This window comes from Dryobates pubescens, chromosome 26, assembly GCF_014839835.1.
Source record: "Dryobates pubescens isolate bDryPub1 chromosome 26, bDryPub1.pri, whole genome shotgun sequence".
Taxonomy (NCBI): domain Eukaryota; kingdom Metazoa; phylum Chordata; class Aves; order Piciformes; family Picidae; genus Dryobates; species Dryobates pubescens.
This window is the reverse complement of record NC_071637.1, coordinates 16,729,923-16,797,148: the sequence shown is the minus strand read 5'-3', so window position 1 is coordinate 16,797,148 and position 67,226 is coordinate 16,729,923. Positions and strand designations below refer to the sequence as shown.

Here is a 67,226-nt window from a genome sequence, read left to right as displayed (position 1 = left end):
ACTCCAAGCCACACAAGTGAGGGACAGTCCCCAGATCTCCTAGGGACCCTTTTGAGCTGCAGAGAAATTCACCTGCTCCTAACAGCCAGTGGTTAACTGCTGCTAATAGAGGGAGGGAAAAGGAAGGCTCCCTGAGAAGCAGCAGCAGAGCTCAGTTCTCTCAGCTCAGCTATGCCCCAGCTGGAAAGCAGCTCTCCAGGAAGGAGGAAATGCAGAGGCTGCAGGAGCTGAGGTGCTCAGGGAGATCCCGTAAGGGACCTGCTGGGTTCCCTGCACTGCAGCTTCCTCCTGCACAGCTGAGGAGGAAATCATCTCCTGGGCACACCAGGACAGGGGTGAAACACATGGTCATGAGCAAGAGCTCCACAGAGCAACCAAGGGCATTGGTTTCTTCATCCACCTCACACCTCTCAGTCAGCAGCAGCAGAGTGCACCCAGGAGGGAACTGTTCCTCAGAGCTTCCAGTTGGCTGCTTCCCTAACCTTAAAGTCTGGTCTTGATCCATGGTGCTGGCTCCAGTTCTGGGCTCCCCAGGGCAAGAGAGACAGAGAACTGCTGGAGAGAGTCCAGGGGAGGCTCCAAAGCTGCTGAAGGGCCTGGAGCAGCTCTGGGAGCAGCAAAGGCTGAGAGCCCTGGGGCTGAGAGCCTGCAGAAGAGCAGCCCCAGAGGGGACCTCAGCAATGCTCAGCAAGAGCTGAAGGAGCTGTGGGGGGCAAGAGGCTGGGGCCAGGCTCTGCTCAGTGGTGCCCAGGGACAGCACAAGGAGCAATGGGCACAGAGTGGCAGCCAGGAGGTTCCATGAGGAGAAAGTTGTTTGGTGTGAGGGAGCAGAGCCCTGGAGCAGGCTGCCCAGAGAGGTTGTGGAGTCTCCTGGTGTGCAGAGCTTCCAACCCCCCCTGGGCACTGTGCTCCTGGGCAGGCTGCTGTGGGGGCTCTGCTTTCAGCAAAATCAAAGCCTGGGAAAACAGAAAGCAGCTTCCAGGCCCCCAGTCACCGGCTCTTAGTCATCTCCTTGTAGGACAACAAGCAGCAAGCTGCTCCCAAGCTGAAGAAACTCAGTGAGTAACTTGTTAGCAAACCAATGGTCCCCAGGGGCAGCCCAGCCAGTGGTGACAAAGCCCAAGGCCATCTGCTGGGAGTTAGGAGCTCACACAGCACCAAGGGGGTTGCTCACATCCTGCTCAGAAAGGGTACTTCCATCTCAGCCCCAGATGGAGCCAACTGCTTGTGCAACCCCCTGGCTCATGGCTGGAGGGAGAGGGTTCCTGGAGAGAAACATGGAAGAACCTTCCTGCTGTTGGCCACTGCTGTGCTCTCAGCCAGGCTCCTCTCCCTGCCCACCTGCAGGGCTGACAGAGAGCAGCTCTGCCTCATCCCTGCCTGGAGAAGGCTCTCTCTCCCTCAGCCCAACTAACAGCCCCAGCTACAAGAGATTTGACTTTCCATCCCTGAGCCACACCAGAGCCAAGCTGAGGGAGTGTGCTGAGAACACTCAGCGCCAGGGAGGGCCAAGCAAGGGAAGGGAAGGTGAGCAGAGCACACAGCTTCATGCTCTGCAGCACAAAGGCTGCAGCATGGCCCAGACTCAAGTGGTAGGGCTTGGAAGGACCTCCAGAGATGGAGTCCAACCCCCCTGCCAAAGCAGAGTCACCCAGGGAAGGTCACACAGGAACATGCCCAGGGGGGGCTGGAAGCTCTCCAGAGCAGGAGGCTCCACAGCCTCTCTGGGCAGCCTGCTCCAGGGCTCTGCTCCCTCACAGCAAAGAAGATTCTCCTCCTGCTGAGCTGAAGCCTCCTGGGTCCTAGGTTGTGTTCAGCCATGCTGAGCCTTGAGGGGTGCCTGAAGAGTGAAGTGGAAGATCTCAGCTGGTGGGAAGATGCTTCACAGATTCCCCACAGCCATCAGTGTGCTGAGAGCAAGGAAAAACCACTTGTGCTCTAACCTGCCCTGATTCCTCCTCAGGGAAGGACTCAGGTGCTGCCTGTGGAGGAGGCAGATGGAGGATGCTGGTGGTGCACACAGAAAGACCTCCAAGGGTGCACTTCAGAGGCCAGAGCAACCACACTGCACATCCTTGAGGACTGGAAGAGTATTTTGGTTGCCCTTTAAGCAAGCAAGGTGGTAAACTGCAGCAGCAAGAAGAGGAGCTGGCTCCATGAGGGGTGGCTCAGCTGTGGAAGCACCTGCCAGGGGACTGGGCTGCCAGGCTGCTTTGGGTTCCAGGGGATGCTGATGGGAATGCCCTGGGCAGAGCTGCAGTGCTGTGTCCAGCTCTGGGGCTCCCAGCACAAGAGGGACCTGGAGCTGCTAGAGAGGCTCCAGAGACCACAAAGATGATTGGAGGGCTGAGAACCTCTGCTGTGAGGAGGCTGAAGAGTTGGGGTTGGTCAGGCTGGAGAAGGCTCCAGGCAGACCTCAGAGCTGCAGTTCAACATCTGAAGGGGACCTGCAGGCAGTCTGGGGAGGGACTGTTCAGAGGGGCTGTGGGGATAGGATGAGGGGCAAGGGTTTGAAACTGGAGCAGGGATTTAGGTTGGACACCAGGAGGAAGCTCTGCACAGTGAGGCTGGTGAGACACTGGCACAGGCTGCCCGGGGAGGGGGTGATGACCCCGTCCCAGGAGCCATTCAAGAGCAGATGTGGTGCAGCCCTGGGCAGCCTGATCCAGCTGGAGTGGTCCCTGCTGCCTGCAAGGGGCTTGGGCAAGCTGACTCCTGAGGGTGCTCTCCAACCACACTCAACCTGTGAAGAGGTTCCTCAAGACACAGAAGCAGCCTTTGGCTCAGGCAGTTCCAGCAGAGAGCTTTGTGGCCAAGGGATGAAGAATCCCCACTCATGCTTGCCGTGCTCTTCCTCCCACGTCACCTCCTCTTGGCCACTGTCAGCCAGCGAGCTGAGTGGGCCAGGGCTGAGCTCTGACTCAGGTCGATGCTGGGCTCTGAGGATTTGCTTCAGCCCCAGCTGCTTTTCCTGCTCTTCATGAAGTCCTAGGACTGCCTCCAGCTCCCTCAAAGCAAAGCTCTGATTCACCTTGCTGAGAAAGACAGAGACTTGCTTTCCCCTGCCGTCACCTGGGGTGAGGTTTCAGTGTAACTCAAAGAGATTATTCAGGTGAGTGGCAAATATGGAAGGAATGAGTTCCAAATGACCCCTAGGCAGTGACTCACTTCCCCACACAGAGGTTTCTGTTGGGTACCTCTGAAAATGGCCTGGAGTTGTGCCAGGGGAGGGTCAGCTTGGAGACCAGCAACCACTGCGGTCCTGCCAGAGCGGCCAGGGCCTGGCCCAGGGAGGTGGTGGAGTCCCCAGCCCTGGAGATGCTTAAAAACCTGTGGCCATGGCACCTGGGGAGAGTTTGGTGGCCGTGGTGGTGCTGGGCTGAGGTTGGCCTGGGTGAGCTTGGAGGTCTGTGCCACAGAAAGAGCTCTAAGACAGAACAGGAGGAATGCTTCCAGGATCCCCCCCCTCCTCCGTCTGCCTGACCTCCTCGGGGCAGAACAAAAGCCCAAGCACATTCCTAAGCACTGGGGCATCAAGCCCCTCCCCAGGGAGCCTGTGCCGGGGGGGTGACCACCCTCCCAGCCAGCAGCCTCCGGATACCCTCTCTGAACCGCCCCCAGCACAGCTCCGAACTGCTCCCAAGCATTCTGCCCCTGCCTCCCACAGGGGAGAGCTCAGCACCTCCCTTCTCCACATCCCTTCCCTGGCAAGCTGAGGTCACCCCTCAGCCTCCTTCCTCCACAGGAGATAAAGGCCACATCCTCACCCCTCCTCACAGCACATTCTTTCCAGCCTCTCCCTAGCTCACCCAGTCCAACCCTCTGCCCAGCACCCCCACGGGCACCAAACCCTGGCCCCAGTGCCATGGCCACAGCTTTCCTGAACCCCTCCAGGGCTGGGGACTCCACCACCCCCCTGGGCAGCCTCTGCCAGCCCCTGACCACTCTGGCAGCAAAGAAATTGTTCCTCATCTCCAACCTCAGCCTCCCCTGGCACAGCTCCATCACCTGAGACTAGGCAGAAGAGCCCAAGCCCTACCTCACCCAGGGAGCTGTGCAGAGCAAAATGCCTTCCTCTGGCTGTTCTGGGCTGCTCCTCCAACACTTCTGGGTCTGAACTTCAACAGCAATGAGGCAGAGCAGCCTGAGGATGACATTCAGCTGCAGGGCTCTCCTGGATCCCCCCCAGGAGCTCCATGTCCAAGCACATGGGGCTGGACATGGAGCCAGCCTGCCTGGCTGGTCAGCTCTTCCCTGGATGCCAGCATTGTTTGTTTCCTGGGCTGACACCATCCAGCATCTCCTTCCTGAGAAAAAGGCATTTCCCTGGAACTGAGGCTGACTGCTTTGTACTTCCTCACAGACTGCTGGGTTGAAGGCATTGCTCTTCCACCTGGCCTGCTGTGTTGGGTCCCTGAGCTCCAAGCACTGGCAGCCTCCTTCCTCACTCAGCTCCTGTTCGGCTTGCACAGCCAGGGGCCCGCACTGGGAACACCTGGCTGCTAAATCACAGGTTAGGTAAGACCACAGAGCTGCCAGGGATGGAAGGGACCTCAGGGCTCAGCCAGTGCCAGCCCCCTGCCATGGGCAGGGACACCTCACACCACAGCAGGTTGCTCACAGCCACCTCCAGCCTGGCTGCAAACACCTCCAGGGTGAGGCTTCCACCACCTCCCTGGGCAGCCTGTGCCAGGCTCTCACCACCCTCCTGGCCAACAACTTCTTCCTCACAGCCAATCTCAATCTCCCCACTTCTAGTTCTGCTCCATCCCCCCCAGTCCTATCCCTCCCTGACACCTTCCAAAGTCCCTCCCCAGCTTTCCTGGAGCCCCCTGCAGACCCTGCGAGGCCACAATGAGGTCTCCTGGGAGCCTTCTCCTCTCCAGCCTGCACAACCCCAACTCCCTCAGGCTGTGCTCAGAGCAGAGCAGCTCCAGCCCTCTGCTCCTCCTCGTGGCCCTGCTCTGGACACCTTTCAGCCCCTCCAGATCCTGCTTGCAACAGGAGTCCCAACCAGAACCCTGCAGTGGGAGCAGCTAACAGCTTCTTACCTGAAGAATTTCAGCCACAAATTTGCTCAGCCAGGGGAAAAGAAGAGAAAACCAAACCCCCCCCAAGGCCAGGAGGAACCAGGAGGTGGCTCAGCAGGGATCCAGACCACAGAAGCAGTTAGGTTGGCAAAGACCTTCAAGCTCCTGGAGTCCAACCCTTCACCCAGCACTGCCAGGTCCCTGCTTAGCCTCCTGGGGATGCAGTGAGTGGAGAAGATGCTTTGCACTTCCAAAGAGGAGGTGCCATCAGAAAGCTCAGTACCACAGAAGGGCTTGGGTTGGAAAGGACCTTCCAGACCATGGCCATGGCCAGGGACATTGGGATGGGAAGGGATGGACTGAAGCTTGGGCAGGAGAGATTGAGACTGGAGATGAGGAAGAAATTCTTTCCAGCAAGGGCAGGGAGACTCTGGCAGAGGCTGCCCAGGGAGGCTGTGGCTGTCCCCTCCCTGGAGGGGTTCCAGGCCAGGCTGGATGAGGCCCTGAGCAGCCTGGGCTGGGGGGGAGGGGTCCCTGCCCATGGATGAGCTTCAAGCTGCCTTCCAAACCAACCCACCCTGTGACTCCATGGATCTCACCTCAGGTGATTTGAAGGCTTTCTGATGAGGAAAAATGATGACCTGAAGCAACAAAAGGCTCAGGGGGTGCAACAAAAGGCTCAGGGGGTGCAACAAAAGGCTCAGGGGTGCAACAAAAGGCTCAGGGGGCGCAACAAAAGGCTCAGGGGGCGCAACAAAAGGCTCAGGGGGCGCAACAAAAGGCTCAGGGGGCGCAACAAAAGGCTCAGGGGGCGCAACAAAAGGCTCAGGGGGCGCAACAAAAGAAGGAAATTTCCTTTTTGGAGGCTGACCTTTTCCTGGGCTGCCCCCAGGGCTCTCCTGTGCCAGACAGAACTGCCCAGCAGTGCCTGAGGAGAGGCAAATCCCAGCAGCCAGGTGACCCTCAGGGCACGCTCCCAGGCAGTGCAGCCACAGCTCACAGAGGTGAGAGGAAGGACTCCACAGCAGGTGCAGAGCCTGCCAGAGCAGGGGAGGGGCAGGGAAGCGGGGAGAGAGAGGAGGGTCCTCAGGTCCAGTAGCCACCTGCCAGACTCTGATGCATGCAACACCCCCAGGGCAGCCCAGAGGAGCACCAGGAGCCTGGGGAGCTGCTCAGGGGCTCAGAGCCTGCTGCAGGGTTCCTTGCACAGGATCTCACTCAGCCTCTCTGTGCTGCAGCTCCCCAGGCAGAGTGAGGTTAGAGCTTTGCTTTACAAGGAAGTGGCTGAGGAGGGGAAGAGAAGGCAGCCAGAAGCTCTCAGGAAACCATCACAGCACTGTGCTGAAAGATAATGAAGGGCTTTGAGCCCCTCTGCAAGAGGCAGGAAGCACCAATTCTGCTCAGCAAAGCACCCTGAGCAAGCACAGGCAGCCTGCCACAGGCTGGCAGCACAATCCTCACCTTGGCAGTTTGTCCTGAGGGTCAGAGCTAACTACCCCAGGGCCCCACTTGGTACTCACCATTGGCTGCCTCTGGAGAGAAGCCAGAGCCTGGGGGGGGGCTCCTGGTCCTGGTCCTGTTCCTGGTCCTTCAGGCTCTGGGAATTCAAGTTTGATCTTCCAGGTACAGCAGGAGGAAAGCTGAGCTTGCCCTGGCACCCCAGCCTTCCCCTTGGCATCAGCTGAGCACACACAGGCAGCACTGCAAGCCTCATGTTCATAGCTGACCTCTCCTGTCAGAGGAGGACCTGCCCCCAGAGCCCCTTGGTGCTCTGCACGGCCTGGCTCCAGCTCTGCAGTGAGGATAGGCACAAGTCCAGAGCCTGGGGGCTCTGCTGCCTGCTGCTTCAGGCTCTGGGAAGTCAAGTTTGATTTTCTGGGCAGAGCAGAACTCCTCTGGCACCTCAGCCTTCACCTTGGCCTCACCTGAGCACCCACAGGCAGCATTTAACAGAGCATTAGAGAAGTCACCAAAATGAGACTACACTGAGCCTGGCTGCTAGAGCCCTCAGTGCCCCCAGAGCCTCACCCAACACTCACTGGCTCCAGCTTGGGAGGGAAGAGAGGCACAAGCCCAGAGGCTGAGGCCTCTCACGTCAGGGATTTCTGCTGACACCTTAGACTTGGGTAATTCAAGTTTGATTTCAGTCCAGCAGGAGGAGGAGGAAGCTTCCCCTGAGCTCTCTCTGGTACCTCAGCCCTGGCAGTGGCTGCAGCTGCTGAGCTGAGCACCAAGCCCCAGTGCAACCCAAAGCACAACACAGGCTCCACAAGGAGGGGAAGTTTTTATTGTACAAGAAGTAAAACCCAGCTTCAGAGCTGTTTGCCATGGCCCACTGCTTGGCAGCAGAGGTTTCTCTTTCAGGCACTGCCAGGGGCTCTAAAAGCTCTGAGGGAACTCTTCCTAGGCAAAGTGGATCTTGATCCACCCTTGCTCCCATCCCTCTCAGAGGCAAGAGCTCTGCCCTTCCCCATACCAGATACAGCTCTGACTTGGTTCCTCTTCTCTTCTCTTCCACTTCTCATCTGCCATTCCCTTTTCCTTGCATCTGGTTTTGAGCAGGGTCTGGCCCTGGGCAGCTGCTTTGCCCCAGTGCAGGCCCTGGCTGCCAGCTGAGGCTGCTGGACACCAGCCAGCAGACAGTAAACAGGACTCTGCTCCCCAGCCCAGGCTTCATTCCCGGCCTTGCACGGGGCTCTGCTCTTCTTTCTTCAGGCCCCAGCTCCCTGAGCTCTGAGCACTGCCTTCACCTGGCAGGTGCTGCTGGCTCTGCTGCTCCTCAGCCCCAGCCAGGTCCCTGCAGAGCTGTCTGAAGCTGTCTCTGTGCTGAGGCCTCACGAACATGCAGAACCCTGCCAAGAGAAAGGGCACTCAGAGGGGCACAGCACTGCCCTGAGCAGGGAGGAGCTTCAGCTGGGTGCAACACTCCGTGGCCTCACTGAGTGGCTGCCCATGGGGCTCTCCTTGCCAGGGCACAGGTGAGAATCTGCCTTGCAATCCTCAGCCTCCTCTCCAGCTAAGCCTAAACCCCTGCTCCAGCCCTGCAAGGCAGCAAGTGACAGCAGGCAGGCAGAGAGCACCTGAGCAGGCACTTTGAGAGAGGAAGCAGCTTGGTCTCTGTTTGGTTGGCAAGGACTCACAACACACAAGCAGAAATCCTGCCCCAGAGTCCTCTGAGGTCACCACATTGGCTGAGGAAAGATCCTGACTGTCTGCAAGAAGAGTGCTGAGGGGGAGAGGATGACTCACAGTGCCCCACAGTTCACTTCCCTCCCACTCTGCACTCTCTAAGACTGAGCTGCCAGGGGGGGAAAGAAAGGAAAGGATTAATTGCTACCACTCTGGAGGCTGAGACAGCCACTGCAGGTCACTGCAGTCAGGCCTCTGTCATTTCCTAAAGACAACAAACAGAGCTGCAGCAGCACTTCCCAGGCCACTCTCTGCATCATTTCCTGCTGGGAGAAGGTGGAACTGAGGAGCTGCAGAGCACAAGATGTCTCCATCCAGGCAGCCCTGGGGACCCTCCCTCAGTATCTTCCCTCTCTTCTGGGAACAGAGTTGGAAAGCTTGCAGCTTCCTAACCTCTTCCACCTGGGCACCTTCCTGCCCTGGGAGGAGAAGAACCCTTGAGTCACTCCTGAGAACAGGGACAGCAGGCTGACACTCCTGGAGGAGAAGGGCACTAAGTCAGGCCTCAGCTCCATGACCCTGCCCAGGTGAAGCTCTGCAGAACAACAGGGGTCACAAGTCTGATTGGCTCAGCCCCAAAGCTGGATGGGACCCAAGGGCTCTCCCTCCCCAAATCTGGATGGGACCCAAGGGCTTAGCACCCAGAGAGCAGTCAGGGAAGCCAAGCTCAGCAGTGGCTTTCCTACAAAGCAATCACTTGGAGACATTGAGGAGGCAAAAAAGGTGCTGAAAGCATCTGGCTGAAGGGCAGGGGTGGAACTGCTGAGGTCTCCTCCCCAGAGTCATCAGGTAGCTTCCAGCTGGGCAGAAGGAACAGTTTCTGACCCTGGCATTCTGTGGTGTTGTTGCCACTGACATTCACTCAAACTCTTCCTGCTGCTCCATCCCTCTCTCAGAAGCTGGGAGAGGAACTCTGCCAGTGGCCAAAGTCTATCCTGGAAGTGCTGAACCTGCAAACTAGGGAGCAGTGACCTCACAACTCCCTCTGGGGAGGCCTCACCTGGAGCACTGCATCCAGCTCTGGAGCCCTCAACATAGGAAGGACCTGGAGCTGATGGAGAGGGTCCAGAAGAGGCCACAAAGATGCTCAGGGGGCTGCAGCAGCTCTGCCACAAGGACAGGCTGAGGGAGCTGGGGCTCAGCCTGGAGAGAAGGCTCCAGGCAGACCTCAGAGCAGCCTGGCAGCAGCTGAAGGGCTCCAAGCAGGCTGCAGAGGGACTGCTCCCAAAGGCCTGCAGGGACAGCACCAGGGGCAGGGGTTTGAAATGAGAGCAGAGCAGATTGAGATTGGAGGGGAGGAACAAGTTGTGCCCCAGGAGGCTGCTGGAACACTGCAGCAGGTTGCCCAGGGAGGGAGCTGAGGCCCCATGGCTGGAGCTGTGCAAGGTGAGGCTGGAGCAGGCTGTGAGCAAGCTGCTGCAGGGGAGGATGTCCCTGCTGAGGGCAGGGGCTTGGGCTGGACCTCAGGATTCTACAAGGTCCCAGCACCTTCCTCTGCTTTCAGACTGAACCAAAGCCATTTGCAAGCCCTCCCTTACTGTGCAGGAGATGGAAGTCCTCTGGCCTCTCGGTGGTGAGGGCTGCAATCACTGGGATCATGGCAGCATAGTTGTCTGTCCTCTTGTAAGCCAGCAGGGCTTCAGTGAACTGGCTGTAGCTGCTTGGGGTCAGAGCCCTCTTCACATCCCTGAGATATGCAGACCTGAGCCCCTCCTGGTGATCTCTCCTGGAGCTGGAAGCTTTCTCAGGCTCTTTGGGAGCTCCAGCAGCAGCCTGCCCTGAGGGGCAAAGCACACAGATCAGCAGAGCAGCTTCCTGGCAGCTTCTCCTGCCCTGCAGGAGGCTCCTGGGCCTCAGTTCCCTTTCAGTGCAAAGAGGAGGCAGGGGCTTTTGGCTGGTGGCCCTCAGGAGGGAACATTTGGTGGTGCTTTGGAAAGCCAACAGCAGAGCAAAGGAAACCAAGAGGAACAGCACAGCTTGAGGAGCTGATAAAGCCTTCCTGGAAACATCAGCTTTGCCTGGGCCATGGGGGGCTTGTTTGTGCTTGGAAAGAGAAAGGATTAGCTCCTGCTGCTGCTTTACCCTTCAAAGGGGCTCCTAAGCTGCTCAAGGATCCTACTCACTTCCTTGTGAGGCACAGAGAAAATCCCCAGGCTGTTCCCAGGAAGGCCTGCACCGAGATCACAGCTGAGCCTCCGACTTCATAAGGTAAATAGTGGCCAGAGATCAGAGGGACAGGCCCAGGGCTCTGTGCACTGGGGGGAGCTGGTTGCCAGCCTCCTGTTCCTGCAGCAGGCTGCCCACAGCAGCAGCACCACAACAGGAGCTGTTCTCCTCCTCATACCTGCACTCATGCAGAGCTGCACTCCTTCAGTGGCTCCTTCCTGAGCCTTAGACAGACAGGAAGGTTTGTGCTGAGCTCAATCTCTGCCCCTGCTGGCCCTGGCCAGGGCAGTCCCCAGGGCAGGCTGCTGCCTTCAGCTGCTTGCTTCCACATCCACCTTGAGTCACTTGATTGCTTTTGTCTCCTATTCTGTACACCCCTGGCTGAAACTGAGGGACATGCAGCTGCTGCAGAGGGCCCAGAGATGATCAGAGGGCTGGAGAATCTCTCCTCTGAAGACAGGCTGGGAGAGTTGGGGCTGATCAGCCTGAAGAGAAGGCTCCAGGGAGCCCTTAAAGCTGCATTCCAGCAGCTGAAGGGGAGCTGCAGGCAGGCAGGGGAGGGACTGCTCAGAAGGGGCTGTGGGGATAGGATGAGAGGCAGTGGTTTGAAGCTGAAGCAGGGCAGATTGAGGTTGGGCATCAGGAGGAAGCTCTGCACAGTGAGGCTGGTGGAACACTGGCACAGGCTGCCCAGGGAGCTGGTGGAGACCCCATCCCTGGAGCCATTCAAGCTCAGCCTTGCTGTGGCCCTGGGCAGCCTGATCCAGTTGGAGATGTTCCTGCTGCCTGCAGGGGGTTGGACAAGATGCCCTTGGAGGGACCCTTCCCACCCTGTGCAATCAGCATCCCTCCCACAGCCAGGCAGGCCCTGTGCTAGGGGAACACACCAGAGCTGCTCCCAGCAGAGCCCAGAGCCAGTGGTGAACTAAAGCCTGGGACTGCAGCTGGACTGACCATGGAGTGTACCTGCACTCTGCAGCCCTGCTGCCAAGTGGAACTCTCCTTGGTTCCTGTGGAGCCCAGGATCCAGCTGAGCACAAGAGTCCTCTGAGAATGCAGCAGCTCCCCTCCTCCTGCATCTCCTTCCTGTGGAATCAAGCCAGGCTGTCATCAGGGGGCCCAGGGAAGGGGGGGCAGCAAGTTGTACTTCAAAGGATGGCACTGCAGGCTGAAGTCCCCTGGAGGTGCAGAGGATTTCCCTAAGATGCTTTGGGCTTTTGAGGACTTCACTGTCCCAGGGCTTCACATCATTGCCCTCTACTCACAACCCTGGCAGCACGCTGGGGGTACCCAGAGAGCTGAGGCCCCATGGCTGGAGCTGAGCAAGGTGAGGCTGTGAGCAAGCTGCTGCAGGGCAGGATGTCCCTGCTGAGGGCAGGGGGCTGCACTGGGTGTCCTTTGGAGCTCCCTTCCAACCCAGCCCATTCTGGGATGTCAAACTGTCCACAGCCAGCACCACAAGCAGCTCCTCACCTCTTTCCTTGGCCAGCATCTCCCTCTCTTCCTGCAGGAGGCTGTGCTCAGGTTTGTAGCCACAGCCCAGCCCAGTCAGGCTGCAGCAGGCTTCATGGAACTGCTGCTTGTGCTGGGGGCGAACAAACTGGTAGAAGTCTTGCAGGGGAGAGAGGGGAGGGAGGGGGAAAGAGGGGGAAAGGAAGTCAGGCAGTGCAGAACAGACAACAAATGGCAGAGAAACCTGCAAATGCAGGCCTGCAGGGCTAGGGCACAGGGCAGGAGGGCAGCTTGGAACCTAAGTGCTGTGGGCTACTACAAGCAGCAGGCTGAGGAAGCCTCCAACTGCTCTGTCAGTTCAGGATGCTCTGCTCCTGCTCAGAGGCTGAACCCTTCTGAAGGGATCTCTCCACACAGCCACACTCTGGATCTCAGCCCCTGAGGCACAGGGAGGGAGCTTGGCCAAGCCAAAGTTTGGTTACTGCAAAGGGCCAGGCCATGAGCTTTGGTCAGGCCTGGCAAGCAGCAGGCTGAGGGATGAAGGGGAGCTGCAGGCAGGCTGGGGAAGGGCTGTGCAGAAGGGCCTGAGGGCACAGGATGAGGGGCCAGGGTTTGAAGCCGGAGCAGGGGAGGTTTGGGTTGGACATCAGGAGGATTTCTGTGCTGTCAGGGTGGTGAAAGACTGGAACAGGCTGCCCAGGGAGGTGGTGGAGGCCCCATGCCTGGAGACATTCACAGACAGGCTTGGGGGGGCTGCGAGCAACCTGCTCTAGATAGGGGTTGGCTGTGTCCCTGGGGACCTCTGAGGGTCCCTTCCACCCCAAGGCAATCTGTGCAGCTGTGACAGACTGAGAGGAGCTGCTCTGGGGACATGCAGGGAGGAACGCTCACGTTGACCATCCTGGCTGACCTCCACTCCAGATCGTGCTCAGATTCACAGACTGGGTTGGCTTGGAAGGGACTTTGAAGCTCCTCCAGCCCCAACCCCCTGCCATGGGCAGGGACCCCTCCCCCCAGCACAGGCTGCTCAGGGCCTCATCCAGCCTGGCCCTGAACACCTGCAGGGAGGAGGCAGCCACAGCCTCCCTGGGCCGCCTGTGCCCTCACTGGGAAGAGCTTCTTCCTCCTCTCCAGTCTCCCTGCGCCCTGCTGAAGCCCCCCTGCAGCCCCCTGCAGCCCCCAGCCCGGCCCCAGGGCAGGGCAGGCCCCGTACCTCGCAGCAAGGCGTGCATGCTGGCGTCCTCTGCGAAGAGGGAGCTCATCTGAGCCAGCAGGGAGCCCAGGTCATTGGTGCCCCTGTAGCTCTGCAGGGCCCGGGAGAAGGCCTGGAAGCTGCGCCGGCTGAGGGCCTCCTTGACGGCGGCGATGTAGAGCGCGGCTCGGGCCCGGGGCTCGCGCCGGCCGGGCGGCTGCGGCGCCTGCAGGGCAGGGGCAGGCCTCAGGGACCCCCCCCCGGGCTGAGCCCGGCAGGGAGCAGCTCCCCCAGCACCCCACAGGCTGCTGTCTCCTGCAGCTCTGCTGCCTGCCCCCACGGCCCCCGGCCCAGGAGGGCAGCAGACAGCGCAGCGGCTGGGCCCCTGCGGCGCCCTGGGGCCCCCCTGCAGCGCCCTGGGACCCCCCTGCAGCGCCCTGGGACCCCCCTGCAGCGCCCTGGGACCCCCCCCCCCCGCGGCGCCCTGGGACCCCCCTGCAGCGCCCTGGGACCCCCCTGCAGCACCCTGGGACCCCCCTGCGGCACCCTGGGACCCCCCTGCGGCACCCTGGGACCCCCCCCCTGCGGCGCCCTGGGCCCCCCCTGCGGCACCCTGGGCCCCCCCTGCGGCGCCCCGGGCCCCCCCCCCCTGCAGCACCCCGGACCCCCCCCCGCAGCACCCTGCCCAAGAGAGGATGCTGAAGGCACTGAAACATCTGTGAGGAGGAAAGGCCGAGCCCGGGGCCGCCGAGCTCCGGGGCAGAGCAGCCCCAGAGGAGATCTTATTGATGGCTGAGGAGCTGGGGGCCAGGAGGAGGAGCCAGGCTCTTTCCAGTGGTGTCCTGGGACAGGACAAGGGCAAGGGACACAGACTGGACCCCAGCAGGTTCCAGCTCAGCAGGAGCAGAAAACCCTTCACTGTGAGGCTGCTGGAGCAGGCTGCCCAGGGAGGCTGTGGAGCAGACTCGAAGACCCACCTGGATGTGCTCCTGTGTGAGCTGCCCTGGGTGCCTGCTTTGGCATGGGGGGTGGTCTGGATGATCTCCAGAGGCCCCCTCCCATGCTGGGATTCTCTGGGAAGCCACCCCCCACAGCTGGCCAAGGGGAGGAGGTGAGCACAAGGGGGTCACTGCCAGAACACTTCACCTCCTGCTCCTACCTGGACCTGTGCCTGGTTGGGTTTGCAGTGCCTGGCTTTGAGAAAGAGCAGGCCAGGAAAGAGACTTCAGATATGCACTGCTGAATGCTCCCCATCAGGAGGGAAAAGCCACCCCCCAGTCAGCACAGCTGCTCTGGCAGCACTCCTCTGCTGGGCTGGGAAGGTGCAAGTCAAAGGAGAGCAGCCCAGAGATCAAAGGCAGAGCCAGGGGACAACACATACTGCATTGCTGACAAGCTTGATTCTCTTCCTGCCTCCTCTCTGCTCCTCTCTTGGTAGAAGCTGTGCCTGTGAAGAGTAGAAGAAGAAAGGTTCAGGAAAGCTCCTTCCTGCTCCTCAGGGGCAGGGCCCACCTCAGGCAGCCACTGCCCCTGGTCACATTGGGTCACCCACTCTGTGACACCACTGCAGAGTCAAATGAGGTAACTGCAACAGAGTCTGGGCTCCTGGGGAGGTAAAGCACTGCCTGCACAGAGAGCAGGGCAGAGGAGGTTAAAGACAAGGCTGGTCCTGAGGCTGCAGAGTCAGGAGAAGTGATGCTGGCCTTGGAGCTAAGTGGTTCAGAGTGACCCTGGCAGTGTGCTCAGGCCCAGACCTGGAGCTGAGTGGTTGAGGGCAGCCCTGGCAGTGTGCTCAGACCTGGAGCTAAGTGGTTGAGGGCAGCCCTGGCAGTGTGCTCAGACCCAGACCTGGAGCTAAGTGGTTGAGGGCAGCCCTGGCAGTGTGCTCAGACCTGGAGCTAAGTGGTTGAGGGCAGCCCTGGCAGTGCTCCATTCCCCTGGGTGGCTGATGCCCCACATGCCCCTTGACTTTGCTGCCTGGAGGTGCTGCTCTCCTGAAGGAAGCTTCCACCAGGCTTTTGGGAAGGGAGGCCTGAGCAGCCTTGCAGGGAGCAGCCAGGATGAGGCAGCAGCAGCAACACTCTTGGCCTGATGAGCTCCTCAGCATCTCCCAGCACCAAAGCACTGCAAGTGCACTGCTGTGACTGGGAGCACTGGACAGCACTCCAAGAGGGAAGTGAGGAGACACCATGGAGTGGAATTGCTTAGCAGCAGAGCCTCCAAGATCAGAGCAAGCCAGCCCCAGCAAACCCAAGTTACCTAAGGAGGGACTGTGAGGCAGCCCCCAGCTGCCACTTGGGTTCTCCACAGCTCTTGGGAAAGCAAAGCTGTGATTGATTTCTCTTGCCCAAGAGAAGAGTCCTGCAGCAAGGATGTGACCAGCAGTGCATGCACAGGGTGGGAACAGGGCAGCTCAGCTGGGAGCACCACCAGAGGAACCCAACAGCTCCCTCATGCCTTCCACAACATCTGCTCCTGGGGGTGAGGCTTCAGCAGCAAATGAACCACAACCAAATCCACAGCAGCAGAAGCAAACAGAAGCCTGGTGGTTGCCAGGCTGTGGAGTCAGCTGCTGAGCCCCAGGGACACAACCTGCAGTGCACTCAGAGCCCTGCAAGGACACCAAATCCCAGACAAGCCTGGCCATGACTCCAGGTCACACTCAGATCTCCTATCTAAGCATCCCAGAACAGAATGAGGAGCTGGAACTGGAGCAGCAAGCCCTAGAAGCACAGCAGGGCTGGGCTGGAAGGGACCTTGCAGCTCACCTAGGGATGAGCTTCATGGGCAGGGACAGCTGCCCCTAGCCCAGGCTGCTCAAGGCCCCATCCAGCCTGGGTGGGGAAGGGGCAGGCACAGCCTCCCTGGGCAACCTGTTCAAGTGTTTGGCACATGCAGGAAGTCAGAGGAATGATCAAAACCTTCTTCATGGCCAGTGCAAAGGCACCACCTGGAACAGCACCAGCCAGGGCAAAGGAGGCTCCTGGAGGTCCCCATCAGGAAAGCTTCCATAGCTCAGGGACCAAGCCAGAGGGAAGGTGATGAAAGGGAGCTCTGAAGGCAGCCTCTAACTGACCAGCTGCCTGCTGCTCTTTGATCTGGAGGTGGCAAAGGCTCCTTGGAAGTCTCAGCTTGACAGGGTGCTGGAGCACTCATTTCAACTCTGCTGTTACCCAGAAAGGTTGGAGCTGCTGATGCTTGGGCTGCTTCCCCACCCCAATGAGAGCAGCTGAATGTCCATGGTTTGGGGAGGAGGACAGCACAGCCTTGAGCAAGGGGAACACAGACACTGATGAGGGGTGGTGGAGATGGAGCACACCAACCCACCTGTCCAGACCCAGTGCTTAGCACCATCAGCTAAGGCAGGGTGAAAACCAACTGCTCCTGAGGCTCTGCACACCTCAGGACTGCACTCCCCACATCTCTGGGGCCAGAGGTCACAGAACACACCTGCCTGGAAGAGCTCTCCAGGCTCATCCAGTCCAAGCCCCAACCCAGCACTACAGGCTCAAGACTAAGCCATGGCCCTAAGCTGCAGCTCTACAGCTGCTTGAACACCTCCAGGGCTGGGGACTCCAGCTCTGCCCTGGGCAGAACACTACAGCATCTGAAAACCCTTCCAGGGAAGAAATATCTCCTAGCATCCAGCCTGAACCTCCCCTGGGGCAGCCTGGAACCACTGCCTCTGCTCCTGTCTCCTGCCAGCAAGGAGCAGAGGCTGTCCCCTCCTTGAGCCAATCTCCCTGCTGGTAGTTGTGGAGAGCAAAGAGATCTCCCTTCAGCCTCCTCTTCTCCAGCCTCAACACCAGCCCAGGAGCAGCACAGGGTGGCCCCAGCAGTGTCCACAAGCCCCCCAGGAGCAGTCTCAGCTGACAGAGCAGGCAGAGCTGCCTCACTGCCCAGCCACTTCAGCCATCAGCCTGCCCCACTGCAGGAGCTGCTGAGCCCCCCAGGAGCAGTGCAGCACTTCCCCAGCACAGGAGTTGTGCCAGGCCTCCCAGAGGAGCTGTGGTGCCTGTGCCAGAGCAGCCCAAGGATGAGGGAGTTAACCTTCCCCAGCAGCACAGCAGGCAACATTCCTCCTTGGTTCCTCCAGGCTGGTACATTCCCTTCTCCCCCAGCTACCTCACTCAGGCCCCAGACATTCCCCCAGCTCCTCTCTGCCACCTCCACACTCTGCCCTCAGGCCCTCTCCCCGGCTCAGGCACACTGCAGTGGGCGTTCCTGGAGGCCCCACAGGGCTCCTGAGCCAAGCTGAGCCTGCAAGCCAGCACTGCAGGAGCCCTGCTGGTGGCAGCCAGCTACAGGAGCCAGCCCAGCACCAAGTGGGGATCTGGGGAGAGCAGGGACCCAGCCTCCTCACTGCTGGAAATGCCAGCCCAAGAGGAAAGAAGCTTCCTGCAACAGTGGAGTTTCTGCTTCAGGTAAGAAGATTCCAAAGATCTGCAACACAGCCTCTGAGGCAGAAAGATTTTCATCTCCAAGTGCCATTCCTAGCAGATAAAACCCTCCCTCCACCCACAGGTGATGACAGGTTCCACCCCAGGAGGAGCTGTCTTGTCTATCAGCCTCCTCTTTGACAGCTCTTGGCTCTGCAGAGAGCCTGCTCAGCTGCCAGGAGCCTGGGTGGTCAGCAGCCCTGGGCCCCTGGGTCACCTGGGAGTGTGGCAAGGAAAGCCCCTGAGGAAGCTCCATCAAGAGGGCAGCAGCTCCCAGGGAGCTGCCCTTGGAAGGGGCTTGAACTGCTGCCCTTCACCCAGCCAAGGGGCTTGACAAGGGCTTGCAGTGCTAGGATGAGAGGCAATGGCTTGGGGCTGGAAGAGAGGAGGTGGAGACTGGAGATGAGGAAGAAATTCTTTGTGGGGAGACTCTGGCACAGGCTGCCCAGGGAGGCTGTGGCTGCCCCCTCCCTGGAGGTGTTCAGGACCAGGCTGGATGAGGCCCTGAGCAGCCTGGGCTGGGGGGAGGTGTCCCTGCCAGGGGTGGGAACTGGGTGAGCTTGAAGGTCCCTTCCAAGCCAACCCAGTCTGTGAAACCCAAACCTCATCTGGCTTCAGGGCCTGCAGCTCTCACTCAGAGGCAGCAGCAGCTTCCCTGCACCATTACCTCCTCCTCTCCTGGAAAGTCCTCTCCTTCCTCTGCACCTCCAGAGCTCTTCTCAGTGTGCTCCAAGGCATCCAAGAGCCCAGCACACTTCCTTCTGGGTGAGAGGAGTTCCTCCTCATACTCCAGGCACAGGCTGGGTGCTTCCTCTCCCTTTCCTGCCATCAAAGCATACAGAGAGAACAACTTAAACACTCCACAGCTCCTCTCCTGCACTGCCATGGCCCCAGAGCTCTGCTGGCCTGCTTCAGCTGCCCCCTCTTCCAAAGCTGCATTACTTGGCCTGAGTAAGGAGAGGACTTTGGTTAATCCCTGCCTACATTGCTCAAGAATCTGTTCCCACAACCTGGTGGACTTCCCACACTTTCCCTTAAGTAACTCAGCACCAGGATGGCTTTGGGTCAGCAGACAAAGGCTTCCTGCAACAGTTGGCTGTTTCACTGCTGCAGCCTTATGGAATTCCCCCCAGACTGAGCTCTTCTGCTTAAGAGCTTCTGGTAGGAAGCTTGGACTGCTTCAAAGGCTCTGCCTGCAGCAGGGCTGGGCTGGGCTGGGTGATCTCTGGGATCTCTTCACCAACCAGACACAATCTGTGACCTCACCCAGAGTGCTGCACCCAGCTCTGGAGCCCTCAGCACAGGAAGGACCTGGAGCTGATGGGGAGGAGGCCAGGAAAGTGCTCAGGGGGCTCTGCTGTAAGAGGGCTGAGGGAGCTGGGGGTGCTCAGCCTGGGGAAGGCTCCAGGCAGACCTCAGAGCAGCCTGGCAGCAGCTGAAGGGCTCCAAGCAGGCTGCAGAGGGACTGCTCCCAAAGGCCTGCAGGGACAGCACCAGGGGCAGGGGTTTGAGATGGGAGCAGAGCAGATTGAGATTGGAGGTGAGGAACAAGTTGTGCCCCAGGAGGCTGCTGGAACACTGCCCCAGGCTGCCCAGGGAGGCAGCTGAGGCCTGGCTTAGGTGTGCTGTGGCATCACTCTCACACTCAGCCCTGTCTGCTGTGGGATCAGAGTTCTCAACACAGCACTGCTCTGCTCCAGAGCAGCAGGCCAGCCAGAGCAGAGCCTGCTGCCAGCCTCTCTGATGGGAGAGACACTCAATTGCTATGCAGCAGCTAACCACAGGCCTAAGGCCACTGCTGTGGCCCCTGGTCACTGCCCTCCTGCTGCTTTCCTCCTCTCATTACTCTGCAGAAGCTATTTGCACCAGGGGTGGAAGGAGGCCATGGGAAAGTCAGTGCCAGTCAGAAACAGACTTCCACTGCTTCAAGATCTTGCCCCAGACTCCTCCCTTCTGCAGGACACTTTCAGGCCCCATCTGTGCTTGCAAGTGGTTCCCTCACCACAGCATCCCAGAATGTTAGGGGCTGGAAGGGACCTCTAGAGATCATCTCTTCATCTTCTGCTGCCAAGCTTCATCCCTTCTCATCTGACTTCTGCCTCAGCCTTGGGGCTCTCCCTTCTCTCTGTCCCACTCCTGTCTCTACCCTCTTGCTCCTCTCTGCTTAAAACCAGCCCCAGTGCCCTCTGGGAGGCCTCACCTTTTCTTCTCCTCTTCAGACTGGGAACATGGTCATCCAGGCTTTTGGCTTTCTGCAGGGAGAGGATGTGCTCAGCTGAGGTGGATGGTGCTGAGCTGCTCTCACCCAGGCAGTCAGCAGAGCTGGCAGGACGCTGGAGCAGGGGTGGGGGCATCTGCAAGGGGGTTACAGCAGTCAGCACAAGCTGCTCTTTGCAAACAGACATCCCAGCAACAACCCAAAGACATCTCCTTTCACCCCAGACACAGCCTTGCCAGCATGGCTGCTCTGCATGCTGGATGGGGGCAGCTGCAGCAGAGGAGGAGCCAGGGGAACCCCCTGGGGCTGCTGGGGGTGTGGAGTCTCCTCTGGAGCCATTCAAACCCAGCCTGGCTGTGTGCCTGTGTGACCTGCCCTGGGGGATCCTGCTCTGGCAGGGGGCTTGGACTGCATGGTGTCCAGAGGCCCCTTCCAACCCCTCACATCCTGGGGGTCTGGGATGTTTGATATCAAGGGACTGGTCCTGAATCACAGCTGGGAGGGGCCTTGGATGAGAAGCAAAAAGCCATGTGAGTGAAGAGGAGCCAGTGAGGAAGTGCATGGAGAGCTGAGGGGTTGTCTCACTCTTTAAAGCAGTCCAGATTCAAGGGCTGATGAATTCTTCCCCCCAGAGCAGGGGCTGTGGATGCTGCCATCAGCTGCAGCCACTTGCACCCCAGCCTCTGAGAGCTGTGTTTGGACAGCAGGAACTGGAAGTTATTATTGTGATCTGATGCCATGAGCTGTCCCACATGACACATCCTGCCCCAGCTCACTCCTGGAGCTGGCAGCCACAGCCCCTTTCCCAGAAAGCTTCCAGTGGCCAGAAGTGACAACTGCCTTGGTCACACCTCTCACCTGGCCAAGGACTCTCCCTTCCCAGCCCTCACACATGGGGAAAAGCCAAACAAAACCCCACACACACTACAGAAGTTGGAAAGCTGAGTGGAGAGGAACCTCAAGAAGTTCAGCCAGGGCAAATGGAGGGTCCTGGCCCCAGGGAGGAACAACCTCCTGCAGGAGGTGAGGGGGGACCTGCTGGGAAGCAGCTCGAGGGTGAAGGAGCTGGGAGAGAAGCTGCCCAGGAGCCAGCAATGTGCTCTCATGGCCAAGAGGCCAATGGTCTCCTGGGGTGCATGAAGAGTGTGGCCAGCAAGGAGAGGGAGGCTCTCCTTCCCCTCTGCCCTGTCCTAAGGCTGCAGCTGGAATATTGTGGCCAGTTCTGGGCTCTCCAGTTCAAGAGAGACAGGGAAGTACTGGAGAGAGTCCAGCAGAGGCTACAAAGCTGCTGAGGGGCCTGGAACAGCTCTGGGAGCAGCAAAGGCTGAGAGCCCTGGGGCAGAGCAGGCCCAGAGGGGAGCTGAGCAATGCTCAGCAAGAGCTGAAGGAGCTGTGGGAGGCAAGAGGCTGGGGCCAGGCTCTGCCCAGTGGTGCCCAGGGACAGGCCAAGGAGCAATGGGCACAGAGTGGCAGCCAGGAGGTTCCATGAGGAGAAAGTTGTTTGGTGTGAGGGAGCAGAGCCCTGGAGCAGGCTGCCCAGAGAGGTTGTGGAGTCTCCTGGTGTTGAGAGCTTCCAGCCCCCCTGGGCATTGTGCCCCTGGCCCCTGGGCTGCTGTGGGGGCCCTGCTGGAGCAGGGCTTGGGCTGGGTGAGCCCCAGAGGTGCCTCCATGCTGAGCTCCTCACTCACAGTGTCCTGGGCGAGACGGAAGAAGGAGGAGACGCTGCGGATGGCGCGGCCGAAGCTGTCGTAGATGCTGACGTAGGGACGGACCCAGGAGGGCAGGCTGCCCCTCACAGAGCCAGCTGTGAACCTGGGGAGGGGTGGACAGAGAGTGCTGAGCTGGGCTGGGTGAATTCCACAGACACAGAGCCCAGAAGAACAAGGGAAGAGCAGCAAGACAACAGCAGGGTGAAAGAGCGAGGGGCACGCCGGGGAGCAGGGCTCTGCTGGCAGCACCAAGCACAGCAGCAGCCAGGCCTCCTCCTTCACCCCTAAAACCCTGAACTCTGCAACAGTAAGAACTGAACTGTGAGGTGCTCCCTGTCCCCACTCAAACCTCAGCACTGAGGGACACCACTGAAACCTGTTGGGAGCTGTGACCTCCTCCCAGCAGTGAGAGAGGGCTGCTTTAGCGGTGAGCTTGGCAGAGCAGGGCTCACAGCTGGGCCTGGGATCTCAAGGGTCTTCCCCAGCCTGAATCACAGATTTGCTGTGGACAGAAAAGGCCTTTAAGCTCATCCAGTCCAACCATTCCCTAACTCCACCAAGTCTGGTGCTACACCACAGCCCTCAGCACCACATCTCTGTGGCTTTCAAGCTCCCCCAGGGGTGGGGATCCAACCAACCACCTCCCTGGGCAGCCTGCTCCAATGGCTGAGAACCCTTTCAGTGAAGAAGTTGCTTCTGATGCCCAACTTAAACCAGCCCTGGTGCCACTTGAGGCCATTTCCTCTCATCACTGGGGGAAGAGACCAAGCCCCACCTCACCCCAGCCTCCTTTCAGCGAGCTGTAGAGAGCCAGGTGGTCTCCCTTCAGCCTCCTTTTCTCTGTATATACAAAGCACCCAAGCCCAGGTGAGGAGGGAGAGCTGCTGCTGTGTGCTGCTGTGTGCTGAGCCCAGGCCTCACCTCTGGTCACAGAGGAAGATGGCTCCATAGTCCTGGCGGTGCCTGATGACCCTGCCGATGGCCTGGTTGACGGCACGGGAAGCCTGCTGGTGGTACCACTCCCAGCCAGACAAGTACTGCAGGAGAGAGGAAGGAGCACTGCCTCACACTGGCTGGGCTGCTGGGCACCCACTGCTTCCTCTGAACAAAGAGCACCCAACAGCATCCACCAAGGAATCTGCCTGCACGAGAGAGTCTGAGCAGCAGGGCAAGGGAAGCTCTCCTTCCCCTCTGCCCTCGTGAGCCCACATCTGGAGTACTGTGGCCAGCTCTGGGCTCCTCAGTTCAAGAGGCAGGGAAATACTGGAGAGAGTTCAGCAGAGGCTGGAGTCTCCTCTGCAGAGCTTCCAACCCCCCCTGGCCACTGTGCTGCTGGGCAGGCTGCTGGGGGTGCCCTGCTGGAGCTCCAGAGGTCCCTTCCAAGCCCACTGGGATCCTGTGGTCGCCAAATGCCAAGGGAAAGCAACTACAGGGAGCCAAGAGGCAGAAACAATGACACAGGCCTGGAAGCAGGCAAGAGTGAGGAGCTGCCCAGCACTACCTGTGCACCTGCAGCAGTGCTCTTCATCTCATCCAGGAACTGCATCTTCAGCACCACCCTGGGCTCCCTGCGGGGGGGAAAGGGCAGCCCGGTGATGACCACTCCCCGGCCTGTGATGTCTGCAAAGTCCAAGCCCTCACTGGCCTGAAGGGAGAGACAGAGAGAGAGGTTCCCACTAACCCACAGACTTTGAGGAGCCATCTCAGAGCACTCCAGCAGCTGTTGCTCTGTTCCCTCTCCATTCAGTGAAGTCCCCAGGCAAGCACAGCTGGGAAGGATGTTAGCAGTACTTTTACTTTGGGTTTCTGCTTTTGTCACCAGGGCTTTGAAACTCAGCTTTGCCCCTCCAGGAGGCCCTGGATCAAAGCCCAGCCCAGCCAGCACTGCTAATGCAGATGTCTGACTCCTGGACAAGCAGAACTGTATGCAGAAGACTTCTGAAGCATCAGTCAATACTGCTTCAGTGCTCTGTCACCCTCACATTAAAGAAGTTTCTCCTCACATTGAGATGGGACTTCCTGTGTTCCAGGTTATACATGTTGTTCCTTGGATCCATTGCTTGGCATCACTGAAAAGAGCCTGGCACCTTTATCTTAACACCCACCACCCAGGTATTTGTAGACACTAGTAAGATCCCTCTTACTAGTCTCAAGCTGCACCAGGGGATGTTTAGGCTGGAGGTGAGGAGAAAGTTCTTCACTGAGAGAGTTGTTCACTATTGGAATCTGCTGCCCAGGGAGGTGGTGGAGTCCCCATCCCTGGAGGTGTTCAAGAGGGGAGTGGACGTGGCACTTGGTGCCATGGTCTAGTCATGAGGTCTGTGGTGACAGGTTGGACTCGATGATCTTTGAGGTCTCTTCCAACCTTAGTGGTACTGTGATACTGTGATACCTCTGACCAATGCCTCTGTACCCTCAAATGTCAGTAAGGCCTAAGGAGGACACAGCAAACCTTCTGCCACCAGAGAACCACAGAAGCACTCCAAAGGAACAATGGAAAGCTAACAGAAACCTGCTGGAAGAGAGCTGGTTAGAGACCTCTGGACAACAAACCCCTTCTCAAAGCCCTGCAGCTGTGCAGTCATGTCAGCAGCCCTGTGAGCAGAGCAGAGAGCTCAGCCTCAGGTGCCTGCAGAGCATGACCTCTCCACACTGCTCCTGGAAAGCCAGGGCTTAAGGAGCTGAGAGTCCCCCTCACAAGCTGCTAAAGCTTTGCTTCACTCCTCCAGCCCCAGCTGCTTTGGAGACTGGGACTGAGAGCTCCAAAGAAGTTGAGTTTGCTCTTGGTTTGCAGTCAGCAGCAACAAAAAAGCAGCTCCCAGAGTAACTGAGGCCTCTGCAAGGACTCCACTGCTAACCAATCTGTCAGCACTGGGGGAAGAAAGGCAGTGAAAGGCCAACAGATGTGTGCAGAAGGTCTGAAGTTAATGGAGAGGGTTTCAAGCTGAAGATTATTTGTGGCTTTCAGCAGGGTTGTTCTAGCAAGATTCAGAAGCAGGCTGCCTGGGGCTCTGCTCCAGGCAGCTGCTCCCAGCCAGGGGGTGGAGTTTCCAGCCAGAGCCAACAGGAGACAGAAACTCTTCTCCTTTTTGATGTGCTCCTAGGAAGCCTGATCCAGTCCCTGCTGGCTGCAGGGGGGGTGGACAAGATGACCTCTGAGGGTCCCTTCCAACCAGATGCAACCTGTGAGCTCCAAGATGTTTGCCTTTAATAAACCCAAGAAGGAGGCACACAGAAACCTGACAGGACCTGGAAAAGCCTCCAGGCCCTCCCACTCCTCCTGGGGGCTGCTCTTCCTCCAGGTAATTACAGTCAAACAGCAGGAATGGATGGGAATTTAGAACCCCCCTCCCCCACCCCCTGCATGAGGAGAGCTCAGATGAAAGAAAACCTCCCAGCTGTTACCTTCCCTCGACACACTGCCAGGAAAGTAGCTCCAGTGGACTGAGGACAGACAACTTTGGCATAGTAGGCATCCATCACCTGCAAGGCAGAGAGGGTCAAGCAGGAAAGGGATCATCCTGAGGCACATGCTGAGGAGAGAGCTACATTTGACTTCACACTGAGAGCTCCACTCCCAGCCCAGCACAGACTGGGAGTGGGAGAGGAGAGCTCCACTCTCAGCCCAGCACAGACTGGGAGTGGGGAGGAGGAGAGCTCCACTCTCAGCCCAGCACAGACTGGGAGTGGGGAGGAGGAGAGCTCCACTCTCAGCCCAGCACAGACTGGGAGTGGGGAGGAGGAGAGCTCCACTCTCAGCCCAGCACAGACTGGGAGTGGGAGAGGAGGAGAGCTCCACTCTCAGCCCAGCACAGACTGGGAGTGGGGAGGAGGAGAGCTCCACTCTCAGCCCAGCACAGACTGGGAGGGGGAGAGGAGAGCTCCACTCTCAGCCCAGCACAGACTGGGAGTGGGGAGGAGGAGAGCTCCACTCTCAGCCCAGCACAGACTGGGAGTGGGAGAGGAGAGCTCCACTCTCAGCCCAGCACAGACTGGGAGCGGGAAAGGAGAGCTCCACTCTCAGCCCAGCACAGACTGGGAGTGGGGAGGAGGAGAGCTCCACTCTCAGCCCAGCACAGACTGGGAGTGGGGAGGAGGAGAGCTCCACTCTCAGCCCAGCACAGACTGGGAGTGGGGAGGAGGAGAGCTCCACTCTCAGCCCAGCACAGACTGGGAGTGGGGAGGAGGAGAGCTCCACTCTCAGCCCAGCACAGACTGGGAGTGGGGAGGAGGAGAGCTCCACTCTCAGGATAAGATCAGGTGTGTGGGCTTCACTTTTACCCTAGGAGAGTGCCACCTTAGGGTGGCATTTAGGTGTTTCCCTTTCATGCCAGCATTAAGTGTGGGGGCTTCACCCTCTAACACACCACAGGAAAGGCATTTGAAAGAGCCAAGCAGTTCCTGAAAAGGCTGCAGGGAGGTTCTGCAGCCAGCCAACCTCTGCAAAGCTTCCTTTGTTCCTGGGCTCCACAAACATGGGCTTCACTTCTTCTATTCTTTTGGCAAGGTCATGCTCCTGTCCAACAGACAAAGAAGGTATCAGAAGTGGTGAGCTGAGGGGAAGGCCCTACCAGCAGTGCCCCAAGAAGGGATATGCTCAGGGGTGGTCACTGCACACTTCCCTCAGAACTTGTTCCTCTCTTGCCAAGCAGAGGAGGTGGAACCAGGCAGCTGCAGTTCCACCAGCACTGACTCCCTGCAGCTGGTGCAGCTCAGACAGGGCACAGAGAAGAGATCCATTCCTTCCCAGCTTGCAGGCACCCAGCACCCCCTCCTAGAGCCCCCCTTTGCAGGGCCACCTCTGTCCCAGGGCTCACTTTCAAGGAGAAGGATACAAAGCAGCACTGCTCAGGCAAGCCTCAGCAGGGCCCAAGGTGAGGAGCAGCTACAAGGTGAGCCAGCAACAGTCACTCACTAGAGATGAAGTAAGAAGTGCTCATGCTGGGACTTTTTTCCCCTCCCCAAGAACTGAAACTTTGACCAAGTCTAATCTGGAGGCTTAACAAGTTTGGTGAAACTCAGTGCAGCCTGGGGCCAGATGGGATGAGAGACTGAGAGTCCTCTGGGCTTCAGCTCCACAAAGGTGGATTTCAGGGCACTGTGAGCAAGAGGGAAGAAGCCTGCCTTGGGCTTTCACTTACTAACAAAGAAAAGTTCCTGAGCATGGCTAGAGAGCAAAGCCACAGAGCAATTCACCTACCCTCCAGTATTCCAGGCTCTTGTCCATGACAGGGTAGGAGGGGAAGAAGATCAGCATGCCATGGGGAACAACTCGCACCAGGTTCCCTGCAAGGAGAGAGGCAGAGGCCTGGCTGAGGGGATCCCAGCCTGGGAGGGAGCACACAGGCTGCAGGGAGCAGCAGCAGCAGGGCACCTTCCAAAGCATAGAACCACAGAATGGGCTGGGAGGGACCCCCAAAGGTCACCCAGTGCACCCCCCCTGCCCTGCAGCAGCTTGCTCACAGCCTTCTCCAGCCTCACCTTGCACAGCTCCAGCCATGAGGCCTCAGCTCCCTCCCTGGGCAACCTGCTGCAGTGTTCCAGCAGCCTCCTGGGGCACAACTTGTTCCTCCCCTCCAATCTCAATCTGCTCTGCTCTCATTTCAAACCCCTGCCCCTGGTGCTGTCCCTGCAGGCCTTTGGGAGCAGTCCCTCTGCAGCCTGCTTGGAGCCCTTCAGCTGCTGCCAGGCTGCTCTGAGGTCTGCACACCCCCAGCTCCCTCAGCCTGGCCTTGTGGCAGAGCTGCTCCAGCCCCCTGAGCATTTTCCTGGCCTCCTCTGGACCCCCTCCATCAGCTCCAGGTCCTTCCTGTGCTGGGGGCTCCAGAGCTGGGCACAGGACTCCTTTCAGGCCCTGCTGACCAGCTCTGAGCTCTCCTCCAAAGGTTTCCAGAGGTCACAGATCCCTTTCAATCCTGCCTGAGCCAAGCTACAGAAACCTCCTCCTTGTCTCCTGCCCTCACATGCTGCAGGTTGTGCATTCTGTGTAACAGCCCTGGAACCAAACCTGCTGCCTTCAGGCAGGCTTCACACAGAGCCCTTAAAACCCTCACCAGAGGGACTGAGGCCTTGTGAGCCTCAACTGCTCTGCAAGTGTTTGGCTGCACCACCCCTGTGCACTGAGCTCCCAGCTCCTGCCACTTCCTGATCCTCTTGGAGAGCCACAGTTTGGGCCCAAACCTAAGCACCTGGCAGCCAAAATGAAACCCCAGGCCTGGAGACATGACAGCAAGCACTCAAAGTGCCTTTTGCATGCAGCAGCAGGAGGCAGCTGCTTGAGCAAGCAGAGAGCATTCAGATATGCAAAACAAGCCTTCAGCTCTCTCTGCTCTGCCCTCCTGAGTGTTCCTCTGCTAGGGGGGTTCTGAAGTCCCCATTTCTGACCCCCCCACACTTCACTTACCAACTGTTTTCCCCAGGGAAGATAAATAATCCTCTGAGAACCTGCAAGGAAATCAAATCAAGAACATCACTGAGTTCCCTCTGCTGGGTTTCAGACTCCCTGACCCCCTCTGACATCCAGCTGAAAGCAGCAATCCACCCTCCTGGCTGCTCCCCTGCCAGGGCAAGCACCCAGACCAAGGGAGAGAGCTCACTAACAACTTGACAGTGCACTGCCAGTGAACATCCCAGCATCCCAGCCCCCAGCATGGCTGGGCTGGAAGGGACCTCTGCAGCTCATCCAGTCCAAACCCCCTGTCAAAGCAGGGCCCCCACAGCAGCCTGCCCAGGAGCACAGTGCCCAGGGGGGGTTGGAAGCTCTCCACACCAGGAGACTCCACAACCTCTCTGGGCAGCCTGCTCCAGGGCTCTGCTCCCTCACACCAAACAACTTTCTCCTCATGGAACCTCCTGGCTGCCACTCTGTGCCCATTGCTCCTTGTGCTGTCCCTGGGCACCACTGGGCAGAGCCTGGCCCCAGCCTCTTGCCCCCCACAGCTCCTTCAGCTCTTGCTGAGCATTGCTGAGGTCCCCTCTGGGGCTGCTCTTCTGCAGGCTCTCAGCCCCAGGGCTCTCAGCCTCTGCTGCTCCCAGAGCTGCTCCAGGCCCCTCACAGCTCTGCAGCCTCTGCTGGGCTCTCTCCAGCAGTTCCCTGTCTCCCAGTCCTGGGGGCCCAGAGCTGGCCACAAGCCCCCAGCTGTGCCTTCAGCAGGACCCCAGCAGGGCTTTCAGCCCTGAGGATGATCTGAACTTCCCTGTCACAAAAAGGAACAAGTGCAGCTGGGCAGCCCCAGGAGCCTGATGAGTAATGCCACAACTGGAGGCTGCAAGCCCTGCCAGGAGGCTGCAGAGCTGCTGCCAAGCCCTGACTAAGCCAGCAACCATCTCCCCCCCTGACTGGAGGAGGTGGGCTGAGGCTGCAGGGGCAAGGAGGATGGAGCTGGTTGCTATGGTTATTGTTTGCTGGGGGCACAAGCCCAGCTCCACAGGAAGCTGTGTTTGTTTCTCCCAGGCCCCAGGGCCAAGCCAGCTCTCCTCAGGCCTTTGTGTTCCTTTGCCCTCTGTTTTCCAAGGAAATTTACATGTGAAGGTTAAGGAGAATGGGGGGAAGCATTTCTCCTGAGGACTACAAATAGCCCAGGGGTGTTGCCACAACAAAGCCAAGGCTGTGCATTCCCTTCCTGCAAGATGTTCCAGCCCTGGGGCAGGGGTGGCTCCCAACCTGCTGCCTCCATGGGACAGCTGCCTCACCACCAGCACTGCAGTGCCACTGAGGGCTGCAAGGTGAGAACAGGCTCAGGAGCTGCCAGGCTGCTTCTCTGTAAAGCTCCACTGCTGAGTGCCCTCCACCTCTGCAGAGCAGGGCACAGCCTCCCCCCTGCCTGCCTGGCTGGCTGCAGTGAATGCTCTCTGAGCTGGCCTGAAGCTTGGACTCAGGCTCAGAGGCCTTTTCCAGCCCAGTTTTATGAGCTCATGTTTGCTGCAGGCTGAGCAGCCAGAGCTGCACTGAGAAGAGGTCAGCTCTGAACACTGCAGTGCCCCAAAGCCCAGTGGGGCTGAAGGGCAATCCCACAATGGCTTGGGTGGGAAGGGTCACCCAGTGCAGCCCCCTGCCCTCAGCAGGGACATCCTCCCCTGCAGCAGCTTGCTCACAGCCTTCTCCAGCCTCACCTTGCACAGCTCCAGCCATGGGGCCTCAGCTCCCTCCCTGGCCAACCTGCTGCAGTGTTCCAGCAGCCTCCTGGGGCACAACTTGTTCCTCACCTCCAATCTCAATCTGCTCTGCTCTCATTTCAAACCCCTGCCCCTGGTGCTGTCCCTGCAGGCCTTTGGGAGCAGTCCCTCTGCAGCCTGCTTGGAGCCCTTCAGCTGCTGCCAGGCTGCTCTGAGGTCTGCCTGGAGCCTGCTCCTCTCCAGGCTGAGCCCCAGCTCCCTCAGCCTGGCCTCATGCAAAGCTGCTCCAGCCCCTGAGCAGTCTGTGGCACTCACTCCAGAAGGTTCATGTCCAGAAGGCCTCTACCAGAGCCTAAGTGCAGCTCCTGGGTGATGCCTGGGGGAGCAGATCCTATTTGGCCTGCTCAGGGCCCTGTTAGTGCACTCAGTGCTCTGCCATTTGGTAGCTTCCAGCCCTCCAGCCCTGAAGTGCCAACAGCAGCAGGCAAGGGGTGCTGCTAGCCAGCAGGATGTCCACACTGGGACAGTCTCTGGCCAAGAGAAGAACTGCAGGGACCACTGAAGTCACCACCAGCCTCCTGCAAGCAGAGCCCAGAACACAGAAGCCAGGACTTCAAAGCAGACTCCCAGGTGGAAGTTTCTTACCTTCTGTCATAGCTAGAAGTGAGCTCAGTTCCATCAGGCCCCTTAGGAATGATCCCAACCCAGAGCTGGTGCTTGCTGATGACATGAGGATTCTCCAGGCAGACAGGAAAGGGGCTGCAAGGAAGAGAGAAGGGAGCTGCCAGGCACCCCCCAGGGGATCCTCCACTGGCAGCCAGGCCAGAGCCCTCCAGGAGAGGGCCAAGAGAAGCCCCAAAGGTCAGAGGGCAGGCTGTGCCCTGGGGGGCACCCAGCTGGCTACTCACATCTGCATCTCCATTGTGAATGAGGAGAGGGGGGAGAGAGTCCCACTGGTGAGGATGATGGACCTGACCCCCTGGCCCACCAGCTCCTGCATGCAGTACCCAGGGCTGAAGCACCAATAGCTCAAAGTCTTTCCTGGAGCAAAGGAAGAGAAAGCAGCAGGAAGTCAGGCTGCAAATGGCACAGCTGGGATGGGACTAAGGCACAGCCCCCAGCCCATGCTCTGATGGTGCCAGGGGCCAGAGGAAGAGAAGGACAAGGGCCCAGAGCTGCAGTGCAGTGAGATGAAAGACAGAGGCCTGAAGTTACTAAGCAAATCAATCTCCCCAGCCCTGCTCTTGCTTGAAAGGAAAAGCAGCTCTGCTCCATGGGGGATTTCCAGTGGCTATAAACCTTTCACCTAAACTTTCCACTTTCCCTGCAGGCAGCTGCCAGAACTTTCAGCCTCTGTGGGCTGAGGATCCCTGGAGTGTGTGGAAAACCTGGCAGAGCAGAGCTTAGCCCCAGGAGGATCTAAAGAAGCAGGGCTAAGCCACACCAACCACTTGCTCAGCTCCTAGGTGCACCACCACTGCTCTTGCTGAGAGCCTACCAGAGGCAGAGGAACAAGGGGGGGAAGCCATCAGCTGCTTCAGGAGAGCAGGCAGCACCCCCAGGGGGTTCCTGCTGGCTCCTTTGGCATTCAGGCAGACAACAGCAGCAAAGAAAACTCTGCCCCTTGACCCTGCTCTGCTGAGAGCACAACTCCAACCCTGCCTCCAGCTCTGGGGTCCCCATCTCAAGGACACAGAGCTGCTGCAGAGAGTCCTGAGCACAAAGATGCTGCCAGGGCTGGAGCAGCTCTGCTGGGAGCACAGGCTGAGGGAGCTGGGGCTGTGCAGCCTGCAGAGGAGAAGGCTCCAGGGGCACCTCAGAGCTGCTGCCAGGAGCTGAAGGGATCCTGCAGGAAGGCTGCAGAGAGACTTCTCCTGAGGGTGTCAGAGCCAGGCCAAGGGAGAAGGGTTTGGAGCTGAGGCAGAGCAGGGCTGGAGTGGAGCTGAGGAAGAAGTTCTCCAGCAGGAGGCTGCTGAGACCCTGGCACAGGCTGCCCAGGGAGGCTGTGGATGAGGCCTTGAGCAGCTGAGTGCAGCTGAGAGGTGTCCCTGCCGCTGGTGGGGGTTTGGAGTGGATGAGCTGCGAGGTCCTCCCCAGGCTGAGCCCTGCCAGGCACCCATGGCAGTGCCAGGCCCCTGTGGCGGTGCCAGGAGCCCCCCGTGGCGGTGCCAGGAGCCCATGGCAGTGCCAGGCAGTGCCAGGCCCCCCGTGGCAGTGCCAGGCCCCCCGTGGCAGCGCCAGGCAGTGCCAGGTGGTACCAGGAGCCCATGGCAGTGCCAGGCCCCCCTGGCAGCACACGGGGCCGGGCCGCACGTGCTGCAGAGCCTCGGCTGCCTGCAGGAATTCCCCACAGCTCGGTGCCCAGTGACTCACTGCTGCCAGCCCCATGGCAACCCTGCTGGGAAGCTATGGCTGCCTCCTTCCACCTCACCTGGGCAAAGCCCCCAGGTGGTGCTCAGACCCCGCAGGGACCCCACGCCGAGGGCTGAGCAGTGCCAGCTGCCCCCTGCACACCGAGGGGCTGCAGAGCCCAGCTCAGGCCTGCCCGGGGAGGGGGCAAGGGCAAAGCCACTCCTGGCAGGAGCCTGCAGAGCCAGCATGAGAGCCCCTGTGCTGGGGGGGATGGCCTGCAGGAGTCAGCCAGGCTGGGAAAGAGCTTTGGGGTCCCAGCCTCACCCCAGCACTGCCAGGGCACCGCTGAACCACGGCCCCCAGCACCACATTGCCACGGCTTTAAATACCTCTGGAGGTGATGATTTGACCCTGAGCAGCCTGGGCCAGGCCTTGACAAGCCTCAAGGGGAAGAAACTGCTCCCCATGACCAACCTAAGCCTCCCCTGGGGCAATCTGAGGCCATTGCCTCTTGTCCTGTCACTTGCTGCCGAGGAGACCAAGCTCCCCCTGGCTCCAACCTCCTCTCAGGGAGCTGCAGAGAACTCCAACCACTCAGGGGCTGCCTGCTCACTGCTCAGTATGAAATACTCCTCTCCAACCAGGGCAGGTTTGGGCTGGCCAGGAGGAACCATTTCTGCCCCTTGAGGGCTGGCCAGGCCTGGCCCAGGCTGCCCAGGGCAGTGGTGCAGTCCCCATGCCTGGAGGGGTTTGAGAGCCCTGGAGCTGTGGTGCTGAGGGCCATGGGCTGGTGGTTGGACTTGATGGCATCAAAGGACTCTTCCAGGCAGAACAATTCAGTGACTCTTGGCATCTGTTGAGACTTGCACTCAGTGGAAGCCTAGCAGAGGGCAGACAGGACTGAGCAAGCCTCCAGCTTCCTCCCTGGGCAGCCTGTTCCAGTGTTCCACCAGCCTCAAGGTGCAGAAGTTCCTCCTGATGTCCAAACTTAACCTCTCCTGCTCCAGTTCCAAGCCCTTTCCTCTCAGCCTGCCCCCCAGCCCCTTCTGAGCAGTCCCTGCCCAGCTGCCTGCAGCTCCCCTGCAGATACTGAGATGCAGCTCTGAGCTCTCCCTGGAGCCTTCTCCCCTCCAGGCTCAACAGCCCCAACTCCCTCAGCCTCCCTGCACAGCTGAGGTGCTCCAGCCCTCTGATCAGCCTTGTGGCCCTACTCTGGACCCTTTCCAGCAGGTCTGTGTCCCTCTTGTGCTGGGGGCTTAGCAAAACGAGATCTGTGTCTGTCTCTCCAGCAGCAGATGCTGTGGTTTCCACCCAAGGGTGTTTATTAAACTCAGAGCAGCTGGGTGCTGCTCCTCTGAGTCACAGGGCAAGTGTCCTCTCACCTCACTAAGCCCTTCTGAGCCATGGTCATACTGAGGGGGCTCCAGACACCAAGCTCTGCAAAGCACAAGGCAGGCAGGAGCAGGTGGGAGGAGAGAGGGAATGGCAGGAAGAACTCACAGCTGAGCAGGAAGCCCTGGAGAGGTCAGTGGAGGCTGAAACCATCAAGAACTGAGAGCTCCAGGGAGGGCCCTGAGGGCTCCAGGGAGGGCCCTGAGGGCTCCAGGGAGGGCCCTGAGGGCTCCAGGGAGGGCCCTGAGGGCTCCAGGGAGGGCCCTGAGGGCTCCAGGGAGGGCCCTGAGGCAGGTCTGCAGAAGCAGACACAGGGTAGGATCAGCCTGGAGAAGGGAATGCCCCAGGCAGAGCCAAGAGCAGCCCCCAGTCCCTGCAGGGGGCTGGCAGGTAGGAGCCTCCCTGAGGGACCCTCAGCCCTGTGCTCCTCACAGCCATCTGCACCACTCAGGAGAGCAGAGGCTGCCTCCCTGTCCCAGAGCTGCCAGGCCACAGATGCAGCACAGACCTGGGCTGCCTGCATTTGTCTTCTCTGATCTGAAAGGAGCAGGAGAGTGGCTTCCAAGCCAGCTTTTGTGGCAGCCTCCCCTAGACAGTGCTGTCACCTTCTCTTCTGGCAGATGAAGTCCAGAGGTCTGTCCTCTCTCTCTTCTTCTCACTGCTGGGGCCCTGGTGAATGTGGACCTGCAGGCAAGGAAACCCTTCTGGGGATGGCCACTGGAAGGACCTTGCACCTCAGCCCTCAGGAGAGCAGCCCCTGGCAGGGCTACTTCATGGAGTTAGGGTCACTTCCACAGCCTTCTCCCTGCCCTCTCCCTCCCCCTCCTCCCCCCTCCCTGCCCTCTCCCTCCCCCTTCTCCCCCCTCCCTGCCCTCTCCCTTCCCCTTCTTCCCCCTCCCTGAGGTCACAGAAGGTAACTTTCAGGTTCAATTTAGATCTGGTCCCCAGAGTTCACTGAGGCAACACAGCTCCTAAGTCCCAAACCCCAGCTGACCCAGAGGGACCCAGGGGGGAGGGAGGCAGGGTCATTGGCTCTGCTGTGTGGAGCTGCCCTGCTCCTGAGCAGCCAGCAGGCACCACAGGGATGAGAAAAGGTTGATAGAGAAAAATAGGAAGGGAAATAAAAACTTCTTGAGTTTGGAAGTGCCAGAGGCCTGAGCAGGCTGCCCAGAGAGGCTGTGGAGAGCTCTGCAGAGCTTCCAACCCCCCCTGGCCACCGTGCCCCTGGGCAGGCTGCTGTGGGAGCCCTGCTGGAGCAGGGGCTGGGATGGGTGAGCTCCAGAGGTGCCTTCCAACCCCCCCTGCTGGGATTAAACACCAGAGCTAAGAAGCCCAAAGGCTGCAGGAGACAGAGCAGCTCTTACCTTGTAGTATTTGGCTGTCAAGTGCTGAGGCCTGACAGCAGCTGTGCCTTCTGGGGGCTCACTGCTGAACACTGTCTGGAAAATGGATGCAGGGGAAGGGAAAGGTTTAACAGCTGCTTCCAGCAAAGGCCCTCAGGGAGCTCTGCACTGAGAGGGAGCTCCAGCAAAGGCACTGCTGAGACAAACTCACTAACAGCAGCAAGGAGATAGAGTGAAGCACAGAGGAACTTGACTAAAGAAGTTCAAGGCAGGCAGCTCCTGCTCTCCATGGCCTGGCTGGAGCAGAAGCAAGGCAGGGGCTGAAACTCAGAACCCCACAATGGCTTGGGTGGGAAGGGAGCTCCAAAGGCCACCCAGCCCAACCCCCTGCCCTCAGCAGGGACATCCTCCCCTGCAGCAGCTTGCTCACAGCCTTCTCCAGCCTCACCTTGCACAGCTCCAGCCATGGGGCCTCAGCTCCCTCCCTGGGCAACCTGCTGCAGTGTTCCAGCAGCCTCCTGGGGCACAACTTGTTCCTCACCTCCAATCTCAATCTGCTCTGCTCTCATTTCAACCCCCTGCCCCTGGTGCTGTCCCTGCAGGCCTTTGGGAGCAGTCCCTCTGCAGCCTGCTTGGAGCCCTTCAGCTGCTGCCAGGCTGCTCTGAGGTCTGCCTGGAGCCTGCTCCTGCCCAGGCTGAGCCCCAGCTCCCCCAGCCTGGCCCTGTGGCATTGCTGCTCCAGCAGCTGCACACAGTCAATAAACCTGACCCAAGCCCAGGCTCTGGGCCCAAGGCATTTCTTGCCTCACTGCCTGGATTCTCATCCTTGTGCACACAAATCCTTCAGCCACAATCCATGAGGAGCACACCCAGAGCAGCAGCACTGCCAGCAGCCACCTCCTACAGGCAGGGGGGAGGGGAGAGATCTTTTTGATCCAAAATAACTCCCCCAGGGCTTTTTCCATGGTCAGGAAGAGATCTGATTCCAGCTAAGCCCCCAGGGAGCAGCCAGGGGGGGAGGACTGCACAAATCACCACATCCTGGCCAGAGGTGACCTGGACAGAGGCCTCAGCACTTGGCCACCTGTAACACAACAGCTGAGGCAAGTTGGTCTGTGTCAGCTTTCAAGCTGTCCAAACATTCTCCTTGAGCAGCACTCAAGGATCTCAGGGCCTGGGCCAGCTTCAGAGAGAAAGCAGAAGTGGAACTGCAGGCCCCTGGCTCCCTGCAGCTGCTCCTTGCCTGGGGGTGCCCAGGGCTGGGCTTTGCATCATGGAATGGTTTGGGTTGGAGGAGACCTTTAAAGGTCATCCAGTCCTGCAGCCAGCAGGGCCAGCCCCCACCAGAGCAGGCTGCTCAGAGCCCCAGAGAGCCTGAGCTGCACTGGTGCCAGGCATGGGGCAGCTCCCAGGGCACAGTGGGCACAGGGAGAGGACTGAGAGCAGCAGCTGGGTCCCCCCCAGGGTCACAGTCAGCTCCTGGGGCCCTAAGGAGATTCATTTCCCTTTAGAACAAATGAAAGCAGCAGTTAAAAGCAGCCAAAAGCACACTGCCCTGAGCCACTCTGGGGGCTCATGGGGAGGGTTGCTTGGGGCTTCTTCTGTTGGCTTTGGGGTCTTTGAGTTGGGATTTGGCTGGGCTGGGCTTTGGGCTGGGCTTTGGCTTTTGCCTGGGCTTGGGTTGGGTTTTGGTTTGGTTTTTGCCTGGGTTGGGTTTGGATTCATGACTGGGCTGGGTTTTGTTTTTTGACTGGGGCTGGGTTGGGTTTGGGTTTAGTTTGGGTTTTGGTTTGGGTTTGGCCTGGGTTGGGTTTGGGTTTTGCTTGGCTGGGCCTTGGCTTTGCCTCTTGTGTGTTGGCTGTTTTGGCTCCAGGGTTTGTTTGTTTGTTCTCCTCAGGCTGTTTGTTTGCCCTCCACTTCCCCAGAAGATCTCAAATTCCCCAACCACAGCTGCTGGGCAGCAAGTGAACAGCTCAAGGGCTCAGCTCCACCTGGTGGAGGCTGAGCACAGGCAAATGGAAAAGAAGCCTCTGCAAAAAGAGAGCCTTGGAAGTGCAACAGAAAACTTCTGAGGATGAAGAGGGGAGCAGAGCATCCCCTGGGCAACAGCTTCCTCCTCAACCCCCAGCTGCCTCCAGCTGCACAGAACCCCAGAATGGGCTGGGCTGGAAGGGACCTCCAAGGGCCACCCAGCCCAACCCCTGCCCTCAGCAGGGACATCCTCCCCTGCAGCAGCTTGCTCACAGCCTTCTCCAGCCTCACCTTGCACAGCTCCAGCCATGGGGCCTCAGCTCCCTCCCTGGGCAACCTGCTGCAGTGTTCCAGCAGCCTCCTGGGGCACAACTTGTTCCTCCCCTCCAATCTCAATCTGCTCTGCTCTCATTTCAAACCCCTGCCCCTGGTGCTGTCCCTGCAGGCCTTTGGGAGCAGTCCCTCTGCAGCCTGCTTGGAGCCCTTCAGCTGCTGCCAGGCTGCTCTGAGGTCTGCCTGGAGCCTTCTCCTGTCCAGGCTGAGCCCCAGCTCCCTCAGCCTGTCCTTGTGGCAGAGCTGCTCCAACAGCTGTACACAGTCAAGGATAAAACTGATCCAATCCCTTCCCATGGCTTTAAACTCCATTTTCCTACCCTTAGGACATCAGTAGGAGCAGGGAGATTATTTACCTGGATGATATCTGAGAGCTTGTGCAATCCAGCTGCATTGACAAAGATCCCAGGACCTAGAGAGAGCAAGAGAGGATCACAACAGCAGCCAGCTCCACAGCACCCCCACCCCAACAGCTCCACAGCACCCCCACCCCAACAGCTCCACAGCACCCCCACCCCAACAGCTCCACAGCACCCCCACCCCAACAGCTCCACAGCACCCCCACCCCAACAGCTCCACAGCACCCCCACCCCAACAGCTCCACAGCACCCCCACCCCAACAGCTCCACAGCACCCCCACCACATGCACTCCTTCAAGCTTCTCAGCATTGTTCCAGAGGCCCAAAGCCTGCACTCCAGAGGAAAGGTCATGGCCCTGGAGCCCTGGGAATCTGTCACCTGAGACAATGACAACCTCCCCAGGGCTCCTCCACGTTAAAAGCAGAGTCACAGAATGGCAGAGGTTGGAAGGGAGCCTGAAAGATAATCCAGCCCAACAGCCCTGCTAGAGCTGGGCCACCTGGGGCAGGCCACACAGGAGTGGAGGAGCTGAGAACATAGGAACTGAAGTGGAGGAGAGACTCTGGACTGAAATGAGAGCAGAGATTGAGATTGGAGGTGAGCAAGCTCTGCCCCAGGAGGCTGCTGGAACACTGCAGCAGGTTGCCCAGGGAGGGAGCTGAGGCCCCATGGCTGGAGCTGTGCAAGGTGAGGCTGGAGAAGGCTGTGAGCAAGCTGCTGCAGGGCAGGATGTCCCTGCTGAGGGCAGGGGGTTGGGCTGGGTGGCCTCTGGAGCTCCCTTCCACCCCAACACACTCTGTGGTTCTCTGACCTTTCAATAGCCTCCTGAGGTCTGCCTGCCCCAAGCAGCCTTTCTCCTCTTCCCCTGAACACCACAAAACTTCTACCTGAAGTCTGGAGTCAACCAACTGACCCTGGACACTCACAGCTTGAGAGGTACTGCAGGATCTGCTCCAGGGACTCCAGGAGGGAGGATTTGGTCTGGAATGTGATTTGGGCTTGGGCAAACAGCTCAAAGATGTAACTGCAAGGCAAGGCAGAAGTGGGTGAAGCCCATGGGGAATCAGCTGGCCAGCAGCCTCTCCTCTGCAGGAGCCATTTCACCATCTAGTAGGAAACATGACCTTGGCCCCAGGGCAAAGGAAACCCCCAGGAATCAAAAGGATTAAAGCATCAGGTAACACTGAGATGAGAGAAAGGATCCTGCTCCTGCCCTTCCTTGTCCACATCTCCCCACACCACCACACTGCTCAGCTGAAGCACACCCAGCAGGCAGGCTGAGGCTTGCCTCCCAGAGCACCCCAGGCACTGCCTTAGGAACAGAGTCAGAGAGCTCTGAGCTGCCCCAGACCTAAGCAGTGTTGAAGAATCCCTGGAAGTGGTGATGCAAACTTAGAAGCAGCCCCAGGAGCAGCTCCTTCCACTGCAGAGCAGCTGCTGAGCACAGGCACAGCACAGGAGTGGCCACCTGGCAACCATGGCTCAGGGAAGCTCCATGGCAAACCCTAATGAGTGAAGGAAAGGGAGCTGAGGAACCCCCAAGCCTGGGATAGAGACTACTGCTGCACAGCAGCTTTGTGCCACCAGGCCCAGGCTGGAGGGGCTGGAAGGGAGCTTGGAGCTCACCCACCCCAGCCCCTGCTCCAGCAGGGCTCCCACAGCAGCCTGCCCAGGGGCACAGTGCCCAGGGGGGGTTGGAAGCTCTGCACACCAGGAGACTCCACAAACTCTCTGGGCAGCCTGCTCCAGGGCTCTGCTCCCTCACACCAAAAGATTCCCTGGGTGGAAGCTCCTGAGCTCCACTCTGTGCCCATTGCCCCTGGGCACCACTCAGGATCCAGCACACTGGAGCTGGCTGTGCTCTTAAGGTCAGCTGCTTATGAGAGGAGATTTACCTTCCCTCCTTGGTGACTCCAGGGGCACTGGCTGGCAGCTCCACTGCATCAATGGCAGCCTCCAGCTGAAGCAGAATTTCTTTAGGAGAATCAAGAGGGGGGGAAAGAAAAAAGTTAGGAGTTGACAACAACTCACTCCTGGGACACAGCTGAGGCTCTCCTTCAGCTGCAGCTTCACACACAGGCTGCAAGCACAGCAGGAACCTTGCTGCTGCCTCCATCCTGGGAACAGATCAAAGTGATCAAAGCCCAGATCATAGAAACACACAGGCTGGGAGGGACCCTCACAGGCTGGGAGGGACCCCCACAGGCTGGGAGGGACCCCCACAGGCTGGGAGGGACCCCCACAGGTCACCCTGTGCAGCCCCCTGCCCTCAGCAGGGACATCCTCCCCTGCAGCAGCTTGCTCACAGCCTTCTCCAGCCTCACCTTGCACAGCTCCAGCCATGGGGCCTCAGCTCCCTCCCTGGGCAACCTGCTGCAGTGTTCCAGCAGCCTCCTGGGGCACAACTTGTTCCTCACCTCCAATCTCAATCTGCTCTGCTCTCATTTCAAACCCCTGCCCCTGGTGCTGTCCCTGCAGTCCCTTGGGAGCAGTCCCTCTGCAGCCTGCTTGGAGCCCTTCAGCTGCTGCCAGGCTGCTCTGAGGTCTGCCTGGAGCCTGCTCCTCTCCAGGCTGCACACCCCCAGCTCCCTCAGCCTGTCCTTGTGGCAGAGCTGCCCCAGCCCCCTGAGCATTTTCCTGGGCCCCTCTGGACCCTCTCTCTCAGCTCCAGGTCCTTCCCAGACACCATCTCTGAACACCCACATGGAACCACTTGCAAGACCTCAGCTCAGCTGCAGCTGCTGAGCTCTCCCCTCTAGGAAAGCTCTCCTGGACCTGCCCTGTAGCCCTCAGACAGCTCAAGCTCTTGATATTCACTTTGTGTAGCACCATGTTCTAGCAGCAAGCTGCTGCAAGGGGCAGCCCCAGCAGCCTGACAGCACTGCAGGATGAGAGCAGCTCCAGGACTGGAGGGGATGCACTCATCTGCTACTGCAGCACTCCAGGGGCAACCTCTCCACCCCTGGGGGGAAACCCTGCAGATGAAACACTCCACAACTCCTCCTGGGTTCCTCAGCTCCCAGCAGTGCTGCAGGAAGGTGGTTGATGGCTGCTGAGCTTTGGAAGGTGTTTCACCAACAACTTTGGGTACCAAGAAGGAGAAGAAGAAACTTACTCTTGATCTTTGCTATGTCCTCCAGCTCCATGCTCAGCCCTGCTGAAGAAAGGAAAGGCTTCAACAGGGCTTCATGGACTCACAGTGGGTTGGGTTGGAAGGGACCTTAAAGCTCATCCAGCTCCAACCCCCTGCCATGGGACCCCTCCCCCCAGCCCAGGCTGCTCAAGGCCTCACCCAGCCTGGCCCTGAACACCTCCAGGGAGGGGACAGCCACAGCCCCCCTGGGCAGCCTGTGCCAGGGCCTCCCCACCCTCACTCTGAAGGATTTCTTCCTTACCTCCAGCCCAAACCTCCCCTCATGGACCTTAGACCCCTTCCCCCTCATGCTCCCACAACAAGCCTTACATCAAGGACCTCTCCCAGCTTCTTGGAGGCCCTTTCAGCTATTGGTTTCCTGGCTGCTTCACTCCCAGTCCCCTGATGGCCCTCCAGAAATGGAGGCTGGAGCTGTGCACACAGCAGGAAGCCTTTTGCACTCCACCCCCTGCTCCCTCTCAGGACACAGAGGGGAGGCCAAACCATTTCCACACCTCTGGCAGGGATTGGTACTTAATTCATCTGTTTGGGAGATGAAATTTCCAGAGGCTGCAAGCAGAAGTTGGGTTGCAGCTGTTGGCCTCTGATGCCAGGGATCAGCAGGGTCTGTGGCTGCCAACACACCTGAAGTGGCCAAGTCCATGTTGAACTCTGCACTGATCTCATTCTGCTGCAGGAGTTTGGCTTGCTCTTCCAGCACCACATTCACAGCATCCATTGCTGAAGCCAGGTCATAGGGAGTCAGGTCAAAAGATGCTGACTCCTCACACAGCCTCTCCTAAACCAAGGAAAGAAAGGTGAGAAAGCCCAGAGACCCAGCTGGAGTTCACTTCTGATCCCCAGCTCAGACCTGGTCTAGGACCTTCTGACCTGCAGTTTGGGAACACCTGAAGGCTTGGACCTCAGTGCTAAGCAGCCCTGGCTCTGCACTGGAGAAACAGATTTCACCTCTTCCATACTGCAGAAGCTCCAAAGCTGCTGAGGGGCCTGGAGCAGCTCTGGGAGGAGCAGAGGCTGAGAGCCCTGGGGCTGAGAGCCTGCAGAAGAGCAGCCCCAGAGGGGACCTCAGCAATGCTCAGCAAGAGCTGAAGGAGCTGTGGGGGGCAAGAGGCTGGGGCCAGGCTCTGCCCAGTGGTGCCCAGGGACAGCACAAGGAGCAGTGGGCACAGAGTGGCAGCCAGGAGGTTCCCTGAGGAGAAAGTTGTTTGGTGTGAGGGAGCAGAGCCCTGGAGCAGGCTGCCCAGAGAGGTTGTGGAGTCTCCTGGTGTGCAGAGCTTCCAACCCCCCCTGGGCACTGTGCTCCTGGGCAGGCTGCTGTGGGAGCCCTGCTGGAGCAGGGCTTGGCCTGGGTGAGCTCCAGAGGTCCCTTCTGAGCCTCAGCATGCTGAGGTTTGTGGAGTTTAAGCTGTGGAGATGTGGTGCTGAGGAACTTAGCTCAGTGGTGACCTGGCAGTGCTGGGCTAAGGGTTGGACTCAATGATCTTAAAGGATTCTTCCAACCCAAACCACTCTTCCTGCCTCAGGGAAAGTGCCTCTGTAAATCCAGAGATGCAATCATCAGCCAGAAACCATCCCAGCAGTGTCAGGGCACTGGAAAGGAAACTACACAGCAGCAAGAACTGTTCCTGCTGATGGACAGGGACTGAGACAGCTGACACAGAGCCCAAAGGCTGTTCACAGCAGGGCATGGCTCTCTGCCTGTCTTTGGCTGAGGGCTGGCCACAGAGCAGGGACCACTTACCACATTGTGAGCCTCATCCAGGATCACCACAGTCCCCTTCAGGTCCAAGCTGTGTGACTTTCTGCTCTGGAGAGAGGAGAAAGGAGGCTGAGGGAATGGACCAACAAAAAGCCACAGGGAAAGAGAGCTGACTGCCTGAGAAGCTGGCTCAGGAGAGGCCTGGCCTCCCAGGGCAGGGCTGGGGCTGCCCAACCTCCAGTCCAGGGCTGGCTCTGTCTGGGCATGGAGGTGCTAGCATGCAGCTTGCAAAGGCTGGTGGAGGTTACAGCTGCTGTTGGGAGGGAGAGCAGCAGCAGCTGTGCCACACTAGGATGCAACAGGCACACCAGAGCTGACTGCACCACTGGCATGTGGGGGCAGATGGAGGTGGAGCAGAAGGGTTTGCCTTGGGTCTGGAAGTGAGTCATGGAATGGTGTGTAGCTGGAAGAGACCTCCAAAGGTCATCCAGGCCAACCCCCCTGCACTCAGGGCCATCCTCCACTAGAGCAGCTTGCTCAGAGCCTTGGTGAGCTCCAGGGACAAGGCCTCAGCTGCCTCTCTGGGCAGCCTGCTGCAGTGCTCCTGCTGCCTCATTTCCATGTTCTGGAACTCAGGCAGCTAGCTGCAGCAGCAAAGGTGTCTGAGGGTGCATGCAAAGGGAGTGCAGTTTGTCAGGGGAGGGTTGTGCCCTGCAGCTGAACATCACCAGAGAGCAGCAGCACACCCTGCAAAGCTGGGGCCAGGCCCTGAGCAAGCTGCTCTGGTGGAGCTTGTCCCTGCTGACTGCAGGGGGGCTGCACTGGGCAACCTCTGGGAGGTCCCTTCCAACCCAACCCATTCCAGGGCTCTACTGAAACCACCAAAGAACAAAGGATTTGTTAAGTGCTGGAAAGAACAGAGAGAGCAAACACAAGATGGGATCCTCCCTGCCTCCAGAGCCCTGCAGGCCTTCACCTGTGTCACATCAGCTCCTCCCAGCTCACCCACCAGAAGAGAAAGAGAAGAGCAGCTGTGTGTGCAGGAAGGGAAGCCCTTACCTTGGAGTCCAGCAAATAGTTGTAAGGCATGAAAATGACTTCTGCCTGCTGCTTCAGGCTCCGAGAGAGGTAGTAAGGACAAGCTCTGGGTGAGAGGAGGAGGAACAAGCTGAAAGGTGAGAGCTGCAGAGGCACTTGGAGTGCTTTCCACATCCCCAGCCTGGGGATGACCCTCCCAAGGGCTCCTGAACAACCCAAGGAGTTGGGGTTAGCATCTTTGCTTTCAGTAGATGCTAACCAACCTTCACAGCATCAGAGTGGGCTGGGGTGGAAGGGACCCCCAGAGGCCACCCAGCCCAACCCCCTGCCCTCAGCAGGGACATCCTCCCCTGCAGCAGCTTGCTCACAGCCTCACCTTCAATATCTCACCTCAGCTCCCTCCCTGGGCAACCTGCTGCTTGCTCCTCACATCCAGCCTAATCTGCTCTTCTCACCTGCCTCCATCTGGCCAGCAAGCCAAGAACAGAGGTGAGGAGAGGAGCAGACAACAGCAGCCAGCTGTGCAGCCCCACAGGGCAAGAGAAGCCAAAGGAGAGAGAGAGGCTTTCATTGGTGTTACCATTTCAGCCCTTCAGGCTAGAAGGGGAGGCTGCTCTAGGCTGGTTTATCCCAACAAAGCACCCACTTCCCCCTCTCAGATGTGCCACAGAGCTGCAGCAGCCCTTTGGCATCTCAGATGATACTGACAGGCTCTGCTCAGGCAAGAACACCACTGGTGAGCCTGCCCCTGGCCTGATTCAGTCTTCACACAGGGAAGGACTGAAACATGCTGCTGTGTGATGAACAGGAAGAGAGGGAGAGGCTCCAGTGCACACATGGCTCTGGTGGAGGCTGTCTCTGCAACATCTGTAGCTCCTCTGCTTTGCTCTCATCATTGTCCTGCTGCTTTTGTGCATCTCAAGTCCATACCAAGACAGGAACAAAAGTGAGCAGAGGAACAGCTTGCCCTGTCCTGACAAGCAAGGGGGAGGAGGATCACAGGGGGTCACTTACCTGTGCTTGCTGCCATTTTTAACCAAGTCTTCAATGTCCATGATGGATTTCATCAGTTCCTTGTCTGTGCTCTTCTCTGTGAGAAGAAAAGCACATTGCAACCACAGCCCCTGGCTGAGGTAGCACACAAGGGTTTGGGGTTACCCTGACCACTCCTGGACACCTCCTTCTTCCCAGCTGCAAACACTGAGCACACTCAGAATGCTTTGAGCTGGAAGGGTCCTTAAAGGTCATCTAGTTCCAACCCCCTGTGACAGGCAAGGACACCTTCCACCAGAGCAGCTTGCTCAAGGGCTGACTCAGCCTGGCTTTGAATGCTTCCAGGCTTCCCCAGGCAGCCTGTCCCAGTGCCTCACCCCCCTCAGGGGCAAGAATTCCTTCAGTGTGTCACCTACACCCAGCTTCCTCCACTCTGAAGCCACCCCCCTTGTGCTGTCATTCCATGCTTCTGCAACAAGCTCCTCTCCAGCCCTGCTGTAGCCTCCTTCAGGTACTGGAAGGCTGCTGTAAGGTCCCCTGGGAGCCTTCTCTCCAGGCTGACCAAGCCCAACTCTCACAGCCTGCCCCCAGGTTCAAGCAGCTCTCCCCAGCTGCCCTGCCTGGCAGCTCTGGGCCCCCAGGCCAGGGCCTGCCCTGCCTGGCAGCTCTGGGCCCCCAGGCCAGGGCCTGCCCTGCCTGGCAGCTCTGGGCCCCCAGGCCAGGGCCTGCCCTGCCTGGCAGCTCTGGGCCCCCAGGCCAGGGCCTGCCCTGCCTGGCAGCTCTGGGCCCCCAGGCCAGGGCCTGCCCTGCCTGGCAGCTCTGGGCCCCCAGGCCAGGGCCTGCCCAGCCTGGCAGCTCTGGGCCCCCAGGCCAGGGCCTGCCCTGCCTGGCAGCTCTGGGCCCCCAGGCCAGGGCCTGCCCTGCCTGGCAGCTCTGGGCCCCCAGGCCAGGGCCTGCCCTGCCTGGCAGCTCTGGGCCCCCAGGCCAGGGCCTGCCCTGCCTGGCAGCTCTGGGCCCCCAGGCCAGGGCCTGCCCTGCCTGGCAGCTCTGGGCCCCCAGGCCAGGGCCTGCCCAGCCTGGCAGCTCTGGGCCCCCAGGCCAGGGCCTGCCCTGCCTGGCAGCTCTGGGCCCCCAGGCCAGGGCCTGCCCTGCCTGGCAGCTCTGGGTCCCCAGGCCAGGGCCTGCCCTGCCTGGCAGCTCTGGGCCCCCAGGCCAGGGCCTGCCCTGCCAAGCTCACCTTCCACGTTGGTGTAGAAGTGGCAGGCACGATTCATCACCTTGCTCCTGCAGGTGTAGATCTGCAACAGAGAGCAGAGCTGAGGCCAGGGCAGCACAGCAGCCAGGCACTGCAAGGTGTGCTGAGGGCTGCAGCTGTCACTGCTGTGGCACACCAGCTAAGGAAGAAATGCTAAGCACTCTGTGTTACAATCCCTCTGCCCACCTGAAAAGCTCAACTCTCTTGCATGTAGCACAGAAGACTCAGGAGAAGTCAGACTGCATTTTGCCACAGCTGCTTCCCAAAGCAGCCCTCACAGAATGCTTGGGGTTGGAAGGGACCTCCAAAGGCCACCCAGCCTCATGCCACCTCTGCCTGCCTCCAGCCTCTCTTCTCACCTGCATGTGGTTGCTCTGCAGCCTCTTCACCTCAGGATTGATGCAAAGCTGCTCTCTGGAACCCAAAACACAGATTTTGGGCCTGTTCAAACAGAACACACAAACCTGATGTTAAACATAAGGCAGAAAGGACACAGATGCTGGTGGATAAGGAGCTGGACAGAAGCCAACAGTGGGAGCCTGCAGCACAGGAGGCCAATGGCAGCCTGGGCTGCATCAAAAGCAGTGACCAGAGAGGAGAGAGGATGGTGCCCTCTGCTCTGCTGAGGCCTCACATGGAGGATCCTCAGGGGGCTGCAGCAGCTCTGCCACAAGGCCAGGCTGAGGGAGCTGGGGGAGTTCAGCCTGGAGAAGGCTCCAGGCAGACCTCAGAGCAGCCTGGCAGCAGCTGAAGGGCTCCAAGCAGGCTGCAGAGGGACTGCTCCCAAAGGCCTGCAGGGACAGCACCAGGGGCAGGGGTTTGAAATGAGAGCAGAGCAGATTGAGATTGGAGGGGAGGAACAAGTTGTGCCCCAGGAGGCTGCTGGAACACTGCAGCAGGTTGCCCAGGGAGGGAGCTGAGGCCCCATGGCTGGAGCTGTGCAAGGTGAGGCTGGAGAAGGCTGTGAGCAAGCTGCTGCAGGGGAGGATGTCCCTGCTGAGGGCAGGGGGTTGGGCTGGGTGACCTTTGGAGATCCCTTCCCACCCATTCTAGAATCTGCATGACTGAAGGAGATAAAAATGTGTGAAGTATGAACAAAACCCAACCCAGAGAGCTCCAGGCTCAGCAGCAGCACAGTAAGAGAAGAGCTCTGCACTGGGCAGTAGCTATTCACATCAACACCTTCCCCAGGCTGATTTCTCCAGCTTTTCTCTGAACAGAAGCCTTCTCCTCAGTCATACTTACCTGTAGGCTGTGTTCTTCAGCTCATTAATGACCTGGGTAAGCTGAGAGTGAGTTCTGGAGGCATAAATTATCTTGGGCACATCAGTGTAATAAGCTGCCAAGGAGGAAGGACAACACAATTAGCATGGACAGAAGAGGAGCTGTTATTGCCCTCCTCAGCCAAATGCTGCTATGCAAACTGATTGCCTTGTGGAGACTGCAGGACATTGTGTCACCTGGCTGCTCACAGGCTCAGTGAGCTGCATGGGCTTAGTGCCCTCAGGAAAAGCAACTATCTGAAGGGACTTTAACAACCTGTTAAGAGACATGAAACTGCTGCTTCAGCTGCCAAACAGTGGCCCTGGGGCATTCCCAATGGCATACTGCAACAGCTGGATAAAACAGGGATAGGAACTGAGGGAGGGGATTCTGCCCCTCTGCTGGGACCCCCCTGCAGTGCTGGGGCAGCTCTGGAGTCCTCAGCACAGACAGGGACCTGCTGGAGCAAGGCCAGAGGAGGCCACAGCAGTGCTGGCAGCCCTCTGCTGTGAGCCAGGCTGAGAGAGTTGGCCTTGGGCAGCCTGGAGAAGAGAAGGCTCCAGGGAGACCTCCTGGTGGCCTTGCAGTGCTCAAAGAGGCTGAGCAGGAAGCTGGGGACAGGCTCTGAGCAGGGCCTGTTGGGGCAGGCCAAGGGGAGATGGTTTGAACCCCAAGAGGGAGATTGAGGCTGGAGAGAAGAGAGAAATGTTTGGTTCTGAGGGTGGGGAGAGCCTGGCCCAGGCTGCCCAGAGAGCTGGGAGCTGCCCCCTGCCTGGCACCACTGCAGCTCAGGTTGTGAGCAGCCTGCTGAGCTTGGGGATGTCCCTGGGGGCTGCAGGGGCTTGGGCTGGATGGGTTTGAAAGATCTCTTCCCCCCCAAACCACCTCTGAAACACTCCAATACAGCTCCTACGCAGTACAACCCCCTTGGTGCTTACTTGAGGCCTCCTCCTCAGGGGCAGCAGTGCCCCAGGAGCACAGGGGCCTGCCAGGGAACAGCTCCCCCCCGGCCATGCGCTGAGCGATCTTCCTGGCCGTGATGGAGTCCTTGAAGTGCTCTCTCCAAGCCAGAGTGGAGCACAGCAGGCAGAGGGTCTTGCCTGTCCCTGTGGGGCTCTCCAGGATGCCATTGACCTTCTTCAGTGGGAGGAAAGGAGAGGAAAAGGAACACTGAATGAGCAATGGGGAGGTTCTACAGCAGGGCTCTGGGCAGTGCTGCACACCTCAATAGAAACAGCCTGCTAAACCTCAGCCCCCTGCAGGCTCATAGCCTCCTGCAGGCTGGAAAGGGCCTTTCAGGTCACTGAAGCCAACCCAGCACTGCCAGGGCACCACCAGCCCATGGCCCTCAGCACCACAGCTCCAAGGCTGTGAAACCCCTCCAGGCATGGGGACTGCACCACTGCCCTGGGCAGCCTGGGCCAGGCCTGGCCAGCCCTCAAGGGGCAGAAATTGTTCCTCATGGCCAAGCTGAGCCTCCCCTGGTGCAACCTGGGGACAAGAGCTCTCAAGACTCCACTTGGCTCCAACCTCCTTTCAGAGAGCTGTAGAGCCAGAAGGTCTCCCACAGGCCTCCCCTTTTCCACACTAAACAACCCTACTCCCTCAGCTGCTCTTCAGACCCTTCCCCAGGCTTGCTCCAGCCCCTCCATGTCTTTCTTGGAGTGAATGGCCCAAAACTGAACCAAACATTCAGGGTGCAGCCTCACCAGTGCTGAGCTCAGGGGCACACTCACCTCCCTGATCCTGACACAGACCAGGATGATCCCAACATCCAGATCCTTTCCAATAGTGATCCCTGGGGAACCCAACTGGTGACTGGCTGCCACTCTGAGAAAACTTTAGACTCCTACCCTCTGGGCCCAGGCTGTCAGCCAGTTAAAAGCCCTTTATGAGCATGAAATCACGTGCAGGAAATGCCCCTCCACTGACCTTCTGCAGGCACTCCAGCACCTTCTCCATGTAGACCTCCTGGCAGGGGTAGGGCTCGAAGGGGAAGTCCACCGTGATGCCGTTCAGCGTCAGCCTGGGCATGGCTGCTCCTGAAGTAGCTGCAACCGAGCACGGAGCCGTTACTTGCCCTGCCGGGGGGCAGCCAGAATCACACGCAGAGAGGCACAGGAACGGAAGCAAAGCTCTTTCCACCATCAGACGCCGAAAAGCTCGGGGTTTGCCCGAGATTTCAGGACAGGACGTCAGCAGCAGCCCGCACCGCAGCCCAGGCAGAAGGCTCTCGGGGCCCGGCGCTGGCGACCCGAGCCCCGGCCCAGGACCTCTCGCTGCTCCGGGGCAGAGCGGGACACGGTCCCAGCACTGCCAGCCTGCTGCGGGTTGCGTTCCCGGGGCCCTCCCCTCGCCCCGGCGCGGCCTGCTCCACCTTCCCGGGGCTCTTCGCCCGCTCCGTTAGCCCGAGCGCCCCCCGGCCTCACTGGCGGGACCCCTGCCCGCTCCAACGCGGCCTAGCTGCGCGCTCCCAGCATGTGCTCCCGCTCCCGGCCCCTCTGCCCGCCCCGGTGCGGGCCGGTACCCCGGTGCGGGCCGGTACCCCGGTGCGGGCCGGTACCCCGGGGGCTCCCGGCCCTGGCCGCCGCCGCCTGCGCCGTTCGGACTCCCCGCGCCCGTGTCACGTGACCCGCAGCCTGGCCTCGCGCGGCCGCGCGTCACTTCCGGCGGCGAGCCTCGCGAGAGCTGCGGCGTCGCTATGGCAACGGGGGAGGCGGCGGCCGCCGCCGCGGGGGCGGGGCCTGAGCCTGGGCCGGGGCCGGGGAGCGGGGCCGGGGCACCGGCACCTCTTGCGGCCTGCCGTGAGAACCCGCGGGGCTGTGGGCAGGAAGCTACCCGAGCCCGGTGGGGCTTGGAGTCCGCCGGGCCCGGAGCGAAGCGTGCCCTGGGCCTGGAGCCCGGGGTTCAGCTGGAGGGGCCCTGAGCCGCTCCGCCCCGCGGCGCCCGGGACGGAGGCTGAGGCTCGGCCCCGGAGGAGCGGAAGGAGAATAGCAGAACGGCTGCGTTTAAGGGCGGATGTTTTTTACACTAAGGGTGGTGAGACCCCAGCCCTGGTGACCCCAGCTGCCCCTTGCCTGGGGCCACTGCAGCTCAGGCTGTTTGTGGCTCTGAGGACGCTGCCCTGGTTGCAGATATCCCCGCTGACTGCAGAGGAGAGAAACTCGACGACAACAGGTCCCTCCCAACCCAAACCAGTCTGTGATCCTAGGATTTCTTAAGCCTCTCAGCCCTGTTGGGTTCCCCTGGAGCGTGAGGGCACAGAGCTCACACTTCTTGCCCTCGTTAAGGACTCGAGAGCTCAGTGATGCTCTCCACCAGGCTTTGTGCCCAGCGGTCTGTGCTGCCTATCTGACACCCACCCCGGTGCTGCACGCAGGAGAAGGACAGAATGCTGCAGGGTTCTGTGCTGAAACTCTCAGGAGGGTTTCGGTGCCGTCATGCTGAGCCTTGTAACCTCTGCACTCAGACCAGCAACGAGTTCTGGCTGGTGTCCTTTGTCGGGAGGGAATGTGCCGCTCCTTTGTTCCTTGCTCTGCCTCAGCCTTCAGTTCCCTGTCCCTGTAGGCCTGCAGGTGGCCAGGAGCGGCTGCAGCACCGTTTCAGGTGCTCAGCCTGAGGGTTGTTGCCACGTGTGTGTGGTTGTAGTGAGCCCTGGATTACTCGGTGTGTAAGACTGCAGTGGTCACCTGGACAGGCGTGCTTTACCTGGACAGGCGTGCTTTACCTGGACAGGTGTGCTTTACCTGCATCCCAGCATTAGTCACATGAGGAAGAAAACAGAATTACAGAGCATCTGGTTCCAAACAGATGTGGCAGGCTTCAAAAATTAAAGAGTTACTACAGCTTCTCTCACTGAAGCCTTTCCCATGGTAGAATGAGAGGGAATGTCCTGAAGTCGTGCTAGGGAGGCTGAGGTTGGAGATCAGGGAAACTTTCTTTGCTGCCAGAGTGGTCAGGGACTGGCAGAGGCTGCCCAGGGAGGTGCTGGAGTCCCCAGCCCTGGAGGTGTGCAAGAACCCTGTGGCCATGGCACCTGGGGCCAGGGTTTGGTGGCCATGGTGGGGCTGGGTTGAAGGTTGGACTCAATGATCTCAAGTTCCAACCCAAACAACTCTGTGAACTTGCCTGGCTGGTGAATGATCTTTATTACAGCAGATGGGCTGCAGGGCATCAAGTTAGCTCCTGCAGGTCCTCACAGTGCCCCACAACAAATCCAACCGCTGGCTTTGTGCCCATTCCTGAAACCTTCAGGCTCCAGCTGTGCAAGAGCAAGCTGAAACCATCAGTGATTTGCTAAGGCACAAGTGTGGGATGAGCTTGTGACAGGGAGGAAGGCTTTGAAACTCAGCCTGCCTGACTGTGTCCTTAGCTCCTCCAGATCTCTGCCCCCTGCCTCGAAGGAGAATATCAGTCCTGTGGAGAAGACTACAGAGTGCTGCATCAGAAAGCCAAATCAGATCATCTTACCTCATGGTGGCTAAGGCAGGGTTACCTCCTGAGCCAGGGAGGAGGGCTGGAAGGAGGCCAAGCCCCGGAGCAGTGTGAGTCAGCAGGTTGTGGTGGCCAGCAGCAAACATGAGTCAGCACCAGCTGAGCGCTGCTCATCCCTCCAGAGCCTTGTTCCTCTGCACCACTCACCTGAGGTGACCAGGGCTGCAGTGCCACTGCTCAGCCTGGCTGCACCAGGGGCTGCTAAAAACAGAACAGAGAGAGCAAAGTGTTTGGGGTGTAAAGAATAAACCCAGTGCTTCCCTCCTGAGGCTGCCAAAGCATTGCTGCAGCTGCAGTGTCTGGCTGGGGTGGCAGAGCTGCTGCTCTTACACCTGGGCTGTCACTGGTGTTTGGCTCAGAGTCCCAGCATGGAGGGCTTGGAAGGGACCTCTGGAGACACCCAGCCCAAGCCCTGCTCCAGCAGGGCTCCCACAGCAGCCTGCCCAGGAGCACAATGTGGGGTTGGAAGCTCTCCAGAGAGAGAGACTCCACAACCTCTCTGGGCAGCTGCCAGCAATGTCCTCCCCTGGGAAGTAAAATCTCAGCCTCCTGCCCTTCCTCATTGAGTTTCTGTCACAGTGAGGTGAGGTCCCCACCCCACAGCACCTTCCCCTGGGGTGTCCCCAGCAGCTACAGACCACCCTGTTTCGAGCTGCAGCCTGCCCAGAGAGGCTGTGGAGTCTCCTTCTGTGGAGAGCTTCCAACCCCCCCTGGGCACTGTGCTGCTGGGCAGGCTGCTGTGGGAGCCCTGCTGGAGCAGGGGCTTGGCCTGGAGGAGCTCCAGAGCTCCCTTAGCCCAACCTCCACCATTCTGGGGTTTTGACAGCATTTCTCTTCCCAGACAAGAAAGAACCTTGAGGAATGGGACAAAAGAACCTGAAGAGCAGCAGGGAGCAGCCAGGAACCTGCTGCAAGTTCAGATGAAGGTTGTTTCCCCCCTTTCAGATGGGAGAGGCTGGGGTGGTTCTTCCTGGGCTTGCTGCGATGTGCTGGTTCCCATAGCAACAGATTAAACCTCTGCCCAGGAGGTGCTCTGATCCCTCTGGGTGCAGCTACCCAGAGCCTCTCTGTGGGAAGCAACTGAAGAGCTTCCCACCTAGCCCCTTCCCTTTTCATCACAACCCCCCTGTTACTGGGCAGGTGAGGACTTCACAGAGGAGGAAAGCAGAGCAGATGGGATTGGTGACCTGGGGGAGGCCAGGAGGAAAGCACTAGAGCAGAGCTCAGAGCTTCACCTGCTCAGCCTGTGCTCAGCCCCCCAGCTTGGCTCTGCTGGACACACAGGACTCAGAGCTGAGCAGACCCTGGGCTGAGCCCAGCTCCCAGCTCCCTTTACACCATGACAGAGTTAGCACAACTCTTCTTCCTCTCCCTCCTGGTCCAGATCCTTTGTACAGCTCAGCCTCACTTCTCACATGGCAGATGCCAGAGAGGAAACACCAGAACAAGCTTCTGATGCCTCCTGCCTTCAGGGAAACCTTTCCCTGGGTGGTTTGTGCTGGTGCTCTCCCTCCTTTCTCTCTCTTTTTCTCCTTTCTCTCCTTTCTTCTCCTTTCTCTTCTATTATTTCACATTTCCAGGGCACTGACTGCTGCCTTGTGTGGAAGTTTAATTACTCTGACTAGTTTAGGCCAGCTAAAGGAGCTTCTCCCAGCCTGAGGTACTGGGGGGCATCTCATGCTGATGCTGTTGCCTGTGCCCCACCAGTTCCAGCCTCCTGCACCACAGCCCATGGCCCTCATTTCCCTCCAGATAATTTTCACCTCTCATTATCAATTTCCTGAGGAAAAACTTCAGTGCAGAGCCCTGGAGCAGGCTGCCCAGAGAGGTTGTGGAGTGTCCTTGTGTGGAGAGCTTCCAACCCCCCCTGGGCACTGTGCTCCTGGGCAGGCTGCTGTGGGTGCTGGGCTGGAGCAGGGCTTGGGCTGGATGAGCTCCAGAGGTGCCTTGGATCCAGTCCCCTCCATGCTGGGACTCTGGGATCTCTCAAAGCCCAGGGAAGCCAACTGTCACACCTGGTCTGCAGCACGCACAGCTCCAGCAGCTTCAGCCTGGATACTGCCTTCTGCTCCTGAGAGGCATTGAGAACCTGTGGATGAAGCTCCCATGGCTCTGATTTAGATTTGTTTTCCCTATTACTTTTCCCCTTGTCCTGCACAGTGCTGCAGGAAGAGGCCACTTGGAGGCTGGGGGGAGGGATAAAGGAGCACTTTTTTGGGTCTTTTTTAGCTGGATTTAGCAGGTCCTGCCTGTGGCTTCTGCCCCTGGCCCAGCCAAAGCAGCAGCAGCCGCTCCAGCAGCCTGTAGTTCCCTGCAGCTGTTGGAATGGTTTGGGAGTGTCTGCATTGCAGCGTGCTGGGAGCTCGGGGGGGCTCAGCCAGAGGGGATGTGCAGGCAGCAGAACACCACCGGGCTCAGGGCGGCCGGGGGGATGGATGGGGTCACAGCCACGGGCCCCAGGGTGGGTTTGGGGCAGCTGTGGCGGACGGGGTGCAGGTGGCAGTAGGGGCTGGAGTGGGTTCCTCCGTGCCAGGTGTTTGTGTGATGCTCCGAGGTGCAGCGACAGCCAGAGCCGGGCACAGGAAACCGATCAGAGGAGGGAAAGGAAAGAGCTGCTGGTGCCTGGAGAAGTCCCCCTGCAAGCAGAAGGCTCTGGGCTGCTCTTGCTCTGCTTTTGCAGCACTTTCCCCACCCTGTTCCCAGACTTGCAGCCCCTTCCGTGCTGGGGAAAAGCAAACAAGCAACAAAACTAAACAAAAAAGGGGGAAAAACCCCAAGCCTGAAAATGCTGAACCTGTCTGGGACCCTCACTCCCACTCCCACCAGCCTCCAGCTGCCACCTTCGGGGGCTGCGTTTCACTGCTCAGCCCGGCTAAGGCGGGGCTGGGGTCGGGGTTGCACCCTTCAGCCCGGCTAAGGGGGGGCTGGGGTTGGGGTTGCACCCTTCAGCCCGGCTAAGGGGGGGCTGGGGTTGGGGTTGGGGCTGCACCCTTCAGCCCGGCTAAGGGGGGGCTGGGGTCGGGGTTGCACCCTTCAGCCCGGCTAAGGAGGGGCTGGGGTCGGGGTTGCACCCTTCAGCCCGGCTAAGGGGGGGCTGGGGTCGGGGCTGCACCCTTCAGCCCGGCTAAGGAGGGGCTGGGGTCGGGGCTGCACCCTTCAGCCCGGCTAAGGGGGGGCTGGGGTCGGGGTTGCATCCTTCAGCCCGGCTAAGGGGGGGCTGGGGTCGGGGTTGCACCCTTCAGCCCGGCTAAGGGGGGGCTGGGGTCGGGGTTGCACCCTTCAGCCCGGCTAAGGAGGGGTTGGGTTTCACTCCTCAGCCTAGCTAAGGAGGGGTTTGGGCTTGGATCTTACCCTTCAGCCTGACTAAAGCAGGGGTTGGGTTTTATCCCTCGGCTTCCAGCCCGGGCACGGGGGGGGGTGGGCACCACCTCAGAGTGGAGAGCTTCAAGAAGAACTAAAACCCCACCAAATAATTTGCTTGTTTCTGCTTTCAGCAAGAGCGGGGGGAAAAAGGCAGCTCAGCCCTCCTGGAGCAGAGAAGAAAGGGAGGAAGAGGAGAGGATAAAATCCTCTTTCTGCCAGAGCCGTGGCTGGGTGTGTCTCCCCATGCCCCCCCTCCCCTCGCCCCCCTCCCCCCGTGGGTCTTGCCTGGGAGGGATCTGCTGCCCGGAGCCAGCCAGGAGAGGAGGCTGGATAGGCTGATTAAATATTCGGAAGCGGTGACCCCTCTCTTTTCTTCGCAGCCCTTCCCTTTCCGTGGGCTCTCCAGCCTCTCCCCACCGCGGATGGCTGCAGCCCCCTGCAGCTGAGTCAGTCCCTGCCCTCCCGCAGCACTGCAGCACCCGCAGCTCCTTGCAGCACCCGCAGCAGCAGCAGCAGCAGCATGGCCAGCACCGTCTCAGGTAGGACAAGCATCTTTTGGGGCAGTTTCTTTGCATTTTGGCTTGGTTTTGTTATCTTTTTTTGGTGAGGAGGACAGCTTCTCCCCAAAGCCGTTGGTTGAAGCAGCAGGGTTTAATTGGGGGGGGGTTGGGGGGGATTCTTCTCTCTTTTTGGTGCATTTCAAGGGAGATGTTGGTGAGGAGGAGGCAGCATTGTTCCCCTTCCTCCCCCCCCTCTGATGCGAGATTGCAGGTGGGCTTTTTATTTTACCAGGAGCACAGGTGTGGGGAGCTCACCCCTCTGAAATGCTGCTGCTGCTCCCCTCTGAAATGCTGCTGCTGCTCCCCTCTGCTGCTAGGAGCTGCTGCTGCTGCCAAGCCATTATTGTGCTCAGAACATGAGACAGCTTTTCCTCCTTCCCCCCCTCCCCACGCCAATTAATTGTTACTGCCATGAGGTGACAGAGCTCCTTCCCACCCCCCCGAGGAATATTTGTGGCTGGATGCAGGGAAATCAGCAACTGCATTGTGGGGTCTGGAGCTCATTTACTGCCCAAGAGGGGAAGGGAAAGAAGGAGGAGATCAAGCCAGCAATGCCCTCGAAAATCACCCAGGCAGAAGAACCTGGCTGGGGGTTTTGTCTGGTTTTCAGGGCTTCCCATCCCCTGATTGCTTCCACAGCTCACGTTTCTTCCTCACAAGATGCCAGAGGGGAGCGGTCCTCTGCTGGCGTTGGGTGAAGGAGATGCTGCAAGGGAAGCTCTTCCCAGCCCCCCGCCCCTGCAGCACCGCCGGGAACGGCAGCGGCTGCCAGGACCTGCCCTGGGCTCGGCGTTGGCTGCAGGGTGGCACCTCCCCGGGGAGCGCTGCGCTGCTCCAGCCCAGCCCGCAGCTACAGGCGTGTCTGGGCGCTTCTGACTGGGGAGGAGGGATTCAGGTGGCTGAGACTGGGGTGAAGGAGGCAAAAGAGAGCCTGTGCTGGTACAACGAGCGGGGGGGTGTGGGTTTGGAGGCTCTCCCTCTTCAGGAGCCTCAGGTTTTCTCTTGCAGTGGCTCTGAATTCAGCAGTGCAAAGAGGTTTGGGTGGGGGAAGCTGAAGCCTTGAGGGCTGGGGAGCTGGGGGGCTGGGGTGCAGGGCTGGGCAGGAACAGCAGACAAAAAGGAAAAGCAGAGAGTGCTTTGTGCCCCCTCCCAGACAGGCAAGCAGCCCCAGGAGAGCAGGCAGCACATCGTGCTGCTTTCCCTGGCCTTCACCCCTGCCTCCTGCTGTGCATCTTCCATTCCTTTCTCCCTTTGAAAGGCCAGGAGATGCAGGGGGGAGAAGGCTGAATCCATGAGTCTGACAATGAGATGGAGGGGTGTGGGGAGGGGGTTGTAAAGGTGCAGCTGATCCCGAGTGGGCTTTGCATGTGATTAAAGATGCTAAAGCAGCACTGCAAAGCTCTGTGTGTGTGACAGAGTCTCCAGCCATTGTATCTGCTCCTGTCTCAGCAAGGGAGGTCCCACCCATCTCCCTGCCTTCCCCAGAGAGCAGGATTGGACCTTGTTTGCAGGGTGGGGGTGGGAGGGATGGCTGAGGCTTGCCAGCCATCTAAGCCAAGGTTGCACTGAACTTGAGTGGGATGAAACACCCTGAGCCCTAACTTGCCCATTCCAGCTGCTGCATTCTCCCCCTCCCAACCCACCCCATACCTGTGGCAGCTTTCATCTTCTCAGAGATGCACTGTGGCTGGCAAAGGAGGCTCAGGATCATGAAGTGCTTCAGACAAGCTGCATCTCCCTGTGGCTCAGGTCGAGTAGAGAAGCAGTGTCAGGGAGTAGGAAGTGGTGGGGAAGCTGCTGTGGCAGGATGGAAGAACAGGGAGATGTCCCTCCCCGGGGAGGCTGTGGCTGTCCCCTCCCTGGAGGTGTTCAAGGCCAGGCTGAACGAGGCCTTGAGCAACCTGGGCTAGTTGAGAGGTGGCCCTGCCCATGGCAGGGGGGCTGGAGCAGATGATCTCCAAAGTCCCTTCCAACCCAACCCATTCTAGCATTTGATGATGGTTCTGTGTCTGCCAGGGCAGCCAAGCCGTGCCCAGCTGCCTGTGCAGGGCTGACAGACAGCACTTGGAGCAGGGATGGAGAGTGGCCTGGGATGGCAGCAGGAAAAGGCAAGCAAATCCTGCAATGAAGGAGAGAGCCTTGGTTGCTTTCTTCATCATTTCCTCCTTCATCAGCACTGAAACCAAATCCTCACTGTGGGGGAGAGCAGCTGCAGCTGCCTGCGGGTGCTGCCTGGGGGCTCAGCCCCCTCGGGAAGGTTTCCTTGGGTTTGTTTAAACAACCAAATGCCCGGGATGAAGAGCAAGGAGGCTTGCTTTGCCCAGCCCTCTCTGTCCTGCCTGCCATCCCCAGAGCGCTGCCCTGGCCCCCGGGGGGCCGCCGGCAGTGGGAGCGCAGCAGGATGCTGGCACATGCTCAGTGCGGGCTGAGCTGCGGTGCTGGCCCTGCTCCGGGCGGACCTGGCAGGCGCCGAGCCCTCACACCTCCTCCCCCAGCATCTGCTGAGGCTTTGTGCTCCGCTGCACCACAGCGGGGACGCCTGGCTGGATGATTCGGGGCTGTGCAACTTCCCCCATCCGGGCTGAATGCGGACACGGGAGGTTACGAAATGATGCAGCAAGGTGAGCGCCCCGCGGGCCCTGCTCCGACGCTCGCCTGGCTGGGAAGGTGGAGCCAGGAGGAAACGCTGCCCTGTCATTCCTGGCCTCACAGCTGGCCGTGGGAAAGGTGCCTGAGCATTTCCTCTCCTATGCCGAAACGTGAGGGCCCTGTGACTGTGTGTAGGTCTGGCTTGTCCCCTCAGTCCCTTCCCTGGAGGGCAGTGGTGGGCACCAGAAGGTATTGCCCCATCCTGAACCTTCTACTGCCAGTGCCGAGGGTCAGAAGCCCTTCTGTCAAGCTCTCCACCCCTCTGTGCTCTCAAGAAATCACTCTTGTCTCTCTCCTCAGGTGTTGGTGGAATCAATACAGCCTTAGAAATGCTGAGCAGAGCTTCACTTCTACCAGGCCAAACAGTCTCTTGCAGACACATTTAACATGGCTGCTTAGAGCCTCTTGCTGGCTGCTGCTTTAGCCAGGAGAAGGCAGAGAAACCCCAGCAGCTGCTTCTGCTGGGTGGTTCCACATGAGCCCATGGTGACTGCTGTGCCTGGCAGCAGGGCAGGGAACAGCCACGGGGCTGAAAGCTGCTGATGTGTGCTGGCTGTGGGAGCTCTCCTGCTGACCTGCTCTGGGGAGCTGGGGAGCAAGGGGCTCAGGCTGCAGTGGAGGTCTGGCTGCTGTTTCTGTGGCAGGATTGAGAGCAGGTGAGGATACCTGGAGCCTGTGGAGCTCTCAAGGCTTAGTGAGGGCTGTGGCTGCTGCTGTTGTGGAGCTGGCACTGCAGCTCTGTGCTGAAGGACCTTTTGGGTGGCTTCTCTGCCTTCTGCTTGTGCTTTCTCTCCCTCTATAATTGGACTGTTCTCATTTTCCCATAATATTCTTAATGGAAGCAATTTTTACTTCTCCAAGGTTATCTTTGCAAACCTAATTATTTCCTTCTAACCACCTTGCTTTGACCTTGCTGTCAGACTTGGCACATCCAGCCTCATCCACCTCAACTGCCTGAACTCACAGAAATGAGTCCTGCTCTGCCTCAGGCTCAGTGGGAACCATTCTGCACCGCTGCTGTGCCGACACAGCCTCCCTGGATGTCATTGAACAGCCTTCTGGGGTTGTTCAGCCTGGAGAGCAGGAGGCTGAGGCTGGCTCTCTACCAATCACTGACAGGAGGTTGGAGCCAGGTGGGGTTGGTCTCTCCTCCCAAGGAACAAGCAGCAGCACAAGAGAAAATGGCCTCAGGCTGTCCCAGGGGAGGTTTAGGTTGGCCATGAGGAACAATTTCTTCCCCCTGAGGGTTGTCCAGGCCTGGCCCAGGCTGCCCAGGGCAGTGGTGGGGTCCCCATCCCTGAAAGGGTCTCAAAGCTGTGGAGCTGTGGTGCTGAGGGCTGTGGTTTGGTGGTGCCCTGGCAGTGCTGGGGTAAGGCTTGGACTCCATGACCTTCAAGCTCTCTTCCAATCAAACCCAAGCTGTGATTCTATCATAAGCCCCAGACAGAAGGCCAGGCTGTTGAGGCCATCTGCAGCTTCATTGTCTCTGCTTAGGAAGCAGAGAAGAGAACTTGTTAATGACTGGTAGATGGTGGAGCTCCTTTGCCAGGCACACCTCACCCCTCCTCCAGCTCCTGCATCACAGCTGCTCAGGGATCAGCTGGGCTGTGTCTCCAGGGCTTAACTTGGAGACAAACACTCTGCAGGCATCAGTGCTGTGGAGAGTGCTGGTGTGAAGCAGCAGGGATGTGGGAGAGCAGGAGGTCTGCACAGCACTGGAGGGAGCAGGGGAAATGGAGTGCTGGATGGCAAACAGCTGAGAGCACCCTGCCCCTCCTGGGGCTCAGGGAAGGTCCAGGTTCTCTCCCTCCTCCTCCTCCTCCTTGCAACAAGGAGGAAGCCCTTTTGCCCATGCAGGAATTGCAGTGCAGAGGACAGCTGGATGAAAATCAGTAACAAAGGTCAATTGTCTTGGGGGGGTGAGGGAATATGGACAGGTCAGGTCACAGGGCATCACCACCCAGGGGTGTGGAGGAACTGACTGCACCTTTCTGGGCAGAGTTGTCTCTCAATGCCTGCCCAGGGTCCTGGGAAGCCAGCACAAGACAAACTGAGTCCACTTTACAGGGGGGGAACTCTGATATATGTTCTCTAACTTCTACAGTTTGATGCACACAACTGCAGTGTTTCACCCCAAACAGACAGAGGTGGCACTGAGGTGGGGCCTGGGCTCCTCTCCCCAGTCTCAGGTGATAGAATGAGAGGAAATGGCCTGAAATTGTGCCAGGGGAGGCTTAGGTTGGAGAGGAGGAAGAATTTCTTTGCTGCAGGAGTGGTCAGGGACTGGCACAGGCTGCCCAGGGAGGTGCTGGAGTCCCCATGCCTGGAGGTGTGCAGGAAGCCTGTGGCCATGGCTCCTGGGGCCAGGGTTTGGTGGCCATGGTGGTGCTGAGTTGCTGCTTGGACTGGATGCTCTCAGAGCCTTTTCCAACCCAAGCAAGTCTCTGACAATGAGAGCAGTGCAGTGTTGAGAGCCAGTGATGAAGTTCATTCCATACCAGAGGGAGGGAACCTCCTCCTGATCCTTCTGTTGCTGTTTGCCCAGGAAAATGTCCATAACTTAGCAGCAATTTCCCCCCTGAGTGAGCAGCCTGGCCTTGATCCTCTGCTCATCAGCCAGCCAAAGCTCCTGCTGCACCCCTGAGAGCAGAGTGAGGCATTGGCTGGGGCCCCATGGGAAGGGACTTGGGTGGTGGTGGCAATTTCCACACCAGGGCTGCTGGGTGTGAGCTCTGCTGATTTTGACTGACTTAGCAGCAGCAGCAAGTGCTTGAATCCAAACTTCACCACTGCCACTTGAAGCAGTCTGAAATGTGGCCAGCTGTGCTCTGCAGCCTGGCCTGGGAGGGACTTGGTCAGGTCATATTCTGGCCAAGCACCTTCTCTTCTTCCAAGGACTTTGCCCAGTGGCATAAATATGTCCTCAAAGCCTTAAATCCATTGGGGACTGGGAGTGCAGCTTTGGCTGAGGAGCTTTGCATGCTTGGCTTTAGTCCCAAGAGCTCCCAGCAGGCCCTCCCTGCTGGGGCTGTGACTCACACACAGGCTTGCTCCAGGAGGGCTTGGGTTTGACCTTCAGTGGTGCAGTCTCCTATGTAGTGACCCAGAGGTTATGTTTCTTACTTTCATTTAGTAAATCAGAGGATCTCCCACCCCCACCCCCGGGAAACCTTCTGTTATCTGAGCCTAGGAGCAGGGGGTTGGGTCTAGATACCACCTACTGCTTGTCACTGAGGGAGTCAGATCAGAAGTGTGGGTGGGTGAGGGCATCACTGGGTGCTCCTGCACCCCACAGGTGTAACTGCTGGCTTGGGAGCAGAGGTGAGGAGGGTTCAGGGCTCCATCCATTCCTTGGGGTGTGGATCAGGGATGATTTCTTCAGGGGTTGGTCCTTCCCTTCCTTGAGAAGTGGGCCTGTGGGAATATCAGGAGGTGCAACAAGGCTAAGTGCAAGATCCTGGAACTGGTCCAGGGCAACCTCTGGTGTCAGTCTGGGGGATAAAAGCCTGGAGAGCAGCCCTGAGGAGAAGGACTTGGGCTGCTGGGGGTGAAAAGCTGAACATGAGCTGGCACTGAGCGCTGCCAGCCTAGACCCTGCCTTGTCCTGGGCTGATCCCCGGCAGCAGGAGCAGGGAAGGGATTCTGTCCTTCTGCTCCTGCTCTGCTGAGACCACCCTGCAGTGCTGGGGGCAGCTCTGGAGTCCTCAACACAGCAGACAGGGACCTGCTGGAGCAGGGCCAGAGGAGGCCATGGCAGGGCTGGAAGCCCTCTGCTGTGAGCCAGGCTGAGAGAGTTGGCCTTGGGCAGCCTGGAGAGGAGAAGGCTCCAGGGAGACCTCCTGGTAGCCTTGCAGTGCTCAAAGAGGCTGAGCAGGAAGCTGGGGACGGGCTTCTGAGCAGGGCCTGTTGGGGCAGGACAAGGGGAGATGGTTTGAACTGAAACAGAGAGATTGAGAGTGAAGAGAGAAATGTTTGCCACTGAGGGTGGGGAGAGCCTGGCCCAGGCTGCCCAGAGAGCTGGGAGCTGCCCCATGCCTGGCACCACTGCAGCTCAGGTTGCTTGGGGCTGGTGGGGACCGAGCGGGCCGGGGGCTGCTGCGGGCCGGGGGCGGCTGCGGGCCGGGGGCTGCTGCGGGCTCGGGTGTGGTGCTGAAGGGACAGCTCCCGGAGGGCTCCCGGAGGGCTCCCGGGGGCTCCCGCTCCGCTCCCGCTCCGCTCCCGCTGCCTTCCCGTCGGTTCCCCGCGCTACAGCGGGGCTCGGAGCGAGTTTTCCGAGTGCTGAGGCCTGGCCGGGGCCCTCCTGGACTCTTCCCCCACCAATTCCCGAGCCCCCCGGGAGCCTCCAGCCCCACCTTCCCCCCAGGATGCTGCTCACATCTGCCGGCTGCAGCCGAGGGGCAGCTGCGGGGTCCAGCGCAGGGAGAAGGACAGAGAAGATCTCCGCAGCTCATTAGCGCATCAGCACAGCTCAGCTCCTTTTGTCCCCCCCTCCCCTTCAGCGGAGGGTCGATCTGTTCGCAGGAAGGACAGAGAGAGAGGGAAGGTCCTGCTGGGCTGGAGGCAGCTGTGAAATCCCTGCACAGACCTCCTCAAGGGCAGGCACTGCAGCCTGCTGCACTCCAGGGTCTTGCAAGGCTTTGCTAGCCTAAAGGATTTGGTGACTCTGTGACTCTGATTCTGTGCACTCCTCCACCCAGAGAGCCATGAGAGCAGTACTGGGGACAGCTACTGAAGGGCAAACAATGAACTGCAAAGCACCATGCACTGAAATCATTGCCAGAAGATGATCAAGCAGTGACTCAGGGGTGAGGCACATCTGCTTCCTGGCCTGGTTTCACCCAAGGCTGGCAGAGCAATGACCTCAGAGTGTGGTGGGGTTGGATTAAATGACAATGATAGGGCCCTGGAATGGGTTGGCTTGGGAGGGACCTTCAGTGTTTGTCCAGTCCAAGCCCCTGCAGTCCCCAGGGACATCCCCAACCACAGCAGGTTGCTCAGAGCCACAAACAACCTGAGCTGCAGTGGTGCCAGGCATGGGGCAGCTCCCAGCTCTCTGGGCAGCCTGGGCCAGGCTCTCCCCACTCTCAGTGTCAAACAGTTCTCTCTTCTCTCCACTCTGAATCTCCCTCTTTGAGTTCAAACCATCTCCCCTTGCCCAGACCAACCAAGCCCTGCTCAGAAGTCTGTCCCCAGCTTCCTGCTCAGCCTCTTTGAGCACTGAAATGTTTGTACAGCAAGGTCTCTCATTTAGTGCAGGGGACCCTCCTCAGGGCTCCTGGCAGCACTGCCCTTGGGGCAGCACTTTGTGCACTTGTGATCATGGAGGATGCTGTGAGGTGTCCTCCAGCCCCAGGAATAAGCAGCAAGCTGCAGTGCTCACAGCAGCAGAGCTGCCAGGGGTTGTGTATTTCCCTGTCCTTTGCAGAAGGTTGTGGGGACAGAGGGGTGGGAGCCCAGCTGGATGGGGCTCTGAGCAACCTGCTCTAGTGGAAGATGTCCCTGCCCATGGCAGAAGGTTGGATCTAGGTGGCCTTTAAGGCCCCTTCCAGACCAGAGCACTCTGTGGTGATTCTGTGATTGGAGACCATTACCAACCTCTGTGCAGGCTGAGGGGAGACCTCGGGCTCCCTACAGCTCCCTGAGAGGAGGCTGGAGCCAGGTGGGGGTCGGGCTCTTCTCCTAAGAACAGGCAACAGGACAAGAGGAGATGGCCTCAGGTTGCCCCAGGGGAGGTTTAGGTTGGGCATGAGGAACAATTGCTTCATGGAAAGGGTTGTTGAGGCTTGGCCCAGGCTGCCCAGGGCAGTGGTGCAGTCCCCATCCCTGGAGGGGTTTGTGGAGCTGAGGGCCATGGTTTGGGGGTGCCCTGCAGTGCTGGGGTAAGGCTTGGACTCTGAGCTTAAAAATGCTTCAAAGCCCAAACAATTCCATGGGGAGATCTGCCATGGCCATCAGACTCTCTTCTCAGGGCAGCTTCTTCTCTTTCAGCCTACAAGGAGAAAATGAAGGAGCTGTCTCTGCTCTCCCTCATCTGCTCCTGCTTCCACACCCAGCCCCACCCTAACACCATCTACCAGTATGGAGGTAGGTGCCCTGCTCCCCGGGAGCTGCAGCCTTGTTTGCTCCTGCAGGCAGCCTCCAGCTCCTCAGCTCATGGGGGGGGCCTGGGCAATGTAAATGAATTGCATTGACTGGGGGGGGGGAGGGGGGGATGGAGCTGATCACTGGCTGGGGGATTTTGGAGGGAGGACAAAACCACCCAGGTGAGGACATGGGAGCAGCCTCGCTTCTCAGTGCCATCAGGTGAAGGCTCTCCAGAGTGTCACAGCTTCAGAGTCCCTGTTTCCATTTCCTCCCCTCAAAGATATGGAGGTGAAGCAGCTGGATAAGAGGGCATCAGGCCAGAGCTTTGAAGTGATCCTCAAGTCCCCTTCAGATTTGTCTCCTGAGAGCCCAATCCTCTCCTCCCCCCCCAAGAAGAAGGACCTGTCCCTGGAGGAGCTGCAGAGGAGGCTGGAGGCTGCAGAAGAGAGGAGGAAGGTAATGAGATGTCCTGCAGCAACTGTGACCTTTCTGTGGTGGGTACTGATTGCTCCAAACCCTGAACCTGGCTCAGCAGGAGCAATCTAAAGTGCCTGCAAGCAGTGGATCTTCTCAGGGGACCACAGAGCTGGGGTTGCTCAGCCTGGAGAAGAGAAGGCTCCAGGGAGACCTTCTGGTGGCCTTGCAGTGATGAAAGGGTGAGCAGAAAGCTGGGGACAGACTTCTGAGCATCCCTGGCACCACTGCAGGTCAGGCTGTGGCTCTGAGCAACCTGCTCCAGTTGCAGATGTCCCTGCTGCCTGCAGGGGGGATGTGGGGGAGGGGGAGTCGGGCAAGGTGACCTTTGAGGGTCCCTTCCAACCCGTTCTGTGGCCTCCCAAGCAGGAGCGTTACGAGGTGGAGCAGGGCGGCAGAAAGGTTTAGAGCAGAGGAGGTGGTGAGGAAGTGTCTGGGGAGCTGGGGGCCAGCAGAGGCTTTGTGGTGGGCTCACAGCCGTGGTGCTGTGCAGACCCAGGAGGCCCAGGTGCTGAAGCAGCTGGCTGAGAAGCGGGAACACGAGCGGGAGGTGCTGCACAAGGCGCTGGAGGAGAACAACAACTTCAGCCGCCTGGCCGAGGAGAAGCTCAACTACAAGATGGAGCTGAGCAGGGAGATCCGTGAAGCACACCTGGCTGCCTTGAGGGAGAGGCTCCGTGAGAAGGTGAGTCTGGGGCCCCCATAAGGGGTGCTTGGGGTCTGGTCCCTTGGGGGGTACCCCGGGGAGACGGGGGCAGGGCGGTCGGTGGACGGCAGGGTGTGAGGCAGCTGCCTGCTGCAGCAGCAGGAGGATGTGTCCTTCGAGGTCAGTGGAGAGGAGACCATCTGGCTGATCCTGGTGAGGTGGAGCCCAGGGGCACAGGATCAGGCCCACCTCGTGTCCAGGGACTGAGTGGCCACCAACGTGTCTGCTGGAGGCTTTGCATCGCCTCCTGGCCCCTGCAGAGGAGGTGCTTCGCTCCTTGCGGGTGTCACCCACCCTCCTCAGGCGGTGCTGGGTGGCAGACTGGTCTCTTCCTGTGCTGTGGTGCAAGCCCTGTGTGCAGGGGAGGAGGGAGCTGGGGGCAGCAGGGGGCAGCCTGGTGTCATCTCTCCCATCTTCGCAGGAGCTGCACGCAGCCGAAGTGCGCAGGAACAAGGAGCAGCGGGAGGAGATCTCTGGCTAAAGGGCTTTTCTACACACCTAGCGCCTGGTTCCTGTCACCAACCCAACCCATCCACCACCCAACACCTTCTCTTTTCTTTGTCTTAGATGCAACATTGGGTTCTCCATCCCTCCCCTCCCACCCCACCCCTCCCCTGGTGTTTGTCCCCCAGCTACACACTTCTCTCTCTCTGCATCCTTCATCCTTCAGTGCTTGTGGGGATCGCAGGGACCTCTGAGCAGAGAGCCACTAGTTCATGGGGAGCAGAGAGTCACTTGATGGGTCACTCAACCCAGCAGCTTCCTGGGAGGGTTTTGTCCTTTTATAGAGAAAGAAAAGAACAAAAACCAACCAAAAAATCTTCTTAAACTGATGGGGAAAAAAAGAAACCCCCAAAACCCACTGCAAGGAGCTCAAGACATGAATAAATGCCAGCAGCAGGGGCATGGAGATGGAGACTGCTTCCCCAGGGCTGTGCCTTCTCCTGGTGTTTGCTGGGAGCCAGTGATGGCTTTCAGAATGCTGGGGAGGAAGTGGTTGCTCCTCTGGGGGAGGTGGGGCAGGGAGCAGCCCCACGTTCAGCAGTGGTAGGAGAGGAGGAGGAGGGATGGGCTGGCTCAGGAGCTGTGGTGTGCAGGACCCCCACCACCAGGCTGCACCTGATCCAGCCCAGGCAGGCAGTGACCCAAAGTGCTCAGCTCTGGGTGGCTCTGGTAGCCTGGGTGACAGGAGGGGAGACTCTCCCCCCAGAGCTCGGTGCAGGCTTTGCCTGGTGTCCTGGTTGGCCGTGGACTGGAGGAGCCCACAGGCCAAGCCACCTTCTGCCTGGCAGAGCAGGCACCAGGAGGCCCTGGCTGAGCAGCCCAGGAGAGCCACAGCTGCTGACTCCATCCTTGGCTCTGCAGGAGCCCTGGAGAGGGTGCCTGCTCTGTGGGCTCTCCAGCACTCCCAGACCACGAGATTTCCCTCCAGTAAAGCAAATCCAACAGTGTGCAAGAGCCCTTCAGTGAACAGAATCTCCCTTCCCTCCTCCAGGAGATGGATGTGAGCCTTGGTACCATCACAGGGCAGCCACCCAGGGCTCTGCCTGCCCAATGCCTCCAGGCCTGTGGCTTTGGGTGAGAGGGAGCTCACAGGCAGCAGTTCCACAGCAAGGGTGAGGAGGTGTCCCCGTGCTCATTTCTTGGCTCTTTCTGGCTTTCCAAGGCCTATTCCTGGGAACAAGATGTCTCTTGAAGGAGGTAGGGGCGAGCAGAGCTCCTGCCAGCATGGCAGCACTGTCTGAAGAGCTGACTGCCAAAGCCCATGGACTTCCTCACCTTCTAGTGTCAAGGTCCAGGCAGCCACCACACACTGTGAGAGGCTTCCATTTGTCCTGCTGAGCTACACAAACCTGCCCCAGCTCTGCTTCTGCCTTGAAAAGCTGCATCTCAGAGCAGGAATGGCCACTCTTGAGCAAGCAGGGCTTGTTGGGACGTGGTGCTGAGGAGCAGCCCTGCAGGAGCATGGCCCCGTGGCAGGGTTGGCACAGGAGATGGTGGAAGCTGCTTGCAGGTGAGGCAGAAGGTAAGGAGAGCTCCTCTCTGACCAGGGCTTAGAGATCACTGAGTTCTGAACAGAGCCACCTGGTGCTCTGGGGACAGGGCACAGGGTCCCTGGGTGGTGGTTACACCAGGGCACTGCTCTCCTCCTCACCGTGGTCCTTCCCTCCTGGCTACCCTCACAGACCCCAGAATGAACCCAGGGAGCCTCCACCGCACCAAGAGGTTTCAC

General features: G+C 59.2%; 2 protein-coding genes across 2 annotated transcripts; one reads left to right on the top strand and one right to left on the bottom strand.

Annotated features, from left to right (window-relative positions):
* Window positions 1-7,696: 7,696 nt before the first annotated feature.
* Window positions 7,697-48,707, bottom strand: RTEL1 (regulator of telomere elongation helicase 1). The gene is made up of 31 exons (XM_054173508.1): window positions 48,596-48,707; window positions 47,602-47,800; window positions 46,646-46,739; window positions 45,760-45,841; window positions 45,383-45,443; window positions 44,167-44,242; window positions 43,174-43,258; window positions 42,157-42,222; window positions 41,040-41,193; window positions 40,377-40,415; window positions 39,157-39,235; window positions 38,188-38,285; window positions 37,258-37,313; window positions 34,619-34,693; window positions 33,860-33,938; window positions 30,419-30,551; window positions 30,156-30,269; window positions 27,799-27,839; window positions 26,596-26,681; window positions 25,834-25,911; window positions 24,801-24,878; window positions 22,897-23,040; window positions 22,317-22,432; window positions 21,375-21,498; window positions 19,669-19,822; window positions 18,145-18,290; window positions 13,051-13,255; window positions 11,849-11,996; window positions 11,352-11,458; window positions 9,758-9,997; window positions 7,697-7,882 (listed from the first exon to the last, which is right to left on the bottom strand). Exons 1-31 carry the CDS (start codon window positions 48,695-48,697, stop codon window positions 7,704-7,706), a joined length of 3,438 nt encoding a protein of 1,145 aa, XP_054029483.1. The 5' UTR covers window positions 48,698-48,707; the 3' UTR covers window positions 7,697-7,703.
* A 5,977-nt stretch (window positions 48,708-54,684) lies between these two features.
* Window positions 54,685-66,574, top strand: STMN3 (stathmin 3). The gene is made up of 6 exons (XM_054173745.1): window positions 54,685-54,751; window positions 54,901-55,059; window positions 63,718-63,813; window positions 64,094-64,269; window positions 64,781-64,972; window positions 65,415-66,574. The coding sequence occupies exons 2-6, from the start codon at window positions 55,041-55,043 to the stop codon at window positions 65,472-65,474; spliced, it is 543 nt and encodes a 180-aa protein (XP_054029720.1). The 5' UTR covers window positions 54,685-54,751; window positions 54,901-55,040; the 3' UTR covers window positions 65,475-66,574.
* Window positions 66,575-67,226: the final 652 nt, after the last annotated feature.

Coding starts and splice junctions, on each gene's coding strand:
- STMN3 (XM_054173745.1), top strand. Junction 63,814..64,093: donor CACCATCTACCAGTATGGAG/GTAGGTGCCCTG, acceptor CTCCCCTCAAAG/ATATGGAGGTGAAGCAGCTG. Junction 64,973..65,414: donor GGGAGAGGCTCCGTGAGAAG/GTGAGTCTGGGG, acceptor CCATCTTCGCAG/GAGCTGCACGCAGCCGAAGT.
- RTEL1 (XM_054173508.1), bottom strand. CDS start 48,697: ATGCCCAGGCTGACGCTGAACGGCATCACGGTGGACTTCCCCTTCGAG. Junction 23,041..24,800: donor TGGCAGTGTGTCGAGGGAAG/GTAACAGCTGGG, acceptor CTCTCCCTTCAG/GCCAGTGAGGGCTTGGACTT. Junction 21,499..22,316: donor ATCTTCCTCTGTGACCAGAG/GTGAGGCCTGGG, acceptor ACCCCTCCCCAG/GTTCACAGCTGGCTCTGTGA.